Source organism: Sinohyriopsis cumingii, chromosome 19, assembly GCF_028554795.1.
Source record: "Sinohyriopsis cumingii isolate HCF-2022 chromosome 19, ASM2855479v2, whole genome shotgun sequence".
NCBI lineage: Eukaryota > Metazoa > Mollusca > Bivalvia > Unionida > Unionidae > Sinohyriopsis > Sinohyriopsis cumingii.
In genome coordinates, this window is record NC_142979.1 from 29,272,605 (window position 1) to 29,344,693 (window position 72,089).

A 72,089-nucleotide genomic window follows, 5' to 3' on the forward strand; every position below is an offset into this window, starting at 1 on the left:
CGTGCTTTATTTCCAAAGGTGACTGCATAAGAGAGGTTTTGTTTCATTTAGCATTATTGTACGAGATATGCATATTTATTTTACATCTATCAAATTTGTCATTCAAGAGAGAGTCCAAATTTTAATCGTCATTTCCTATAAGACGGAAAACATTATTCGAGTTATCCAAACCTGTATCACCATTATTTAAAACAAGGCTGGAACTATTTTTTTATTTGATATGTCATGGTTACAACCTAACATGTTGAATAAACATCATTTAACCTAACTTTGCAAACGAAAATGGAACGAGCAAAATGCTCTGTAACAATTCTGTATAATCAAGTTCCAACAATTTGTCCCAACCCGTTGTAAATAACTGTCATAATAATGCTGTCATTCCATGCCAAGTCTCCACTGAAGCCTCTCACATTGATTTTAGTCTGGCCTCTGAGAAAGAGTCATTGAACTGTTAAAATCTTCTGTGATGTAAATTTTGAGAATTGCACAATGACTGTATATCACTGCTATGGGTCTGCAACCCCCATGAGTCAAACAATTCGTGTTACTAACATTAATCATAGTTAGAATGAGTGCCTGCTGTTTGCACACGCTCCGTTCATTAACTGTAATATTCATGCGCATATCTGCCGATCAATATGCAATTCGGTTTATGCCTTAAGATGAAGTTCGTATTAAAGAGATTGAAATCTCCTTTGTTTTCAGTTAAATATTTTGATTTTATTAAATTATATAAAAATTGCTAGGTATATAGCAAAAATATCATTATGACAGTAATTCGATCTTGATTGCTAGATTACTTCTTGTTGTCAGCATCAGAAAATCCGGAACATGACTCTACGCGAAAGTTAGTCTTTAAAAGTCTCGAATCAAGCATTTTTTCATGAAGAGTTTAGTACAGGGCAAGGCGCAAATCTTCATTCTAACGTGACCTATAATTTTGATCTTCTCCAGCAGGTTGATTTTATTCCTACATCGTAATGACAAAAGAAAAACAACAAAAACCAAAATGAAAAACAGATTAAGAAGATCTTTCGAATGAGTTTTAACATGAAGGTAGAGACATAGGTAGAAAATAATGCATTATAAACTCGGAATGTCGGCTTCATTGAGGTTAGACGGTGGAGAAACAAGTTTAACAGGTTCATATATTGTCTACATGTGGTGATCAGACTTTTTCACTTAAATTCAATTTTGTTTCACTTGCTGTAAAGTAACACTTTAAATCATTGATTTAAACAATGCAGTATTTCTATATAATATAAACAAAACAGTATAAACACAAGAAAAAGACCCGACATCAATATATGTTAAGTAAACTGAAGATGGAGCAGCACTTATGCATTTTTGTTAAAAGGGATTGACATATTCATGTGTGTAAGATAGCAATTACATGTGACTCTGCTGTCTGCCCAACTAAGGTAATTTACATTGCGTTGCTCACTATTTATCATTTTCTGTACAGGTGAGAGCAATATTGGAGTTCCCCAAGAATAATATTGTTGCTCCAGTTTGAAATAATGCCTTATTCGTCTGCATATGTGTAAAGGAGATTGAGGAAAATCAACCATTTCATACTGTAAAGCTAGTAAATTATTATATCGTGAGGTTTGCATTCCAAATGAAGGTCTTTACTTTTATAATTGCCATTAAGATGAAGGCCGAGTGTCACCCCAACGAAACGAGGTCACATGCAATAGACGCAAGCTTGATACTGCAACTGGTCAAAGTAAAATTATTTAGTGTAGCATCAATAATGCGGATTAAATATACCCCCCTTCACAATATACAATATGTAGGTACATTTTGCATTTTGCGCGTCGTACTATCCTGCGCAACGATACGTCATTTCTGTAAACATTGGACCACAACTATTTAATAAACGGCCACTAGGACAAAGTATTTATGTTTTAACAGTTGGTTTTTAGTTTCTAGCATTTCATCAAAAATAAACAAAAAGAAAACCCAACATTTTTTCAAACCTAAGGCAACGTTTAAACTGTGGATCAAGGCAATTAAACAGTGGAAATAGACTGCGATGAAGAAACCTATCTAAGCTATGTATTCATGGTTTCCCGATTACATAACAAAGTCCGATGGGCCGCTAATTCAGTCGTCAGCTAGACGTAAATTGTTACATAATCAGATGGCATACCTAACCAAATACTGCATACAGAGATAATTTACTACATAACATAACTAATTTAACTCTTTTCTACTGAGCTTTCTTAAGTTCAATTTTTATTAATATTTCACAAACAATATAGTTATGCGTCTTGATTCAATCACTGGGAATGTTATCCTGCGCAACGATACGTCATTTCTGTAAACACTGGACCACGTGTCGTTTTTAGAAAATCCAGTTGGTGTCAAGAAAGAACGATCGTCCTTCAATTTAGGTAGGTAATATTCATAAAGTGTAAAGTAAACATCCCTCATTTCTAAATGTCAACACGAAGAACCACTCCATGACCTTCTTGAACATGTAAGCAAGAATCTATAATACACACTCCCAATCATCAAAACCTGTTTAACATTTATCTTTCAGAATGATTAAAATGTCACGTAAGATCAATACAGCTTGTTAATCCAAGATTTTAATTTTGTAAGAAGTTGTCTTAACTCATTAACCCCTGGCGCCGAGTTTACGTGGCAGGAGGTAGTAGCCTACGGCCGAACTCTGTAGCGTCAAGGTCATGTAAGATATACCAAAGTGGGGGGGGTTATTATAGAAAGGTAGACAGATGTACCTCTACAATGATACCAAATAATCTGGAAGTTCTAATTGCACTACAAAATACAGAGGGAAAAACCTCATTTTTTCGACCTGATTTTTTTCCACCAAAAATTCGCCCGTGGTCGGAATCCGATTTTGTGTTCGGACTTTAGACTTTTTGGTCTCAGATCTAGGGCAGACCGGTATGAACTGCAAACAGGCAGATGAAGCTTTGCAAAAAGTAGGATAAGATGGGAATTTGGAATAAAGAGTGGTCTCGATACAAAAATGATGGGTCCGTTAAGCAAACAAAAAAATAAATTAAAAAAAAAACTTTTACCCTTCTGCTCACGCGCGAGAAAAATAACTAATGGAAAATGATGTTTCTAACACAACTAGATTATGCTAATGGAAAATCTGTTGGAAGTCGATGCATTAGAACGTATTCAGAAATAACCCCCAAAATGTGTTTCCTACTCGCATTTCAGGCGAAAATGACAAAAAAAAACCCCAGAGGTTAATTAGTTAACCAATTTGTGAACTTGCCGCTCAATCGAGATTGTCAATAAATTCCAATCAAGCGAGATTGTCGAGAAATACTCAGGTGTTTCAAATTTCATCAGTGTTTTTCCCCATAAACACGACGTTGTAAACACAATACATCCCTTTCATTGTTGGTTCTCTTCAACTCATTAAGTTATTAAAGTTATAAAATGCTGAACTTTGACTATTTGGGGGTGGGGGTGGAAATCGGTGTAATTTGCTTAATAGCTCTTGCGATTTAGTGACACAGTTACGTTCAATTTTCTAAAGCCAGATATAAACCTGACCTTGTTCCTTGATATGCTGACGGAAAGAGTCCAAAGTAATGTATGGGCGCTTTAGAATAAAAATATGACTTCATCGCATTACAGCCGGCTATCCCCAAAGATACAAGTCAACAATTAATATGGCGACGTGTACACATGACCACGACCTTGCGAAAGCACTGAAGGACGAGTCAACATAGTAATCAGCAAAACATAATTACAATTTGATTTTTCTATCATCATCATAATTATCATCGTCATAACCATAATCATTATAACGATGTTGTTGAAGCAAGGCATCAGTAATGTCAAGGGTTGACCATTGGATTTCCGAGGGCTTTATGTTTTTGGGGAAAATGTAGCATCAGATCAGATATCTTGACAAAAGTACTCTTGCTCTGATTTGTGAAAAATGTAAATCGGACATATTATGTTGGAATTTTGTACTTTGAGATAAAGGAAAAACAAAATCTTCGTCTGGTCATTAAAAAATCCATCCCTAACTCTCTGTACTTAGTCAAACTTACGTGTACACGTATTCCGTTATGTAGGTTAATAATATATATGGAAATTAAGGGAAACAATATAAATATAGGTCATACTTTTCAACATACCCGTTTGGCTAGTGACTTGTCAGTTTAGTTTGTAAGATATTTGGCGATTGAAATCTGTTGGCTGGCTTTACGGGCAAAGGGTTGAGGCAGGAATTCGAGGAGATTAATTTTCATTCCAAAAGTAAAGCTGGCACTGGAAAATAAATCTCCGAGTTGAACTTGCATGTGGCAGCACGATTTATTTGCTGATTTCCGAATAATCCTCGGCAACTTTATTTAAATTTCGTAATGCCTGCTGCAAATGCCAACATCGTGCAAATCGTCCATTTACATGGCATCCTTGCGCGTAGATGGGATATTCTCTTTCCGCGCATTTTTGACTATTCATCACAGATGTACTTAATATTAAAAACTGAACAATCTCTGATCGTCCGTATTTTTTTATATTATTGTGGACATATTCCTATTGCAAAGATTGTTGCATCAGTGTATATATAGTAATGGATAAGGGCTTCTTCTCGACCGCGACTGACCAGACTGTACCTCTGGCGGAGACCCGGATGTAAATTTGTGATGTCAATATCTATCTTTTCCTAAAAATCCCATTCCATTTCCATATCCCGACATATAAACACGCCCGATATATAAACATTTCATCTTTTCCAAGACATTTGCAGAATCGGCCTGCCGGTAGCTTTCGGTAGTTCTTACACGGGTTTTCCTGGGTTATTGCGCGACCAGTTGTACAGGCCGCCATGTATAACTTGCGCTGAGATACGAATTAAACAGCAATCAACAACCACCTTGACAATAATACCTAATGAAAGGTGTGTGTGTGTGTGTGTGTGTGTGATGTATTGGCCATAAGCTGCATTTTATGACAAAGACAGTGACACAATTGTACATCTATTTTGATAACAATAATAACAATAATAATGATCATTCCAATGACACTATTTTCAATGACTCTCATTATGATGATCGCAAACACATACGAACAGTTTGGAATATTTTAACATTGTCTACTCACGCGTCTTTCTGTACATACTGTACATATATCCAACTATTTATTCTACTACAATTGGTAATTTAGTTTTCTATAGGCCTACTATATTATTTTGTCTTGAATCTATGTCTCTGGCCACATTCCTTGTAATGGCTTTAAGACAAGAAGTAAAAAATGTGTTACGACAACATGCTTTTAAACTATGTAACAGAAAGAAGCGAAACCATCAACTTGAGTAAAATCAACAAATAATTAAATTCTCAAAGTTACAAAGTGAAACTTAATAGACACTTACAGTATAGTGAAGTAAATTCCAAATAATCCTAACTGTCCTATCACAAGTCTAAAAGTACAGAATGTTCCGAGTGAATTCCAATAGTGTTTAGTCTTGAATGTTCTGATATAACAATAATTTTGAATATCATGATATACCACAATCATACAATCCAGAATGTCGTTTAAAGAACTCTTAGTAATCCTAAGGTAGTGTTTTAGTCCAAAAAGACAACGAGCACTTTATAACTCCAAAGAGTAATTTAACTGAAAAAATATTATAGAATTAAATCTGAACGCAACTACAAACTCGGAACAGAGATTCACAAAGACTGATATGAAACAGGAATTAATTGTTAGCAAATTCCATATATATGCAAATAACCCTTTGACCTAGTATGCAATAGTTTTCCAACAGAAAAACCAATTAACTTGTAAACAGGGTCAGGCCTTGAACTCAAATTCAAGTAAAATCTTGTTTACCTCTTACCGTCATGGCAAACGTAAATTAGGTAGAAACTCCAACGCTCAATGACGGATAAGAATTTAGCAAACAATATAGATATACATAAAATGTAAAAAAAATTAATCTTATTGTACAAAAACATATAAACTCTTTTCCTACACAAGGCCTATTCCACAAAACGTACAATCCACTTACAAAAGCACATGGATTTATACATGTATCATGTACGCATATATTCACCGTCACTAAGAATGTTGCATATCATTCATATATATATATATATATATATATATATATATATATATATATATATATATTTGTATTAATTAGCTGATAATGCCAGGAGATATAAACTTAGGTGGATTAATATTGACTGAACTACTGAACTACTTGCACTGAAAGAAGTAAGGAAGAGGTGAAATGTAAACAAGCCAAGAAGTCATTTCATCGTATTTATTTCAGGAATTTTCTTCGCTATAAACAGTATCAACCATAACTGTAATTTATATATGGAAGTTTGAAACTCTCAGGTTAGAAATATGCGTGTGATATGACTGTCAGTCAAGGGACTGGATTGACTGGAGGAAGAACAATTTGGCAGCCCCCATTACATGGCATCATGATGTTTGTTACATGAGATGCATTCAAGGGCCAGTTTATATGCAGAATGTAACGCTCGTTGCATCTTGCTTTGATTCCATATGACACGATCATTATAATGCAATAGCTCAGTCTTCATTTTTTGTGATCTATTTCGCGTAAAATACAATATCAGATTGTCTATTTAGCTCAAATAAATAGCTTTTTCTGGAAAACAAATTATAAATGCATATTAAAAGCACAGTTATTTAAGTCAATGATTTATCATTTTCCACTTGTTATGTGCTATGTATGATATGTGGCTATACCACACATACATCTACCTAGCCCAGAGGGGTCCAACTTCGTGCAGTGGGAAAAATGCTAATATCCTCTTGTCGGCCAGTGGCACACTAAGGGTAAATGACGCCCCGGAACAACAGTGATGGCCCAAAGAGGTTTTGGCGCCCCAAGACCTCTGACGCCCGTGGTTTTGGCGCCCCGTACCCCCCCCCCCCCCCCCGTTCATATGCTACTGTCGGCAAGGGGAAATGTTTGATATTAAAAATAAAATAAAACGGCCACTGTTACTACTCACAGGTATGTAAACGGACTTAGGACACAAAAATATATAACTTTTTATAATCTTGTGATGAATATGAATATTGTCATTCTTTGTTATTGGGGATGCTGTAGTAATTTTACATAAATATCTAATAGGGTTTTTAATTTAAAAATAATAATTCTAGGATAACTTATTTCTTTTTTCATTTATTCTTAGCACTTTACTTTTCCACTTCTCAATAAATAATCAAGTACTTTCGTGTTATTTGAGGATATATGGATATATGTATGTATGTATGTGTATATATATATATATATATATATATATATATATATATATATATATATATATATATATATATATATATGAAACTGTCATGAAAAATATTTTTGTATCATGACCTTCTTCTCATTTCTTGCTATGAGAAGGAATTTGCCCATGGTGTGTGTGTGTGTGTGTGTATGTGTGTGTGTGTGAGAGAGAGAGAGAGAGAGAGAGAGAGAGAGAGAGAGAGAGAGAGAGAGATTTAGTAATTTGCATGTTTAGCAGCTTCCCACCAAATCTAAATTGTTGACCTTTAAATACAAGAAAAATGTATTTTATGGCATTTTGCACTTGCTCGTCAAGCGCAATCTTTATTAAAACAATACACAGTTGTAGTACAGACATACATACAGGCTGAATGATTGCAAATTTCGTCGAGCGTGCGAGACCAGACTGATTATGAATTAAACTTATGATTACCGTATGGTCTAGCAAGGAGAGCGTTTGTGTATCTAGATTCACGATGTTCATCACCGGCTCCTACAACATGGGAAATATTTGATTTTGAAACTGACGTGGAATAAACCGTGCACGATGAAATAAATTTAAATTAATGGCCGAAACGGTCGCGCCTGTGTCTGCTAATGCATGTGTTTGTTTGTCTCTAACAAAAAATCCAAACAATGTTTTTGTGAATAGATGTGACTAAGGTAATTTGTGGATTTTGATCATACTCACGACAGGTTTGTGTCCTCTCGTGAGATGCGTATTCTTATTGTTTTCTGGATGCGAAAAGTGACATATCTTGTGACAAAAGTGACAATGTACATTTCTTGCGCGGCAGACTGAACGTAACCTACATTGTCCGCCACACCCAAAACAAGGAGTGGAGGGACGACTTTGTGGTTTTGGCTAGTAACACATACCACGAGGTATATGATATGAGTAATTATTACCAGAATAATGTTTTGGAAATGCTGTTGGCTGTGCTTGAAAATTTGCATTGTCTCTGTAACACATACCGCGGTGTTGGTAATTTGAATTTTGAGTGCGAAATTGCTGTTTTATGGCATTAATATGTGCTTGTGTTTGAGAGCACGAATTGTTGTCTTGGTTTTGTTTTTAATCTGCAACCTTAATTTCACGTTTGACTATGTTTATTTCATCTAAAATTATGTTAATTGCAGATAGGTCAGTGTTATCAGTAGTCACAATGGAGTTTTCTGCTAAAACTGATGCGTGGCGTAAATCTGCCATGTTTGTTGGATTTTTTCTTCAGTACGATCCTTTTTACAGAAGGTTTCAATCCATTCAATGCCACTGCTAATAAAACTTGATCTGGGATAGTTTTGTCCGTTGCGATTTGCAAAAGGCGACTTAGATAGTCCATAACTATCCCTTGCTGAGTTTGCAATATTGATAGATCTAAAATGACATCGTTATTATGAAATCTAGATTTAAAGGCTTTAACTAGAATGTGCCAATTTTTTGTAACAGTATCTGGTAAAATATCTTACTAGATTTTAGCATGCTCCTCAAGATGTAAAGGAAAAGCATTCAAAACTTTAGCTTCTGATAATTCATACATTTTAGCCCATTGTACAAAATTATCTAACTATTTAACATGATTCTGAAACTGATCACCATTAAAAACGTCTAATTTGATAGCAGAAGACATACCTGTTTGCGAGAATCGGTCGTTTCCAGAAATATTTGCACTCCTAGAAAAAATGTTCTGGCGGAGATAAAGTTTCATGCACTGAACAAGACGGCTTAACTCTGAATGTTCTAGTTTCTGACACAGCAGGAATAGTTTGTGTCATGTTCAGTGGGTTTGCAGTGAAAAGAGTACTTTTTGGAGTCACAAGCACTGGCGAAATTGGCCCAGGCGGTGGCTGTAGCTGGCTGAAACTTTCGAACGTTGGTGTGTTCAAATCAATTGGGCGCTGGGTAACTGGTGCTAGACTGGGTGTTAGTTGGGTTAGGTCCGTTGGACTTTGGTCAAATGGAGGATAACTCACTGGTGCTGAAATGGGTGTGGACAAAGTACCTGTTGAACTTGTTGAAATCGTCGGCAAGGTTGTCAGTGGTGGGTAGATTGTCACTGGGGATGGCTGTGGTCTAAGGTTAACATTGCCCGGGGTGGGAGTGGGAGACAAGCGCCCCAATCCTCCAGAAATGCCCCATACGGCTTGCGTCTCTAATTGCCTTTGTCAACTAAAATCCAGCCCTGGCCTTCGCGAGTGGCTTATATTTGAAGTCCGGCAGACCACGTTTTCCACTAACAGGAGAAGGGGTGAAGGTGGTCCACTGGCGCCTTAAAACCAGCTGCTTCGGTAGATGGGACTCGTAAACCTTGGATGGTAGCTCATCTAGGAGAAGGAAAACTCAGATTCCAAACCTCTGCTGCCTTGTGGCTATACCCACTCATGGGAAAGGCTAAGGGAGTAAACCCCGACAGAAAATCCGGAGACGGAGTCCCTATGGCGGTCTCACATTGACTTCAACGTCCTTCCGGCAACTCCTGCGACGCCGTTGGTGCCAAGCTGTATCGGCATTCGTCGTTCCCTTGGGCCCACCAGCTGCGTGGAGACGGGGGATCTGCTGCATGGACAACAGCTGATTCTCCATACCATCCTGTGCAGGCTTCATAGCTCCACTGGAGAGGACACTAAAGCGTCGTTGTACGGCGTCGGCACAACACGAGAAGTAGCAGTTTACCGGTTCTAAGTCAAAGCTCGATTGGCGTAGAGCTTGGCGCCAGGGGTTACTTCTGACGGTGGGAGAGATCAACAGGTCTCACTGGACAGCTACCGCACGCCTCAAGCTGGGCAGCCCCCAGTCAGTAAGGTGCTGACCGCCATGGCCAGCCTGCTTCACTGGTTGCGTGGAGCTTAGAGAACCATCTCGACAAGTGGGCCACAAAACTCCGCACCAGGAAAGACTAAAAGAAGAAATAAGAAGACTCCAACTCTTCGTTTTGCAAGCTGGAACATCAGGACCATGTGTCCTGGATTGACCTCTGACCTACAGCAGATCGACGATGCACGGAAGACTGCCGTCATTGACATAGAACTCTCCCGACTGAACATCGACATTGCCCGCCTCCAGGAGACCCGACTGGCTGACAGCGGTACCATCAGGGAAGCCAATTACACGTTCTTTTGGCAGGGGAAGCCCTCGGATGAACCTAGGCAGCATGGTGTAGGCTTTGCCGTAAAGAACACGCTAATCGCCTTCATTGAACCTCTGTCATCAGGTACTGAGAGAATCCTTGCCCTCTGGCTGTCAACATCCTTAGGCTCGGTCAACATCTTTAGCGTGTACACCCCAACCCTCTGCTCCACCCACGAGAAGAAAGACAAGTTTTATGAGGCTCTGGATCAGGCAATATCCAGTATCCCCAACAATGTAGGCCTTTACTTATTAGGAGACTTCAATGCTAGAGTGGGAGCTGACCATGAGGCCTGCTTCATCTGTCTCGGCTTTTATGGAAGGGGAAAGATCAACGAGAATGGTCAGCGACTGCTGCAGATGTACTGCTCCCACAGCCTATGTGTGACCAACACTTTCTTCAAATGCAAGGATATCCACCAGGTGTCATGGAGACACCCACGTTCACGCCACTGGCACCAGCTAGACCTCGTCATCACCAGGCGTGCAGAACTGGCCAGTTTCCTCCTCACCCGCAGCTACCACAGTGCCGACTGCGACACGGACCATTCCCTCGTGGCCAGCAAGGTGCGAATATTACCCAAGAAGCTGCACCACGCCAAGAAGAAGGGTCACCCACGCATCAACACCTGCTGTGCAAGCAACCCAGAGAAAACACAGCAGTTCATCAGCAAACTGCAGGAAGCCCTCACCAAAGTGACACCTGATGACACCATTGACTCCAAGTGGTCCCATATCCGTGACTATGTACAATTCAGACATCACAGCTTACGGGAAGAGGGAGCGAAAGAATGTCGACTGGTATGAGGCATGCTGGGAGGAGATGGAGCCCGTGACTGAGGCAAAGAGGAAAGCCCTCCTGGCATACAAGGCTGCACCCAGCCCCAGAACACTACAAGCCCTCAGGATTGCAAGGAACAACGCCCAGAAGACTGCTTGCCGCTGTACCAACACCTACAGCAACGTTTGCAACAGTATACAGACGGCTTCCGACACCGGGGATGCAAGAGGAATGTACGAGGGTATCAAGAAGGCGACAGGCCCCCCCCCCCCCAGCTACAAGACCGCCCCCCTCAAGTCTAAGACGGGCGAAGTCATCACAGACCAGGGGAAACAACTTCAGCGATGGGTTGAGCACTGTCTCGAGCTATATGCAACCCAAAACAATGTCACTGAAACTGCCCTGGAGGCCATTCTAGACATGCCTGCCATGGAGGATCTAGACACACAGCCCACCCTGGAAGAGCTCGGAAAAGCCATCGATTGCCTTGCCTGTGGGAAGGCTCCTGGAAGCGACGGCATTCCCCCTGAAGTCCTCAAGAGCGGAAAACCAGCACTGCTCCAGCCCCTATACATACTCCTCTGCCTCTGCTGAGAACTTTGTACAAAAACAAAGACGACCGTAGTGACTGCAACAACTACCGGTGCATCTCCCTCCTCAGCATCGTCGGAAAGGCTTTCGCCCGTGTTGCCTTGGCACGCTTGCAGATCCTAGCCTCCCGCGTCTACCCAGAGTTCCAGTGTAGATTTCGAGCCGGCAGGTCAACTGTAGACATGATCTTCTCACTACGTCAGCTGCAGGAGAAGTGTCACGAGCAGCATATGCCCCACTACATTGCCTTCATAGACCTGACGAAGGCGTTTGACCTGGTTAGTTGGAGTGGACTCTTCAGACTCCTGCAGAAGATCGGCTGCCCCCCCCCCCCCGTCTGCTTGCTGTCCTCATGTCATTCCACGAGAACATGCACAGCACAATGTGCTTCAATGGCGCAACATCGGAAGCCTTCCCAGTCATCAGCGGAGTGAAAGAAGGCTGTGTCCTTGCGCCGACGCTCTTTGCCATCTTCTTCTCCATGCTTCTGCAGTACGCATTCAAGGACTGCAGCGAGGGAGTGTACATGCATACCAGGGCTGACGGCAAGCTGTTCAACATCGCCCGTCTCCGTGCTAAGACTAAAGTCACAGAGGTACTCGTCCGTGAATTGCTCTTCGCCGACGATGCAGCCTTGACATCACACACGGAAGATGGACTTCAGCATCTCCCACGCTTGTAATGAATTTGGACTGACCATCAGTTTGAAGAAAACGAACGTCATGGCGCAGGAGGCAGACTCCCCTCCATCTGTCACCATCGATGGGTACAACTTGGAAGTTGTCGAGAACTTCACATACCTCGGGTCCAACATCTCCAGCTCACTCTCCATTGATTCTGAGATAAATGGCAGGATTGCTAAGGCACCAGAAGTGATGGCCAGACTTAACCAGAGGGTCTGGAACAACCCCAACCTCACCGAGAAGACCAAACTGCGTGTCTACCAAGCCTGCGTGCTCAGCTCACTTCTCTAGAGCAGCAAAACATGGATCACTTGTGCAAGACACGAGAGGAAACTCAACAGCGTCCACCTGATATGTCTGCGGCGCATTCTGCACATCCAGTGGCAGGACAAAGTACCCAACACAGAGGTTCTAGAACGCGCCAACATGAACAGCATGTTTTCCATTCTCAGCGAGAGGCGCCTTCGCTGGCTTGGCCATGTCAAGAGAATGGACACAGGCCGCATTCCCAAGAACCTATTATATGGGGAGTTAGCAGAAGGTGCACGACCAACTGTTCGACTACATCTGCGCTACAAAGATGTTTGCAAGAAGGATATGAAGACGGCAAACATCAATGTCAACGACTGGGAGAGCTGTGCAAACAACCGCTCCAGCTGGCGTCTAGCTGTCAGGCAGGGAAATTAAAACTCAGAGGAAGACAGAAAATAAAACAAGCTGAAAAGAGAGCTAGAAAGAAGGATAAACAAAAGCTTACTTTGGAGCTACGCCATCGTCTCCCGTAGACGGAAGGATGCCAAGAATGTGTCGATGGCTGCTGCACCGTCATATAGGAACGAAGTTGTTGGAATAAGGAATCTATCTTGTGAATATGGTGGCGCTATCGCTTTTGGAGTTTATGTAGCTTAGCTGGGGGGCGTGAAGTCTGATGGTCGCACGAGTTTCGGTTTCGGTACGACTCTGTTCCATGGATCATAATTGTGCGGAGTGACACCTCTATTCATGACATTCTCCACCAATTGTCATGATAGAGATTTTGTGCATCATGACCTTCTCATTTCTTGCTATGAGAAGGAATTTGCCCATGGTGTGTGTGTGTGTGTGTGTGTGTGTGTGTGTGTGTGAGAGAGAGAGAGAGAGAGAGAGAGAGAGAGAGAGAGAGAGAGAGAGAGAGAGAGAGTTCAGGCTCTCTTAACAAAGGGGTGTCACTCATTACGGTGTAGATAGTGCTACATCTTGGGGGCAGAATTGTTCTGATTCTCGATGAGCGAATTAATTTTGCGCAAGCTTGCTCTCAATTTATACGCAGTATTTGTGACGTACATTTCGAATCAGAGCAAGTCTCTCGTCCTTTTCACGGGAAACCCGTGAATCATCAAGTTTACTCATCCATTAGGGATTTAGCAATTTGCATGCTTAGTAGCTTCCCACCAAATTTAAATTGCTGACCTTTGGATACAAGAGAAATGTATTTTATGGCTTTTTGCACTTGCTCATAAAGCGCAATATTTATTAAAATAGTATACAGTTGTAGTACAGAAATAGATAAAATTAATTTCATTATATTTTAGAGGAAAATTACTTTCAATATAATTAAATAAAAAATTACTTTTAATACAATTTAGAGAAAATTTCAACCTTAATATTTTTACTCACAAATTATGTCCTAATAAAGCCACTCATAATTAAATAACAAAAAATAAAACATATCCGATGTTTATTTGAAAGTGCATAAAGATGAGAACATAATTCTAAATCATAAATAGTAGTTTAGCATTTGAAAATACTAAAATAATGTAGCCATAAAAACAAAGTAAAAATAAAGAATACAGATACAAAAATATAGCACAAAGATTACAAGATGGACAAGTAATAAATTTCATCCAGACTGGCTTCGTCATAAATTGTTTCTATCTGTTTTGATGAATAATCAAGTGGGTAAAAACGTTCAAAAATGCTGGTTGTAATATTTAGCAGTGATAATTTTGCTTGGGAGAGAAATCATCAAAAGCCATATAAGGCAAAAATACTAAAGCGATTAAAGCTCATACACCAATACAAGAATACTCACTTCAAGTAGCAAACATCATATCGCATTGGAAATAGCCGGACGCTATTACTATGACCACGCTGTGCTGTGTTCACGTATTATAAAGCTACTAATGCAGGTGGTGCATCTTATTCATAGACTACCTTTCATGTGCTAACGTACAATCATGCCGAGCGTTATATCTCTGTATAGTAAGTGCATAGTGCTATATGGTAACAGGCTGATTCCGACGGTGGTTAATTCGGACCAGGCTCATTCGGCCTAGATTACGAGCCGATTCAGAATATGTGAAATATTATTAGATTTCGTCTCGGATTTAAATGTTATATTTACGCTTGTTTATCATAATGTATTTCTCATTTCCCAGCTACGTTGAGCAGTTCAAAAGTGCATTTAATGAAGCGTAACCTCGATTTTACGCGAGATAACTGTGCTGTTATATATAATGAAATGAAATAATGTTATACTGTTTATCTTGCATGGGCATTTTGATTGTGAAATATTTTCAAAGCAAAATTTAAATAGTTCATCTTGCATGGGCATTTTGATAGTGAAATAATTTTGTGCAAAATTTAAATAGTTTACCTTGTTTTAATTAGAAAAGATACAATTACTAATATTGAAAACAATCGTGAAAATAGGACTCGTGCAGTAACATACACACACACACACACGCACACACGTATGTATGTATGTATGTATGTATGTATGTATGTATGTATGTAATACTCCTTGTGATTGCTGATGGCTGCCTGGATAAATTAAAATTACCGTGCAATGTGTTAGTCACAACATTAAGTAAAATTTTTGATAAGTCTGTATAATTATAGCCATTAAAGAAAGAAAAAAGGAAGATGCAGACAAAAGAAGAGAAGTATAGTGCATACTTTAAATAAATCCACTGAACATAACAGAAGAATATAAGTTATTAATTTATTCATCACATTTTTATTTTAGAGAAATCTTGTCAACTGAAGCACATAACAAAATTTGTAATGATAACAATGGATGTATGTGGTTTTCACATTTTTAATATGGCAAGTTATACAATGTGTCTATTGCACTGACTATATAGTGGGACATCATGCTACATGTTTTCAGCGTGATGTCCCAGTGCTGGAAATCACTATAAACTGTCACACTACAGACAACGATATGGCTGAAAAATTGTTAAAGCTACGTTACAAATTCAAATCACACACACACACACAAACACACTGGCGGCCATTTTTCGAATCGATATTCCAAAGGAAATTTGGAAAGAAAAGCTCACGTCTTTCTGAATATGGCGAATTTACCCCCACGGGGGCTCGTTACGCTATGTATAGCATATAATGCTACGAAAAATGGCGTAAAACCCAAAGACAAGAACAAGAAGAAGTAAACCAAAGGGTAATATAGTATAGTAGAAGCGAGTATGGTGGTAAGGGTGGGTTGTATACATGTAGCATGGACACAGTTCTATACACAACTATATTAAATTTCTGAAGTAAATAGTCACCTCTGTTAGCAGAAGAATGTAGACATAAACCGATTTTCTAGTGGACAGAACTGCACCATAACATATGTACGAGGTAAATATGTGATGCAGTTCTGAACGTAATTTGTTAATGTCGTCTGTAGTCTACTGTTCCAAATCAAATACTGCAAATATCAGGTCACAAATACATTACAGCAAATATGGGAAATTCTGTATTCAGTAGTCCTCCTTTCACATGAATATCGGAAGAATGTACTGTTTAGTTGTGAAAGTAACACTTCGGGGTAAACAAGATCGTCTACTTTACATTAACCTGTACTGTATAAAACAATGTGATATCACACGCATTAGACATTCTATGTTGAAAAATGATTTTGTATGTATAAATTGTTCTGTTTATTCGGAAGGACATTTGTTCTTTGACTAATAATTTATAAAAACAAAAGTATTATCAACTTTTAAACATTAATACTTGTTCTACCTTGTTTCAGACTATTTTTTTACGCACGACAACTGAAAGGTGCAGTGACGCAGTCAGAATGAACGAAATTATTTGTTCTTCTTTCTAGATAAATAATTTCTTCTGAAATAAAAACTATTGGATACAAAGAATCTCAAATAGCTTTTAATACTTTATTTATGAAACTCGTTGAATAACTTCCATCTTTTGCTCTCCATGGCTCGAAAAAGCTGGACATTATTCAACTCGTTTCATAAATTCAATATTAAATCCTTACCCATTTGAGATGCTATATATATGAATGCTGTCATTCGGACCATGGTTGATTCGGCAGAAATAACGGTCTGACTCTGTCCAAATGCCAGCATGATTCTGACCATGTGAAATATTATAAGAAAAACAATGGAAGACACCTACTAATGTATTATAGTAGTTAGCACAATAGTAAGAGAGTTTGAAAGGTTGATTTTCAAGTATTACATTTACATAAGATAGTTATTACCTAAGTTCTAGCCGAAATCAGAACAATTTAGATAAGAGCTATCGCATTTAAACCTTTTTTAAAAACCAAAACAATTTTTCAATGTTTAAAAAAAAGAAAATATAAAGTTATTATTTTAAATAATAGATCTGAAAACATTTTAAAACTTGTTATAAATTAGGCCAGTATGTCCGATTTTTAATACTGTCAAACAGCAGGGCATATAATTGTACTGTTTTTTATTTCTCATGCAAATCGTGCTTTCTTTGCATTATATTCACTCCAACAAATATTGTGTAACGAGTTACAGATGTGTAACACAACAGTGTAACGTAATTTGCTGTCATCATTAAAACGAGCAAAGCCATTAACTTACCCAGACCAGTATGTGTATATATAAAAAAGCTAAATTCATATAGGTCATCAAAGCGCTCAGTAACGACTATTCCAGTCGCGAGTTTGTTATTTTGTTGGTTGCTTTTTTTTTGGGGGGGGGGGGGAGTAAAAAGAGTTTGTTTATACATATCTTTAAATGGCTATTACTCACTTAATAGCAAAACTCACTGTTCAAGTACGTGGAGACTTTTGAACAAGGTCTACTTTATGGTGTCATCCACTGCAAACCGATTTGAATATCATGCGCTGTGATGTGACAATGAAAGTTACGAAAGTTGAAAATAATTTCATATAATCTAAATTGCGACGATTAGACCCGATGTGCTCTTTTCTTGACCCAGATTAGTACCTGGCCACCATTATAAAAGTCCATAGTGATCAATAATTTTCCTCTGAAAGTTTCCTGTCGACATTTAAGGTATTCAATAACCAGGATTACATAGACTATGGTCAAACTATATTAGTACTATATTTTAGAACAATGACTTATATTTAAGATGAATAAATTCGCCTCCATGACCACATTGACATACACTTGTATATAGTAATTTGCATCAAATTAAACGATTCATTACGAGTACATTGAAAGCAAATAACACACCGTGCTCTAAACAGATTTGTAAAATATGATCAATCTTTCAACAGAGATAACACCACCATTAACGTTACATTTTCATTTTCATTATTTTAGTTATTACCAGGTCGACGAGATTAGCAGAATATAGACATGCAATGATGCATATGGAGGATCTGAAATGGGTAATGATTTAATACTGAATTTATGAAACACGTGGAATAATGTCCAGCTTTGCGAGCCTTGGCAGAAATTCTCATATTTACTGTAATATATTTGTGACAGGATATTTGCAGTGTTTGATTTGGAACAGTGCTGACCTCATACTATTAAATAAGCAAACAACTTTTATTTCGACTCGGAATTGCATCACATATTTATCGCGTAAATATGTAGTGGTTGGATAAACTTCTGTCAGTTTGTAGAACGGTTTATGTACGTATTCTTCTGTGAAGAGAGGTGAGTTTATTTACTTCTGTAAAGAAAATTTACACCACGCTTGTATATAGGGTGGATTCCATGCTACAGATATACCGCATCCCTCAAACCCCACCCAACACACGAAATACCCGTAGTTTTACTTGTTGTTATTGTTTCTGTCATGTGTTTGTCCTGTTGTTTCAGCCATTTTTCATGTTATGAAAGGTAAACATGACATAACAAACCCCTGTTGAGGTAAATTGGCCATATTGAAAGAGACGAGACCACTGTTCACCAAATCACTTTCGCGAGTCTATTTGAAAAATGGCACCAAAAAAAAAAAAAAAAAAAATGTTCATTAAACACAGATTCCAGAAGGCGGGGTTATAAAAATTTTCTCCACGATCGCAGCCAATCAATAAAGAGAATACTGCGGAATAATTTCATGGGTTGATTCGGACCAATCAGAATCACATAAAGTGATATATTAAAGTGTGGTAATATCAAAAATATGAAACTGTACATGCTATAGCTTAACTATGCCTAATATGTGATACAAACAGGATAAGAAATGAACAAAAAGTGCAAATATAGCCAGTATCCAGATGTGAGAATGACTTTATACGCTTCAAGAATTGGACATATGCAACTGAATGGAGAAATCCCGGACATTATAAAACAAGGAAATAATGAAGTCATGCACTGCTTTAAGATGCTCTTTACAAAGAAGGTGATAACCGATCTCGAACTAGGATGACAGTTCTGGATTTTTACCACCATGTCGGCGAATTCTGCGCGTTGGGTTATTCTGCGCAACGATACGACATTCCTGTAAACATTGGATCACGTGTTGTTTTTGGTTGAATTTTGTTGGGGAAGGTAGGTGATGGGTCTTACAGCCTGACTAACGCTAAGGTGCTCGACGCGAGCGTGATGTTGAGGAAAAAAACCAATAATATGAAAGAAAAAAAAATCGTACAGACTACAGAGTGACAAATATACCTAAGATTACCCCCATGACCCGTTCTGACATTCAACCCTCTCTATCATACTATATAAGAGAGAAGGTACTTAACTTTCAAATACTTCGTCCCACCCATGACCCTCGATTTCCTTTTTGCTGTTTCCGTCTTTAAAGGCACACGACCATACTCTATGGCTTTACTCCTGATATATTTTTCTATTCTTCAAGCCATCGTTGCCTTTTCTGCGTTGTACCAAACTGAAGTTACGGACTCCGAAACGTGCAATTTTCGCGAATTTATACTGCTGAGACAAGTCCGAGTTCATGTGACAGTAAGTATAACCTTTTAAGCCAATCATATTTCGGCGTTGACGTGTGTGCCGCGGGTGGCACGAGTTACCCAAATACACCCAAATACTGCCCAAATATACCAAAATACTGCCTAAATACACCCAAATACTGCCCAAATGTACCCAAATACTGTCCAGAGATAAGCAACATATGCATTTACTACTAAAAAAAATTAATTAAATTCATTGTCAAGTTAAGTTCTGGGTCAAAAATGAATACTTTAAATAACTAAAGCAATTAGAAATTCGTTGTACGAAACGTTTCGTACATCTCCAATTATCATTTGCTCAGAAATTATCGACATAGTCCGGGACGACATATATATGTCCCTAATTTGCATACTTAATACTTAGATATCTATATTCTACAATATGTTAATTTTTATTTGTGGACACACCTTCAACATTTAGATATAATTAGCTAGTGGCCTCGAGTGTGACCCCCCCCCATGGCTCTTTGTTCGAAACATTCAAAGACTTATGTGTTCCTGTTCCAACTCTCTGATATTTTTGTGTTGTTTTTTCTTAAAATTTTTCGCTATGTATATGATATAATGTTTTGTCTGCTATATAGTTTCTGTGTCTGGACTGACCTTTGTGTGGTCAAATTTTTTCTTTTATTTACTTGATGTTTATCTCTGCTAAAAAATATTGACTCTGACCACAAACACACACCAACACACACATATATATATATATACATGATACATGTGCAAAAATTGTTACCTTTGGCTTAAATCCTTGGATGCATGCTGAATTGGAATTTTCCCTTGCATTTTCCTATATACATAGTATATAGAAAAATGCGAAGGAAAAAATCCAATTCAGCACCAATGTTGATATAGTTAATGAATCTATTTATAACTTGGTGTCTGATCATTTCCAACTGATTCTTTGACTTTACTGTCTCATTACTGTCTCATTTCCATGTTATATTTAATTATCAAATCAGAGCTACATGTTCAAATAAATTTCTTTTGAACCAAACTAAATTTCATGTGATGAGGATCAATTCCGACTGTTTACTGATATAAAACGAATAAAATAATTATGTCATCTAATGAACAAAATGCAAAAATAAAATCTAATCACTTTAAAGCCATCTGTGCCAAAAAATATTTGTGCAGATGCAAAATAAAAATGTTTGTATTTTTTATTCATTTTCGCTTGCGAATTTAAATATTTTTATATATACTGGCTATGTTCATCTAACCATGCCGTTTTGTGATGGTACCACGTATTTCTAGGCTAAAACTTTAGATGTGAAGCGGAGATTTCAAGCTATACAACAGTCTATAATATGTGTAGGTATCTTATTGAGTACCTCTTCATTTGTCTGTCCGTGCGCATGACGCCATCTCATAGAATGCTACCGATCTTCATATCCTTGATACATGCGTCTACCCATGCCGTTTTGGGATGATACACCATATCTCGATGCTATTCGCGTTTCATGCATATTACTAATGTCTGAACAAACTCAAAATCTCCATTAAGTCCAGTATTTATCGACTATTTTAATGCGGTTTTCTTTTCTCTCTAGGCGGCGGCATCAAAGAACATAGAGAAACTAAAGGGGGTTGTTCAATGAGAGCTAATGTTCAAAGTAAAATTACAAATTCCAGAAGAGCCAACGTCTTATTTGCCAGACGTTGATCCAGTCGCTGCTGAGGTGATGGACAATTACATCGACCACATAAATGGAATCCCCCTGACCACAAGTGCTGATGGAGACTGCCTCTTCAATGCCATCTCTATCTTGCTTTGTGGTAACGAAACCATGTCAGTGAAACTAAGGTACTACACGTGTATAAAACTTCTTACAAGCACGGAACAATACATGCTGCATCCACAGAGACCTCAGATACAACTGCTTTCTAGCAGTTACGCACAGTCTTGTCTGGACTCTGCCGTTATCGGATAATTCTCCAATGCGTGGACAATTATAGATTTGGCAGATGCAGTTAACATGAAAATAAGAGTGATATACCCATACACAAATGGGACAAATGATGTCGCCTACAAAACTTTGAACACCGAATTCAAACGATCTGGAAATTTTGAGTACAGATGGTAGCTAGCAATCCTTTGGTACAATAGTGGAGATGTACTAACACCAGGACCAGGAAAGTGATACGCCATCAATCACTTCGCAGCTGTTATTCATGCGGTACATATGATAACGTATCCATCAATGGATGACAATACTGTTGAATATGGTATTAGCCACAAATGCAGACTTTCATCTTCCAGTTCAGTGGCATCTACAGGGAGTCTACACCCCAAAAGGTGTTGCTCTAATATATCATTAATATCACTGGAAGGTGAAATTTCGTCATCGAACAACTTAGATAATCTTCAAGATTTAACTGATGCGGACAGTGATAGTGAAGCAGATATATCTTTTACCAAAGATAAAGAACAGTCCCTTGCCATTGTACCACTGAGTATTGAGCGCCAACAAGCTAAGGAAAATCCAGGAAACAGGTTCTTGGAAAATGACAAACTATTTAAAATGCTTTTAAGTGAAGATGCGCCAGCAGAAAGAGTACCTTTGGGACACAAAAGCAATGTTCACGTGGTAGTGAGGCATCAACAGAATGAAGGGGGAAAACGAACGACTTTCCAAATGACTGTGGGCCATGGGACTCTAACTCGGGCACCACTGTAAACCAGGTATTCGTTGTAACTAAGGAAAACAAATTAAAAAATATTTTCAAGAAAAATGGTCAGTTTTGCCTGAAAAAGATAATGGAAAAAAAAAACATGTTTCAATTGATCCTCAACCCACAGATATATTAACTCTTCATCACTACTACACTAAGTTAAAAGACGATGAGAGCTACAGGAAGAGAGTTACTACTGTAACTGAATCACCCGAATGGCTTAGCCATTTAAAAACCCTCGCGGTGATTGAGTATTTAGGTGTAAAGAAATCAAATTCAAATCATCCGCATGGAAACTCAAAAAGTGGTGAATCGTACACAAGAACTGATCCACGTATCCTCCAAATGGCATACGAAAAAGTGGGGAGGAAGAAGGCGACGGAAGTGGTAAGCAAGATGGCTGATGATGACAGTTTCATGGCCCCTAAATCAGGTCGCCAACTCCAGGATAAAATCTACAGAGAAAACTCAAAGAAAATACCTCTGAGGGTGCCTGGAAACAATATTGCGGACGAGATATTGACAATAATCAGAGAGCTACACGACAACCCTTTCGTCCAGGTTGTTACTATTACGAAAGGCAAACAACCAGTTATACTTATGTACGCTGACAATCAAATATTAGACTTAAAAAATCTGTTTGGTGTAGGAAGGCAGTGTGATCGGCATCAACAGAATGTTTAATCTTGGTAAAGTATTTGTAACAACAATGTGTTATAAAAACAGAAGCATCGTTAGCATAAAATCTATGCAATATCCAATTTTTCTAGGACCTCTTTGTCTTCACTGGGATGGTGAGCAGCGTACTTATCACCATTTTTTTTCCCATGTTAGAGAAAAACTAGACTCACAAAATTTGACATTTGGCACAGATGATGAGAAAGCAATACAAAATTCTTTAACAAACAATTTTCCCAAAGCAAATTTTCTGCTGTTTACAAAACATCTGAAAGATAACATTAGGCATTTTCTTCAAAAAACTGGTTCTGATGAAAAAGAGAGGGAGAAGAATATAACTATAATCTTCAGTGAAGACAAAGACGGATTAGTTTTTAGTAAAGACAACCTCGAGTTTTCAAAGCAAGAGGACAACCTCTCTGTCTATTTTGATAAATATCCGAGATTTAAAACTTACTATGAAACACATTTAAAGGTAAAATTATGAAACGTTTACCAACCATTAAAAGCAAATATCATTTCTAAGTTATGGACCAATAATAATGCAGAGTCCCTAAACAATCGCTTAAAACAAGCCACTGATTGGAAACAGCTAATGCTCCCAGAACTTGTAGACTGATTACACTGGTCAACAGTGAAATCATTACTGACTTGAAAAGGCCCTAATCTGTAGTATTTTGGTGTGCCGAACACGAATATAACCGTGAAAAATTTGTATTGGCTCTCGTTTTGAAGATATTCATATACCTCATTTTCTATGTTTCACTGTGTAAATTTCTCCAGTAGGACTGCAGCAACATCCGGAATAATGATGTAACATTGCATAATACCATCATGCTCACATCATCCACAGTTGATTGCATCATTTTCTGATGCAGTGCAATACTAATGCCATGCGGCTGCTGAAGTAAGTTGACGTCAGCAGTGTACTATACATGTGTAGGCCTATTATACTAATGCCAGGCGGCTGCTGAAGCTGACGTAAGCAGTGTACTATATAAAGCCCAATCAGATAGGTTCAGCATTTAAAATATTTTAGACGTTGTGCGAGACAGTTCAAGCTACTGTTACATAAAACTTATTATTTTATCCATTTACGTACAATAAAGAACAGTAATGCCTCGAAAGTGTGTTAATACCGCGGACAATTTTTGCTATATTTGTGGGGAAGTGACATTTGCCAACCAGAAGAAAAGTATCAATTCTCAAGTGAAGAAGGCATATCATCTTTACTTCGGATGCAAGGTTGGTGACCAAGACAAGCCTTGGGCTCCGCATATATGCTGTGCTACATGTACAACACAGCTTTCACAGTGGTTGAATTGCAAAAGGTCATCAATGCCGTTTGCAGTCCCAATGGTGTGGAGAGAGCCAAGCAACCACCTAAATGACTGTTACTTCTGCTTGGTTCCTCCTCTTTCCGGCGGAATAACGAAGCGAAAGAAGTCGAGAATAGTCTACCCAAACATTCCGTCTGCATTGAGACCAGTTCCACATGGTGAGGGACTTCCTATTCCAGAACCTCCAGCAGAATATTCTTTTGATTCATCTGACGAAGACAAAGGTGAGTCGACCTGTTCTTCTCCTGGTCCATCAGCATGCAGTGATCCAGATTTTCACTGTGGTGCATCATCAACCCCACACAGAATAACACAGGAAGAACTAAATGACCTGATTCGTGATTTGGACTTATCAAAGAACAAGGCAGAATTGCTAGGATCAAGACTCCAACAATGGAATCTTCTAGAAGAAGATGTCACAATTACTGCATATCGAAAGCGCCACCAGCAATTGGAGCCTTTCTTCAGAAAGGAAAGTAATCTGATATTCTGTTCCGATATTGAGGGCCTCATGAATGCTTTAAAAATCACTCATGACCCACAAGAATGGAGACTATTTGTGGACTCTTCGAAACTGAGTCTCAAGGCTGTGCTTTTGCACAATGGAAACATTCTTCCATCTATTCCAGTAGCGTATGCTGTCCACATGAAAGAGACATACGATAACTTAAGGCAGCTACTGAATTCCATTGAGTATAACAAGTACAGCTGGCACCTCTGTGGTGATTTGAAGGTAGTTGCCCTTTTAATGGGACTGCAGCAAGGATATACAAAATACATGTGTTTCTTATGCGAGTGGGATAGCCGAGCAAGGGAAATGCACTACATGAGGAAGGAATGGACTCACAGGCAGAATGTAGCCATTGGAGAGAAGAATATCCAACACCCAGCTCTGGTTGAGGCTCAGAAAATCTTGCTACCACCCCTTCACATCAAACTAGGTTTGATGAAGAACTTCGTGAAAGCCATTGACCGGACTTTGCCAGCATTCCGATACCTGCATGAAAAATTCCCTCGACTCAGCGAAGCAAAGATTAAAGAGGGAGTTTTTGTGGGTCCTCAGATTCGAGAGCTTTTCAAAGATGACCGGTTCAACAACTTGCTGGAAGGTGACGCGAAACAAGCATGGAATGCTTTTCGCCTAGTTTCTACAAACTTCCTCGGAAATGTTAGGGCAGAAAACTATAAGGAACTAGTAGAAGACATGTTGATGAAGTATAAGAAACTTGGCTGCAATATGTCTCTAAAGATTCACTTCCTTCATTCCCATTTGGATTTCTTTCCTAGCAACTGTGGTATTGTTAGTGATGAACACGGCGAACGTTTTCATCAAGATATCGCAACAATGGAACAAAGATACCAGGGAAAATGGTCCACTACAATGCTGGCTGACTACTGCTGGACACTCCTCAGAGATGCTCCCGAACAGCTGTACAAGAGACAGGCGAAGAAATCTAAGATGTAGTCAATGACTTGATTTTTTATAGGTAGGCTATTACAGTTGACCTTTTACTATTGGAATGCATTTCGTTATGTAAACATTAATTTCTTGCAGATTACAAAAAAACTAGAGCCAATTTTGCAATTTGACTGTCATATTCGTGTTCAGCACATAAAAATTGATAAGAATTGACTAATTTTATTTCAGTAACATGACTTTTGTAAAAATTTGTTGTCCAGTGTTATCTTCTGTTACAAAAACGCAGATCATAGACTTACGTCGAGCTTTGTATGGTACTGGCAACTACAGACTTTTTGGTCAGTCTTTTTCTTTTCTTTTGGACAAACAAGCCTGGCACTCAAAGAATGTAATGGAGAAAGAAAAAAATTTCAAGAAATTTCTTGCTGCTCCGATCGCCACAGTAGCTGAGTCCAGCTATGTCCATTCATCAGATGGAACATACAAATGCAAGCGACCGAAACAAACTGCTGGACGAAAACCGGGACAATGGAAAAGACCAAGAGCTGAACGGGCAACAGATATAAAGCACCGTTAATAAACATTTTGTAACATGCACTTGTACATATGTAATTAATGCATTGTGAAATAAATTATATAAGGTTGTAACGGCTTTTATTGCTAGTTGTATGACAGATACATCTGTATCTAGGAAATAACTGCTATTTTAATGTATTTTCGCCACTTTAATAAAAGATAAAACATAACAATATTTTAATTTTAATTTGACTTTACACTTACACCCGTATATGAATGTAGTCACCTTTACAGCGTCAAAAGTTACCAAAAAGGCGCAGTACAGTATTATGCCTTTCACAATACAGTTGCTTATCTGTTGTGACAGAGAACTCGAAAGAACCAAGGTTGATGATATTAATTCAGCCCATGGCTGTCAATTATCAGATAATTATTTAAATTATTGGAGATTGCATAAAATAGAACGAAACAAACTGCCAAATGAACTCAGCAGCGGAAAATACAACTTGAATTAATGCGAATAAAGAAATGAATATTAGGCCTATGAAAATAAAGATGGAAGTTGTGAGATAGAATAGAAACATTCGAGTACATTTATATATTTGAGAGCATCTTGATGGTATCGGATATATATATATATATATATATATATATATATATATATATATATATATATATATATATATATATATATTGATCATCAGAGTATATATCTTTTCTAAGAAAAATAAACAGGAAATTACCAAAAGACAAAATTTGACCACACAATAGCTAATTGTATCTAAATGTCGAAGGTGTAATCCAGAACCTAACTTTGCAATGAATTTAAAATCTCTTTAGTTGTAAATGTATCACGTGCTTGTTTCTCAACAGCATTTGGGCAGTATTTGGATGTATTTGGGTAAATCGTGCTGCCGGTGTACCGCATAGGTAAACTATGTTGAAAAAAAGAGTCGCTTGTGTACGATGTATGTACAGTGAAGAAGACAATATCTAATTCTTCCATGGAGCAGGATAACTAAATTTGAATTGAGTTATTGGTAAGTAAAAACTTACTTTTGCATCTACCACTGTTCTGTAATTAAGGAAGGTTTTATCGAAGAGTCACAAACATGGTACATGTAGCTCTCTCTTTTCATCGGTTGTCACATGAGTTTGGACTTGTCTCAGCAGTAAAAATAAAGACAGCACAGTAAGTATATTAATTAAACATAATGGAGGAGTGTCGATATAGGCTGCCAAGTGTGTGAGATGTTCATGAAACTTTAACTACTCATTCTGATGTCAGCCGACATCAGAACATGCTATACAAGGCCATTATTTGGATAGTAAGACATATCACTAAACCAAAAACATGTGCTATGTCTTATATTGTAGGACTAATTTATACTTTAATTGCATTAGTCCTATATGTACGACATCGACGCTGTTATTTATGTTTTGGGTGTCAGGGTCTTACTGCCTAACTAACAGCACTGTGTAGCATGTTTTGATGTTGACTAACATTGTAACAAAAGTCAAATTTTAAGCAAACTGGCAACTAAAATAATGATGCTTTTCTACAAAGTAAAGTCATAATGTTTTAATCAGACTTTACTTACTCTGATGTCTTTTCTCTAATAATTTCAAATTCTCACAAAAGAAATGGACCTGTTTTCAAGTTTATGTGTGTGTGATTTGGATTTTTAACATAGCTTTAACAATTTTTCAGTCATATTGCTATGGTGTCTACAGTGTGACAGTTTATAGTGGATGTCTAGCACTGAGGCATCATGCTGCAGGCATGTAGCATGATGTACCACCCAGTCACATTATCCTGACACCAGGCCGACTAGTCCTAACACTAACCTCTTAATGCTGAGCACCAAGCGAGGCAGCTGTTAGTACCATTTTTGTAAGTCTTTGATATGACTTGGCCAGGGATCGATCCCATGACCTCCCATATCTGAGGCAGATGCTCTAACCACTAGGCCACTGGAGCGATGGACTTGTTTTCAAGTTTAGTTGGTCTACACAGTTCAGTTTGCTGGAAAGTGATGAAAGCCAGGAATGTCAAATTTGAGTTAAGTTGAAATATGATTCTTAAACAAAACGAATAAAAATCTCTTGTGCCTGTTGGAACGGTAAGCAGTGTTTCATTTTGTTCAAGAAACATATCCACCAAATATAATTGCATATGAAAATGTGATTTCTAAATGTCAACATGAAGACCCACTCCATGACCTTCTTGAACCAGAAAATCCTTTTTACTATGTATCTTTTAAAATCATAAAATAAATACATTATATAAAAGATGGAAATATAAACCTTAAAATAACTGGGTTTGTCAAGAAATTCTGTGGCATATAGTCTGTTTCTAAGTTCTTTAGTAAATTTTTTTCCCCATAAACAATAAGTTGTAAACACATTACATCCTATTCATTGTCAGTTCTCTTCAACATAATAGCTTTTTTTAAATATAAAATGCTGAACTCTACTAATTCTTTTAAAAGATCAGTTTAGTTTGCTTAGTATCTCTTGCTATTTATTGGCATTGTTACGTTGAATTTTGCAAAACCAACTATAAACGTGACCTAATTACTCTTCCGAAATGCTGACAGAAACAGTCCAAAGTAATGTATTTCATTTCCTTAGCACAATTAATAAACATTACATCTTTTCAAAGCTATGCGCAGAATAGGTAGACAAATCGCGAGTCACGAAAACACCGGGGTGGTATCCGGTGTGTCCAAAATTAATATTATTTTGAACAGAATATTCTGGTGACATTTGCCTCGTTTCAAATGGTAAGCATTGCAGTATTTTATTTTCGTCAATCGGTTGAATTCGGTAAGGGTTTTGCTTCAGTATTGGTGACAGACACCTTAGGTGCGCATAAATGCCAGACAGCATTGTACTTATATATAGCGTCTACAGTAATTTGTCTTTACTGAACATTCTACTCTGTCTAGATTGTTTCATATTAATTTATGAAGAGCCACTGTGTCGGCTTCCGCACTACTAGCATTTGTTTCTGTTGTTTAAATAAGGAATGGTGAGGTAATCAGTTTTCATTTTTCTGTCACAAACCTTTGAGAGAAGGAAAGTGTGTTAGCGGTAGTTTTCATTTTTTTCTTTTTCTTTTTTTTATTTTTTTATTTTAATTGATGAATTGATTGCCACTGTTTTCATCAGATCAAAAGATACAAAGATTTATTGTACGAGTAAAAAAATTACTGACAACACAAAGTTCATGTGGAACCAGTATAATAGGCCCTGTTTAATTTTTTTGGCAATTGTGGCATGCAGACACACACACACGGGTTTGCTCTGGCTTCTTTATCATTAATTTTAGTCATGAAGGTCATGGATGCGTTAGTATCAACTATTTCAGTGACAAGTACCATATTTTAGAATTTGATTACCCATAACTTTAAATAACAATTATTCACTTAATATGACTCCTTCAACATTGACATTCCTTTGGAAGATGATTATTTACATGCCCTGATAAACACATGTGACAAAACTCAATGCTCTGCTATGTAGAAGGTTTTGGACCAGGTCAACTTAAAACATGGGGTGGCATGATTTATCCAAATACACCCCAATACTACCCAAATACTACACAAAATACTGCCAAAATATACCCAAATACAGTCCAGAAACAAGCACGGGATAAATTTACAGCTAAGAAATTTTTTAATTCACTGCAAAGTTCTGGGTTAAAATGAAATACGTTACAAAACTCAATGCTCTGCTATGTAGAAGGTTTTGGACCAGGTCAACTTAAAACATGGGATGTCATGATTTATCCAAATACACCCCAATACTACCCAAATACTACACAAAATACTGCCAAAATATACCCAAATACAGTCCAGAAACAAGCACGGGATAAATTTACAGCTAAAGAAATTTTTTAATTCACTGCAAAGTTCTGGGTTAAAATGAAATACGTTATATTATACATTATAGCATATGCATAGCAAACATGGACAACAGGAGGATTGTTGGCCACGATCACTGGAAATAGGGATCATGTTATGTACATGTTATTATCAACAGACAAATATGTCAGTGGATGATAGTATATAACAGATAACAAGCTATTAATTTATAGAAAAAAACTATAGTTTTGGGGGAGGAGGAAATAAGTGGCCTGTATATACAGGAACCTCAGAGTACGACTCATCCAAGAAAGTGGCAAATTAAGCAAAACTCTGCAACAAAAATGATCATATATATACCTTTTCTTTTCAAAATTATTTTTGATTTTTTTTTACAGGAAAAAATAACACAAATATTAGAGGGTGGGAATATGAACACATAAAAGACTTTGAGTGTTTTGGACAAAGAGCCATGGGGGAGACACTCAAGGCCAATAGCTATTCATAGCTAAAGGTCGAAGGTGTGCCCACAAATAAAAGTTAACATTCTTCTAGAATATAGATATCTGCAATTAATTATGCAAATTAGATACATTTATATCATCCTGGATAATTTCGGAGCAAATGGTAATTGGATATGTTCGTTATATTTCGTACAAATCATTTCTAATTGGTTCTGTAAATTAATGCATTTCGTCTTAACCCAGAACTTAACTTTGCAATGAATTAAAATGTTTCTTTCATTGTAAATGTATCACATGCTTAAATCTGGACAATATTTGGGTAGTATTTGGGTAGATCGTGCTGCCTCTAAATGTGTGATCCAGTACAAACTAGATTTGACCGCTCCGGTGGCCTAGTGGTTAGAGCGTCCGCCTCGGATGTGGGAGGTCGTGGGTTTGATCCCCAGCCGAGTCATACCAAAGACTTACAAAAATGGTACTAACAGCTGCCTCGCTTGGCGCTCAGCAATAAGAGGTTAGTGTTAGGACTGGTCGGCCTGGTGTCAGGATAATGTGACTGGGTGGGACATCATGCTACATGTCTGCGGCATGATGCCCCAGTGCTAGGCATCACTATAAGCTGTCACACTGCTGATATCGTAGCGATATGACTGAAACATTGTTAAAGCTACGTTAAAAATTCATATCACACACACACACACACACACACACACTAGATTGAATGTCACATGCTGTGATGTCACAATGAAAGTTATGCATGCTTAAAATAAAATTCATTCTATGATATATTGTGACAATTAATCTGATGTGCTCTTTTCTTGACCCAATTTAGTACCAGGCCACCATTGACCCAATTTAGTACCAGGCCACCATTATAAAAGGCCCATTTTAGTACCAGGCCACCATTGACCCAATTTAGTACCAGGCCACCATTGTAAAAGGCCACAGAAATCTAAAGTTTCATCTGGACATTTCTTGATGGTTATGGTGCATATCATTCAGTTCTGAATAGACTTTCTTTAAACTGTGATAGTATTAAATTTTAGAGCCATACTGTTTAATTTAAGATGAATAAATGTGCCTGCTTGATCACATTTACACAAACTATAGTCACTGTATTCTGGCAACTGATAATCCAGCCGAAAATTGTATTCCCTTTGGCAGCTAGTTTACATATGAAATATAGACTTTAGTGTTCACACACCCTCCCATTTGTTTGTACCCCCCGGCTGACTTGATAAACGAAATACATAAAGGATATAAAAATGCCAAAACTTATTCATTTCATTCATCAGTTTGTAATTTCTAACCATATTGTTTCCAGGGAATCCCTGACACTGTCAACATGTTGGTGTTTCAAAGCAAACAGATGCTCTCAATGCAAACAGCTGCTCACAGCCTTTTTCTGGTTCTAGAGGAGTCCTTTTCAGTAACAGCTTTGTTGTCTGCATCCAATATGTGCAATGTCTAGTTTTAATATTCTAAAATAGCTGAGCAAATAAAAGAGGAACTCTTGCATAAATGTGTTCAAAGAGATGTACATGTAACTCCAGAATTTATTGAATTAATGAGATGATCAAAGACATCGAACTACGTCATATCTGTTGCTTGAAAACATGCGTTTTTTCTTTGTTTTGCTGACACAGATCTCTGAGCATTTGATAGCTGTTGTTCATTTAATATATTACATGTATGTACATTTCTACCCGCAAACAGAACTCTCTGTAAGCACTTCTGGGGCCCTGAGTGGCCGAGTGGTCTAAAGTGCTATCCGTTATGGATCACAGCCATCTCACCTCTGTCTGCGTGGGTTCGAGTCTCGGATTTGGTCAATGTGGGTATGTGAGAAAGCTTGCCAGTAGCTTCTCGTGGATCGGTAGTTCTTTCCGGGGTTTTCCCAGGTTCTTCCTCCACCATTAATACTGTCTGCCATGTATAGCCTATCGTGTGCTGAAAAATGGCATTAACAACAACAACAACAACTGTCAGCACTGCCAGTGCATTCGAGAGCTTTAGATGCTTCTCATGGATCCTTACTGTTCCAAGACTGAGCATCATGTTGACTAGGCTCAGACCTCCAGTTTTCTAAATTGACTCAATCCTGTAAATTTGTATTCTCCTGTTCCAGATTATAAGAAGAAATGGCCCTGGGAAGTATAATTTTTATTTTACATGATCAAGATAAAGTCAAAAGTTTTATCAATTTTCCTCCAATGTGATGATCTTATGACTGCTAATGGACTCCATTTTCTCACTTTGAACCCCTGTTATCTCCAGATGATGGAGAATGATGGTCTTAGACTGTCTTTGTCACGGGTCTATTGTAAGATTAAGGCCAGTTTAAAGATTGTTAGATTTTGAGGTCATTCTTGTTTTTTTATTTTATCCTAACAAACTAAGATGGGCTCAAAAAATGTTTGCCTCATGTTACTATCATTTTAGGTTAATGTATATACTCAATCATAAGTCAAATCCATTTGCAAACAACATAGACCCTGATCTTCCATCACATAATGTGACAGCATTTGAGGGTCTATATTGTTTGTTCTACTGATTAAAGTGAGTCCCCTTTTTTAAAAACATTATTTCCCCCTTCTTTTCATCATAATTTATTCAGTGAAAATTAAATTGAAATTGCATCCTTCTGTTTTTAGTCTGCCTGAGTACTAACATTATTTCATTGGTGGATCCAGAAGGGAGTGTCAGAGGGGATCATCTGAATTCCCCATTTCCCAGTGATTTCTGTTGTGAACAACAGAGAAAGTTGTTATTTAAAGTACATCGAACCATCCAGCTTTTAAATTTGAATCCCTATAGAAAAAAATATTGGAATAACCCTTTTCTCTTTATCCAGGAGCAACATCACTTAACAACTTAAGGACTTAAAAGCAAGTATTATGGCTGAGGAGGAAGATCATAGTTTGGCAATGAAATTGGCAATCTCAGGAATTTCAATGAAGTTTCCATCTGTAAAGAACATCAGTACAGCAAAACTGCATTCATGGTTGGGTAGACAAAAGTCCATTCATGATGTAAACATGCAGGATGGGCCAGAGACACACCCAGTGGGTCAGTTGATTGTATTGGTGGGTAATGTTTGGTGCCAAAGGCACATCACACTTGTTTTAATATTATACTTAGAAATTTACTTTTCTGAATGATAAATAGTTTTGCCTCTGAAAAAATTATGCACTGCAAGCAGTGTTGAAAATTAGTGTCAGACAGGCTGTCATTACTAAATTTTGTATGGGTGGGCAAAAGTAGCCTATTCAACCAACCAGATGACCACTATGACTGCTAGGTTACAATGCCTAGGATGGGTGTTGGAAATCAAGTGTGAATCACAACAGTTCTAACTGTGTGGCTATAGGGAATATCTCAGTTGTGTCTTGATCAACCAGAACCATTTTCATTATTTCAGGAAAGAAATATTTGGTCAGATTATTCACATGCTTGTCAGTCACATGCAAATCTTCAGACTTGAAGTGAATACTGTGCAAGTTATTAGAGGCCTATGAAAAATGTACTGAAGATTTGATCGAATTGACCTCATCATTTATAGATGATTGTATCTTCAGTGAAAATCAGCAAACAATTGATTGGAAAGATAATTTGGTCAGGCTTCATGGATCATGTTTTCTTGAGTAAACCTCTCAGTCTGCAGTGACTGTGGCACTTTGGCAGGGATGGTCCTGGCTTTTAAAAAGCTGTCGCCAAAAAAATCGCCAACCTCAATATTTTGTCGCCAATTTTCAAAAAGTGTCACCAGAACAAGTAGTGTACATTTTTCCAAGTGTTAATTTAGTCTATTAATGTAACAGGCAATGAAAATTACAAAAGATGGGTTAGTTAATACTTTAATTACAACAAGCATTAACAAAATGTTGCAAAGTGTTACATGAAGATCCGTCGCGATTTTAGGGCTGCCCACTTGTTGAATGCAGTTTCAAAGTCTAATTTTTCACATCTGTACATGCTGATTCTCATTAAATTCTCGAGAGATGAGGTGCAGAGTTTATTTCTGATGTCAGTTTTTATGAGGTTCATCTTACTGAATCCACGTTCACAGTCTACAGTGCTGACAGGTGACACCAGTAGTCTCTCAGCAGCTGCAGTTGCGCAAGGGTATGTTGCCCTGGATCTCACTGCCAACTGAATCAAGTCCTTAACACCCCTATACACCTTACCATTCCTGAGAACTTGAACCCTAGCATAAGCCACAAAGCCAGCCAACTCTTGACTAACCTCTGACTGATTACCTAACCCACATGTAGACAAGTAATCTGAAACAATACCTGAAACCTCTGAAAGAATGGAACTGTTTGCCTGTGAACCATACAAATAGGGATCAAACAACTTGGTTAGAGCACTCAAAACTATCGAATCACCCTCCTCCATGAACCTTGCTTTTAGATTGTCTATAACAATATCTATAAATTTGGCACAAGATGATGCAGCCTCCGACCTTTGCTTAGCACCATCGCTAATTGTATGGCCTTTGTACTCAAAAGTACACAAACCTGATGAATCTAAACTTGGTTCTGCTGGAATCTCAGAAAGAAACCTAGAAATGTTGCTACCAGACTCAAACCTCAGACTTTCAAGAAGCTCAACAGTGGAGTGGAGAAGGGGATTAACCTCAGTAAAGTCAATATCAGATCTCTGATAAGCTTGACACAGAACTGCCAAAGGCCTCAGAATGTCAGCCATATAGTGTGCTGTATAAACAAATTTGAAACAAGCAATAGGCTTATACAGTGCAAGAGCCTTTGCAGACTTGTCTTCCAAGAAGACACTAAGTAGAGCTTGAAAATTATCAACAACTGCCTGTACACTACCTTCAAAACTCAGCCACCGTGTGTGGAATACCTGATGCAAGCGAGTGTGAGAAGACTCCAACACTGACTGAATTGCCTCAAGCCTTCACATATTACGGGGGGAATATGCAAAATACTTGTACATATTATTCAGTATATCTTGAAACTTAACCATGTATCTAACCTCGTCAGCTGCAGCACCTGTACCCAGAGCTAACCTATGTGCAATGCAGTGAGTTGCAAGCAAACCTTTAGTAGCCTCCTTCAACCTGGTAACAACACCACTCTTGCAACCCAACATGACTGCAGCACCATCCATTGATACACCAATCAGATTGTCCAGACTAAAACCAAATGACTTAATTAAACCTAACAACTCTGAATATATAGATTCTGCGTTTGCGGTTTGAAGCTGACGAATACCTAGAAATTGTGTCACTGGTCCAACACTGCCAACCAAACTAGTTAAGTACCTAACATAAACAATCAAATTCTGATGTACTGAAACATCTGTGCTCTCATCAAGCATGACACTGTAAACACGAGATTCCTTGACCTCGGTAACCATCTCATCAACTATTACATCGGCCAACGACTGCTGGAACTCACTGGTGCTTTTGTGACTGTCATACGATGTGTGCTTATCTACTTTGAGGTCTGAGAGTTGGGTGACACCCTGAAATAGAAATAATCATTAATTTTGTATGCCATAAATATTTCATTTATAATTATACATGTTCTGATATATATATATATATATATATATATATGATTAGCAAAAAATTGGCATTTATACAACAATCACGGTGTACTACAGTAACATCACATTGAATATATTAAGGTTGTACACGTGTTTTTCCCTATGTTACTGTCATTTAAATCCATAGAATATTACTGTTAACAAGCTATAATATAATATTCTTGATACCTGTTTGATACACAACTGGTGCAGCTTTGGGACAATTGTATTAGCCAGGTTGTAGTAAGCCGCAAAGAAAGTGTTCCGCATAGCACTAATAATAGCATTTTTGCTGTTACTAATGGCAGTGATCTTCGCTGCTTTCATGGTATTGGCATCCCGCATCACCATTTGTGCACATGTATGACTGTTGTTACCTGAAAAAAAAATACATTATCAACTTTAGTTGACATTTTAATAATAATAAAACCCTATGATCTTACATTGCAATGTAAGATAAGTGACGTATAATGCGACTGTCGATTGCATGCATTCCGTAATTAAATGACCTCCCCCCCATGGCTAGCTTCACATAGCTTATAGTGAATTGCTTCCTAAATCCCAAGAATGATCACTGAATGCTATATAATTCTCGACAAGCAAAATAGGATCTCCATTCCCACAAATGAAGCTTACACGAATCAACACCTGGCAATATTGGACCGTATATATAAGCATAAATTCACACCCAATTTAGGGATTCTTTCACTCCTGTATTTTGAGAAATAAATAATTATTTTTAATTATGCAAAACTTGTTTTTTTTTGCTATTTCTCGTTGCGGAGTTTAAGTCTCTGCAGCCGTAACACGGGATTGATGGCAAAAGGAAAAGATCAATGAGTAAAATGCACAAATATTACTTACCCCGCCTGGATTCATGTTTGGTGACACACTCCTTCTTCAAAATATCACAGCCAGTTGTAAATGAATTGATGAACTTTGCCTTGATACATACATCACAGAACATCTGTTTTAACTTTTTATCATATCTCTGCCACGGATGCCCAAGTTTCCAACTGTCTAGAAATTTTCGGGAATTTTTGACCCGTTCATCATAATGTGGTGTTGCACTTGAAGCACTACATGTAGATGATGTTGGACTGCAAGGTTTATCATCGGGTTCAGTGACTGTATTGTCTGATGAATTTGCACTAAATCCAAACGCTGTTAATTTTTGTAACTTAGGATGAGATGATGAACACGCAACGTCTAACTTCCGTTTGCTCATGTTAATGTTGCACAGGCGACAGATATAATTGTGATTGAGATTTTTTCCATTTGCTTGTATTTATGCACAGTAGTCGGTACTTCAAAGGTTATCAGTTTTCTATGAAGGTTCAGCAAAACTATTGTATTGGTATATGTAAAAAAAACAACAGAAGGATTAGCCATTCAATTAATTGTATCTGTTCTATTCGCGTCTTCAGAAGTCGGTCAGTTGTAGGTATAGTTTGGTAGTATGATTGACTATCACAGCATACAATACTCAGCCCAGATGTCAGCATAAGCAGATTATGATGTAACAATGCACTGTAAAGATGGGGTTGTCAATACGAACAAAGGATCGTTTGTGTAACAGATTGATTCCAATGCATTGCTTAGTCAAGTTTGTGGCTTCCTTTCGTTCTCCCTTTTAATTTATCCAGTCCAAATCCATGATTGTATGTACAAATTAAATAACCAAAAAGTCTGTCGCCAAAAAAATCGCCAGATGGGATATTTTTGTCGCCAATAAGGAAAAAAAATCGCAATTTGCGACATTGGTGAAGCCCAGGACGAGCCCTGCTTTGGTAAAGTCCATATCTACAATTGTAGTAGTTAATGTCAGTTTCTGAGTAAGTAGTTACTGGTAGATGTAATGCTAGGGGAGACTGAACAAAGGTATAAGAAAGAAGAAAACAGATTAAAAACTTCATGGTTGAAAATGAGGAATAATATCTAAAGAAAATAAATTATACAACATGTATATCATTGCCTCTTTTCATTTTCTGACACGTTTGGAACTGCTGGGTTCTCTACAACTTCTGACCAGATGGTTCTCTTCTGGCTTCAGGGTGCAGGGAGTTCATGAATATAATTTTTAAAACACAAGGTTATTTTGGCAAACTACTGTTTATATCTGATTATATATATATAAAGTTCTGTCCACCTCTCCAAGTTCCACACTACAGTTTAGCAGGTACAGCCTACATGATGTCTTGATATAGATGGCCTTTCTCATAATATCTATCCATCACTCCATTATATCTACAGTATTAGGTATGCTATCTTTTATATTAAGTCCCCATCATGAATATCCATGTATGTATCTTGTAAGTACTTCGTTTATTTTGATCAGTCAATATATATACTACATCACATACCAACACCCTCTTCCCTTGCATGCAAAATATGATTGGCTTACCATTACTAAATGAAAGATGGACCATTTTCCTCACAGACCATACCATAAGTAAATAGTGCTGAAACAGCATAAGAAAAAAACACAGAATTAACTAGATTTGCCATGATGCTGACCCATTTACCCAGATTTGTCATGACTTCCTGAATCGCACAAACTTGTCTTATTAGCTATCCCTAATATTAATTTGTTTTCCAAATTCTCACATCCCCGTCTGGCTAAATAGAAGCCTGATACATGTACTGGTATCTGCTGACTGAATTACTTCCTCTATTCAGTCATATAATTTTTTAAACTTTTACCCACACAAAAATTCATTTGGTCATAATGTTTTGGCTTGACTTTTAGGCTCTCTCTTAAAATGTCTTAGTTTACTCATAGATACATGAGCAGTGAAGTTTATGTGTTGTTCTGGTTTGTCATATATATATGTGTGTGTGTGTGTGTGAATTGTACAGGACAAGGTCAGTATCATTTAGCATGTCATAATACCACCTGGTGAATGAATATATATATATATATATATATATAATGGGAGTGTCTCGCTCCAGTTTTATGTGAAGATTTTTCTCATAGCATGTATATATATACCAGTCCTGTTTAATTGTGTAATGCAAGGAACATTATGTCCTAGTTTTAAGTCTTAATCATGGTCTTGTTTGTATTTTGCATTTTTTTTCACCATTTGAGTATTGCATTAGTTTTTACAGTGTAGTTTATAGAGACTCTTATACTTTATTATCATAAACATCTCATTCACACACATGGTTTTCAGTGTTTTCACTTAATCTCTATCCATTTGGTTTCAGTCTTGTTACATGCCCAATGTAGAAAATGTTGGACAACCTTTGTGTTGCTTTCATGTATTGTGGCTGAAATGTTTTTTACTTGTGGAATTGTACATAGTCTAAGCACACACTGACCAAAATGGCTCCTCCCATGTGCTTGCAAAATCAGCCTGAACTAGTTCAAAATGCACTAACTTTAGTGCAGTTACTAAAATAGGAAAACAAATTGTACCAGATTAGACAGTACCAGCTTCTGAAAATAAAAATAATGATTTACATAATATATAAAAAGTAGGAAATGTTATTGGCTCTTTTTTTTATACCTCTGAAGTCCAGGAAGATAAAATGACCAAATGGAGCTAACATTTTTTTTATAGGTGCACATCTGAAGTAAGCCCAAGCTGTATATTCTATATTTCAAATTACACCCATCAATCATACATGAAAATAAAGGGAATTATAAGTTCTTTTAACAATATGTAAAATATTCAAAGTCTTTTTTAAATAGCCTGGATAACCAGTGAGGTAAACCTGGGAATTTTTTTTTTTTTTTTTAAATATCCAACACTATGCGGAGTAAGAGACTAGAGCACAACCTCAGCAGGAAGTGGCATTTGGTGCAACTCTGATTTTATCCTTCTGCAATTGTAAGTCATCCATCAATGAAGGAGGACATGTGGCAGTTGATATCTGACCTTGCACCAAAATTATTTTCCATCAGTTTTATGAAAAATCTATTATTGTACTAATCTTTGTAACTTTTTGTGCAGGCTAATTAATCATAGTACATTAAATCCTGAAAGTTGCATCAAGGGGTTGACCTGCTCATTTTCTGCATCAATTAAGTAATTATCCAGGCTCATAAGTCTTAAGGCTGTACTAAATTACACTGAGACACAAGACTTACATTTTAGATAACCTTACTAAGTCTTTGACGCCATTTGAATTTTGCAGATAAACAACACTAACAAGGAGCTGATTCTTAAGTTTTTACTGTGAATAAAGTCAAGATTTTATATTCTTATTCTGAGTTCAAATATTTAGCACAATACATTTTGCAATTAAAGTATCAACAAAGTTAATGGTTTGTTTGGAAAAGTGAAACTTTAGTATAGAATATAAATATTGTACATATAAAATGCATATTTCAGTAGTCACAACCCAAAATCTGACAAAATGAAAACATTACTTTTGCTGAAACTTTTAGTTGTAAGTTTTTAGCATACCGGTACCTTAGTTTCTTTATGGTTTTTACAAACTGTTTAACGGACCTATGTTCATTTCAGGATGCACGGCCCTCCCATGAATACTTTGTGAGTCACATTCCAGAGGCTGTTAGAGTAGACTATGAGGTCAAAGCTGAGGAAATCTTAAGAAATGTGCCGCAGCTGAACACAGATAGTAAAACGTTTTTGCAGTCATTTCATTCTGTAATGGAATATAACACTGGAGCATTTATGAAATTCACATGTAGTGCTGATAGGTACATAGAATGCACCCCCACCCCTGTCCAACAAGTTAGTTATTCTTGCCTTCATCTAAAGCTCCTTTTTTTAAGAGTTATGCCTGTATTGCCATACATTGGTCTTTGCTAGTCTCTTTTTCCTTTTGATATATCATTTTAGATTTGTTTCTATTGAGTCCAAACTCTTTGATACTTGGTTCCTTCACCTAGTTTTGCAAAATGTAGATACTGTTTTGTATATCAGCAGTTTGTGCAAATTATTTTCTTGCGCAGAATTCAGCTGTCATTTAGTTAGTCCAGTTAAAAAATGAATTTCTTATACATTCCTAGATGTGTATGTGTGTGTGTGTGAGTTTGATTGTTCCATCTAAATGAAATAGTTTCTTTGTATTTATTGCTCATTAAAATGAGTATTTTGTCCTTGTAAAGTTAGAAAATATATATGCATGGTACTTATTAGTGTGTCTGAAGACTATTTTCTACATGATTCTCTTTCATCAAAAGAGACTCAATCCCTCCAGTAGTTTGTCCTGAATTTGGAAAGCAAAATTCAATGTATACAAGTCATAACAAATAGATGTTTTACATAGAACTAGGGAATTTTTGTTTTGATGTTTATTTTATTCATTGCATCAATTTCAGCTAAAGCAACAGTGGTGTGCTACTGTTCACTTGGTTACAGGTCATCAGTGGTTGCAGACAAGTTGGATAAATACTTTCAACAGCAGGGTAAGAATGTAAGCACAGGTGTCAACAACGTAATCATGGACTTTAACCTTTCATCGGAATATTTCACAGGGAATAGTAAAACAAAATAGGAAATGTTAGTTAGTGTACAAATTATCACATGCATATCAAGCATTGCAGTGTATTCATACCACCTATTTCAAGGACTCATTAAGACAGATTTAGTTTTCTAATGATAGGTCAGACTGGGGTAAGACATAGTTACTATAGTATAAAGTAATATATAGTTACTGTAGTATAAAGTAATATATAGTTACTATGGTATAAAGCAATATAAATATATCTAAGTCCAAATCCAGCATTTTCGTAGCTCCACTGCTTCGGGCACAATATTGGTCCTGCCCTGCTTTTCACATCAGTGGGTTTTGTTAGAAATTTTGCCTAGATTCATTAAAGAACAAGAACAGTCCTAACTGTTCCATGGAGAAAATAAATGTATGGATTCATGTTTACTACTCTATGCCTGTATACTATTTTGGAACAATAGTGGTTTTAAAAAGGTCGTAATTTGTGTATGCCGTCATTCTCTCTAACACTACTGCCTCTGCGTCCAGATGAGGATAAAAGGTTGGGATCAGTGTTGTCTACTAAGAAAGGGCATAGAGAGGCCAATTGCCCAGAAAGTGTACCCTGTTGTAAGCTCAACCTCAAAACTTTTAAGTTGATTTTCTCTGACAAATTCACATTTCATTGATATCAAATCAACATCCAGTGAGACAGAAGCATTTTTATTTCAGCTGCATGAACATACTGTATAATGGTGGACCACCGAGAAAAACTCTTGTGATTTTTGTAGGAAATGTGTCACAATATATCCCCCAGGGGAGTAAAATTGAGGGTAAAAAAAAAACAACCTTGGTGTCAGAAATGTACTGAAAATTTTTCATCTGACCTGTACTTTTTCAGCTTGAAATAGGATATTGCAACTTGTGCAACATACTGTCTTTCTCTCTGAACATACAGATAAACCAACATGCATAATTAACAAACAAATGCATTGTCCATTCAAAGAATAATTTTATTAGTTCATTTTTCTTTTAGTTTAAAGTCATACATCTTTTTGTAGCAATCTTATAGACCAACACGTTGCATATAAGCCAATACAAAAGGAAAAAAAATCTTTTTAACCAAATGGCAGTTAATTTACTGCCTGTTGTAAAATGTGTACTATCATCGGTTTCATTGTACTTTGTCCTAGAACACATTTATTCAAAAATCAAAGAGGCTAATGATTCATCTTCTTTCTAGTAAGTTACACTTGAACTTTAAGATCTTTCTTTTAGTGCAGCAAAGTTGTAATCCAAATAATGCATTTGTCTCTGCAAGTGTACTGATTTCTTTGTTGTGAAAGAATGTCTTGGGTAATAATATGTTCTCCAGGCATCTTGTGGTGAACGAGGGCATATTTGTTAAATTTCTTAAACCCTGTCATGAAAGGATTATTTACTTTTGCAGTCTTTGCAATCACGTGATCAGAATTCACACTGGTAATCCTAGACTAATGGATGTGCCGTATTTCAGTCAAGGGAACTATTTTCTCCATTTTTCATTAAAGTTAGGTCCACAGTTACTCTTCTGTGTTCTGCTTCTTTCACTTTCTTCACTAATGATTCTTAGTGCATGCTGTTTTAATCTGGTGATCACTTTCTAGTGCAACAAGCATTGAGATTAAACATCTGGATGACATCTTGCTGAGCTCGATGGAAATCATGTTAGAGCTCACGAGATTAAGGGAAGTTACTCCATCATAACATTGCCTATGCTAGTCTGGTTCCCTGTTTCGTATGCTCCCTGCGTTTCACTCTGCCATACAAATAGCGGAGTGCAATGCAGGGAGCAAACAAAGCAGGGAACTAGTCTATGCCTGTGCTCAAAGTATACATGATGCCATCCCTCATCTAAAGCATTGGATATTAAATAAATCCTCGTCGCATTATGTGAATCCTTTGCGTAAAAAAACACAGCAACAAAACATGTGCATCATCTCCAGTGTGCGTCCCTGATGAACAAACGTGCTTAAAGGGAAACACTGTTGTGATTTATTTGACACATTTTGGCTGTATCTTCTATGGTCTTATAAGAGAGGAACCACCATATTAATTGGCATTACTACATTGATAGTCACCTAAATGAATTACCAAGAAGGCAATTAAATTTATGATAAGTTGTGTGGTTGTTGGTCAGATTAGTGCATGCACTGTATATACGCGTGTATAAGTTGAGTCTAACTGCACAGACCCAGATCTGCCATCACATAAGGTGCCAGCAGATGTGGGCATATGCAGTTTGTTAGAAGCAATCAGTAGAATAAACAACATAGATGCTTATCTGCCGGTGCATTATCCTACAGCAGATCAGGATGTTTGTTGCTTGCAGTTGGATTAATAACAAAATATATGTGGTACACATATCTGAGTGTTTTATTATCATTGTTATCATTATTATCATTGTTATCATTTCTAAAGTTTTATGCTTTTTTCAGCTGCTGAACAAAAGAAAGAGAAGAATGTGAGTGTATATAACCTTGAAGGAAGTTTGTTTAAGTGGGCCAATGAGAGTAGACCGATGATGGATGGCAGTGATCAGGCCACTAAGTATGCACACCCATACAACAGTGTCTTTGGAAAACTGCTGAGAAAGGAAATAAGAAAAGGAAACCTTTGATATTTCCATCAAGGTTCATGTGACTGGAAGAAATAAGCAAAGCTTTGCTTGAAACTGATTTGCTTTGTTTAATTGCCCAGGGCATAAAATAAAGTTGCTCTTTTCTTGGATGATTACACTTGAAAGCAATTAATGGAGCAGATTCTGCATGTAGTCGCTGTGCATTGAAGTGTGATTAATTCCACTATCTGTTTCAGAGACCTGCATGGTTGGCACGAATAATATGTGACTTTATTTGCAGACAAGATAATTGATTTACAATTGACTGATGGATTTGTAAAGTTCCTTAGAATGATATAGATAGCTTTTGAAATGTGAACAACTGAAATCTGAATGTCTGCTATTGAAATAGAAATTTGCAGTTGATCATATGCTGTCTCATGTTATCTGACTAGATATTGCAAGCTGGTAATTACAACTATTTGCATTTTGTTTTTATTGCAATGGGAATATAGGACATCTTTTATTACAAATGATGTTTTTTACACTACAGAGATGTCTTGAAAAAGTTGGTTAGTTATTAGAGAACTTGGATAATCCATTGTGTTCCTTGAAATGAAAATGCATGTATATTTAGTTATAAATTTATCCTTTGCTTTCAAAATCCGTTTGAGATAAATATATAAACAAGTTGCTGACGTGTATAAAATGTTCTTAAAATTGCATCATGGTTTTACATCCATTTAAGAGTTTAACGTTTTTTCTGAGTTTATTATGGTATAAACTGTCAGTTGCAGATTCACACAGCAAATAACGTTATACTCTTATAATTGAAATTTCAGTTATTCGTTATGTTGTTTTATTTGCATCATTAAAATACATAAATCTTAATTGAGTGTAGTAATATATGTTTGGGGTTTTCTGTTACGTAATTATTTATAGCACTTGAGATAGTCCTGCTTGATCATAATAAGGTCATCATAATACCAGTCCTTCAACCAATGGAAGCCAAATTTATTCAATTATTTTCTTTTTAAATTGTTAGAATGTTATTTTCCTTTAATGCTTACTTCGTGTCTGCTTTCACGGGCAGTGTTTATCTTATGCTGTACATGTGACTATTTATAGAAGTGGGTATTCTTAGAAAAGTAGTTCTCTTTACAGTTCATACAGAAATAAACGCAATTCATTTTGATTACATGGTAACATTCTGACCAGTGGAAATGTTACTTTCCTTTGTCAGCTACTGGCATTGCAATTATCATTAAAACACTATATAGTCAGTGCAATAGACACATTGTATAACTTGCCATATTAAAAATGTGAAAACCACATGCATCCATTGTTATCATTACAAATTTTGTTATGTGCTTCAGTTGACAAGATTTCTCTAAAATAAAAATGTGATGAATAAATTAATAACTTATATTCTTCTGTTATGTTCAGTGGATTTATTTAATTTATGCACTATACTTCTCTACTTTTGTCTGCATCTTCCTTTTTTCTTTCTTTAATGGCTATAATTATACAGACTTCTCAAAATTTTACTTAATGTTGTGACTGACACATTGCACGGTAATTTTAATTTATCCAGGCAGCCATCAACAATCACATGGAGTATTACATACATACATACATACATACATACATACATACATACATAGACACATACATATAATGAGAAGTGCATATAGGAAATTATTTGTAAATCCAAATCAAAGGTGATAACAAAGTATTCCCTCTTGACTGATGGAGAGGGAAGTGATTTCTCATTCTGACCAGATTCGAGTCCTAATTCTAGTAGTGTTAGAGAGAATGAAGGCATATACATTGCTGAAGATTATACATAATGTTTTCTGTGTAACAAAACTGGCATTCTACACCTCTTGTCGATTGATACAAAGTAAAAATAATTTGAAGATAACGCTGAAGGTGTTATATTCCAACAGACACACAGATGTCGGTCAAGTAAAATACTAATTCATATGGCAAATGGTGGAATGAAAGTTGGTTTTGGAGGGTAAGTTCCAAATGCTCCCAGGCAAAGTTTGTGATTGCGAATTTGATCAAGTATCTACAGGTAAGATGTACAGGTAACTTGATCAGTCGGACATAGTCAATAATAAATCTTACTTATGACAGTTTAGTTAGAATAAGAGCTTCTCCACAATCTGTGTTTGCCACATCTCACAGCTTGTTGACATTTATCCTTCAGATATCTATGGTAATATGCAGAAAAACAGTTTAAAGGAAGAAAAAAAAAGACATACAAATTTGATATCCTTCACAGCAGGGATAAGAGACAGAATTTGGGGTATTGGATCAATTACATTGTTGACAGGATCGACTGTAAAAAAATTTACTATCAAATTTGATTCACAAAGGGACAGAAACTTTTCCCAATTTACCTTGTTCGGTTTCCATCTCTGCCCTAAACCATGAGTTTTTTGCAAGTATAACTTAATATTATTAAGTATATTGGAAAGTGGTCAAAACCATAGAGTGGAGTTATGGCTGCTGAATGTTAGACCCATATTTTATATGCAGCTATTATATAGATAAGACCATGCCTAGGTTCCATCTTTTTAATGCTACATTATCAGTGCTGTCAGTCTCTAGATATTCATCCCAACTCATTTGACAACCGTCATCTACCTTTCCTCTACAAGAATTACCCTCCCTAACTTCCAACAACAATTGTATGACATAAATTCCTGGAATTTGATTGTTTCAGTGCATCTTTTAAATTTTTATGTGTGATGTCATTGCATTCATGTTGTAGAGATTAATCTAGACTGATAAGACAGTATTGGTAACAAGATTGTATCTGCCATAAAGAAAATCTGTTGATATTAACAACCGTGAGAATAAAAATTTCTTTACAGAGACAGATTTATCAGCTAAAATGAATCATTCAAATAAATAATGAAATCTGTAGTCAAGTGCAATATTTTGTAGGCCATGAGTGTTAAAATGTTTACCACTGTAAAACAACATTTTTAAAAAGATTTTTTTTTCTTCTCAGCTTAATTCTGAATAGTAAAATCCAAAAGCGATCCTAGAAAGATTGATTTTTCATTTTCAAAGGATAACTTCAGCGGCTAATCAGGTAATACCATCTGGAATATACAACGGAAATAGAAATAACCATGTAAGTAGCACAAATGTGCAAATGAGTTTTAATACGAAATGAAGCTGGAAAATAATAGAGGCACTGTAATCGATTCTTAATTGTTTAAAACTGAGAATATTTTTTTCCAAATGTTAGAAAAGAATAATGTCTAACAATTGTCAATCTATGTTATGTAAATATTCATGTAAAACAGATACTGAGTATTTTTTAGAAGAATTATTAGCAAGGTTCAATGAATTCATTAACATGTATCACCAATACAATCAAATCTGCAATGTTTTGATACATACTAGTATATCAAGAATAACAACTTTTTGATGCATACAGGTATATCGAGAATATCAACTTTTCGATGAATACTGGTATATAAAAAATAACTTTTTTATACATACTGGTATATCAAGAATAAGAACTTTTTGATGCATACTGGTATATCAAGAATAACAACTTTTTGATGCATACTTGTATATCAGGAATAACAACCTTTTTATATCAAGAATAAAATTTTTTCGATGAATACTGGTATTTCAAGAATAACAAATTTATGATGCATACTGGTATATCAAGAATAACAACTTTTCGATGAATACTGGTATATAAAAAATAACTTTTTTATACATACTGGTATATCAAGAATAAGAACTTTTTGATGCATACTGGTATATCAAGAATAACAACTTTTTGATACATACTGGTATATCAAGAATAACAACTTTTTTATATCAAGAATAACAACTTTTTTATACATACTGGTATAACAAGAATAACAACTTTTTGATACATACTGGTATATCAAGAATAACAACTTTTTTATATCAAGAATAACAACTTTTCGATGAATACTGGTATTTCAAGAATAACAACTTTTTGATACATGCTGGTATATCAAGAATAACAACTTTTTTATATCAAGAATAACAACATTTTTATGCATACTGGTATAACAAGAATAACAACTTTTTGATACATACTGGTATATCAAGAATAACAACTTTTTTATATCAAGAATAAATTTTTTTCGATGAATACTGGTATTTCAAGAATAACAAATTTTTGATGCATACTGGTATATCAAGAATAACAACTTTTTGATGCATACTTGTATATCAGGAATAAAAACCTTTTTATATCAAGAATAACAACTGTTTGATGAATACTGGTATATCAAGAATAACAACTATTCGATACATACTGGTATATCAAGAATAACAACTTTTCTATGTCAAGAATAACAACTTTTCAATGAATACTGGTATTTCAAGAATAACAAATTTTTGATGCATACTGGTATATCAAGAATAACAACTTTTTGATGCATACTTGTATATCAGGAATAACAACCTTCTTATATCAAGAATAACAACTCTTTGATGCATACTGGTATATCAAGAATAACAACTTTTCGATGAATACTGGTATATCAAGAATAACAACTTTTTGATGCATACTGGTATAACAAGAATAGCAACTTCTTGATACATACTGGTATATCAAAAATAACTTTTTGATGAATACTGGTATATCAAGAAAAACAACTTTTTTATATCAAGAATAACAACTTCTTGATGAATACTGGTATATCAAGAATGACAACTTTTTGATGCATACTGGTATCACAAGAATAACAACTTTTTTATATCAAGAATAACAACTTTTTGATGCATACTTGTATATCAGGAATAACAACCTTTTTAAAGAAGAAAAACAACTTTTTGATGCATACTGGTATATCAAGAATAACACTTTTTATGTCAAAAATAACAACTTTTCAGTGAATACTGGTATATCAAGAATAACAACTTTTTGATGCATACTGGTATAACAAGAATAACAATTTTTTGATGCATACTTGTATGTCAGGAATAACAACCTTTTTATATCAAGAATAACAATTTTTCGATGAATACTGGTATTTCGAAACTAACAAATTTTTGATGCATACTGGTATATCAAGAATAAAGACTTTTTGATGCATACTTGTATATCAGGAATAACAACCTTTTTATATCAAGAATAACAACTTTTTGATGAATACTGGTATATCAAGAATAACAACTTTTCAATGCATACTGGTATATCAAGAATTATAACAACTGTTTTATATCAAGAATAACAACTTTTCGATGAATACTGGTATATCAAAAATAACTTTTTTTATTCATACTGGTATATCAAGAATAACAACGTTTTGATACATACTGGTATATCAAGAATAACAACTTTTTTATATCAAGAATAACAACTTTTCGATGAATACTGGTATATCAAGAATAACAACTTTTTGATGCATACTGGTATAACAAGAATAGCAACTTCTTGATACATACTGGTATATCAAAAATAACTTTTTGATGAATACTGGTATATCAAGAAAAACAACTTTTTTATATCAAGAATAACAACTTCTTGATGAATACTGGTATATCAAGAATGACAACTTTTTGATGCATACTGGTATCACAAGAATAACAACTTTTTTATATCAAGAATAACAACTTTTTGATGCATACTTGTATATCAGGAATAACAACCTTTTTAAAGAAGAAAAACAACTTTTTGATGCATACTGGTATATCAAGAATAACAATTTTTTTATATCAAGAATAACAACTTTTCAGTGAATACTGGTATGTCAAGAATAACAACTTTTCAGTGAATACTGGTATATCAAGAATAACAACTTTTTGATGCATACTGGTATAACAAGAATAACAACTTTTTGATGCATACTTGTATATCAGGAATAACAACCTTTTTATATCAAGAATAAAATTTTTTCGATGAATACTGGTATTTCAAGACTAACAAATTTTTGATGCATACTGGTATATCAAGAATAAAGACTTTTTGATGCATACTTGTATATCAGGAATAACAACCTTTTTATATCAAGAATAACAACTTTTCGATGAATACTGGTATATCAAGAATAACAACTTTTTGATGCATACTGGTATATCAAGAATTATAACAACTGTTTTATATCAAGAATAACAACTTTTCGATGAATGCTGGTATATCAAAAATAACTTTTTTTATTCATACTGGTATATCAAGAATAACAACGTTTTGATACATACTGGTATATCAAGAATAACAACTTTTTTATATCAAGAATAACAACTTTTCGATGAATACTGGTATATCAAGAATAACAACTTTTTCATGCATACTGGTATAACAAGAATAACAACTTTTTGATGCATACTGGTATAACAAGAATAAGAACTTTTTGATACATACTGGTATAGCAGGAATAACAACCTTTTCATAACAAGAAAAATAACTTTTTGATGCATACTGGTATATCAAGAATAACATCTTGAGTAAAAGTTTTAAATTCAAAGTATAAAAGAAGTTAATTATGCAAAAATTGTGGTTATAATTACCAGTAGCATGGCACATATCTGATTGTCAAACCTCTTCATAACATGTATTTTTTATGGATTATCTACTTCATAAAACTGAAATAATCAGGCCGGTCTCCTCGAAGGAATATTCATCCCTTAATATTTGTTTACAAATATTTAATCGTATCACATTTTGTACTTACAGTATGATAATTAAATACTTGATGAATATTTAATTTTAAGTTTTGACTGGAAGAATTGTTTACATCTACTAACCAGATTTTTTCAACCTTAAATCATTCAACTATGGTAATTCATCTCCCAGTATCTGTGTGTTTGTGTGATTTGGATTTTAACATAGCTTTAACAATATTTCAGTCATATCACTAAGATGCCTGTGGTGTGGCAGTTTATAGTGATGTCTAACATGGGGCATCATGCCACAGACATTTAGCATCATGTCTCACCCAGTCACATTATCCTGACACCAGGCTGACCAGTCCTAACACTAACCTCTTAATGCTGAGTGCCTAGCGAGGCAGCTGTTAGTACCATTTTTCTAAGTCTTTGGTATGAGTCTGCAAGGGTCGAACCCACAACCTCCTGCATCTGTTGCAGACGCTCTAACGATTTGGCCACTGGAGTGGTCGTCTCCCAATATATAAAAAATTGTGGCAATTTATCACCATCTGTTCTTTTCAAAATCTGACGATTTAAAAATGATGTTAATGAAAAAAGAGCCAAATTGTTTATTTTCATTTTTATCTGAATGTTGACTGTTCTCATAAGTCGGGAAATCTGGTGTAAATGATCCAACTGCCCAAAACAAATCGAGTTCTTGTGATGAAAATATCAACATTTTTCCATGATATTTCTGACCAACTATTTATTCATTAATCCATTCCAAATCTTTGTCTAAGCTGCAGTAGCTCAGTTAATACTGCATTGATTTCATAATCCAAGGTTTTGGGTTCAGCACCCACCCGAGCCAGCCCAGGTCTGTTTCTATGTGACCCTAGGAAAGGTACTTAGCTCCCATTTCCTTGGCATGATAAAGCCAGTAATGTGTTGAAAGCGCCTTTAATTACTAACAATCAACTTCCTCTTGGAGGCCTCAGGTGGCCTTGATGTCTAAGGCACTTGCCTGTACAGATCATTCACGTAGGAGTCTGAGTCTTGGCTCTGCCAACTTGGTTATGTGAGAAGCTTGTCAGTAGCTTCCTTTGGGTCTGCATTTATTCCCATGGTTTTCTTTGTTTGTTTTTTTTTTTTACCACCAAAGATTAAACACAGAAAATTAAAAGCCTTTGTTGAAGCCATTCTACCTGAATTTATGAGATATCAGACGTGAACAAAGACTTTATCAAGCTTGCCAGGACATGCAACCAAGAATTGTATGGCCCAGCGTCTGTTTGCATCTGGAAACATTTGCTATTTTAAACTTCTTCTCAAAATACTCTGGACCAATGCAAATCAAATTTGGCAGATAGCATCCTGGCTTGATGGACTTTAAGTGCAAGGACAGTTTTTATGTACAAATTTAATGCCGCATTTATCCACCTGCCCAAATATATATAAAAAAAATCGTAAAAATTGAAATATATAAGTAAGGCCAAAAAAGTCCACATTTTGGTATAGCTATATTAAATCAAAGTATAAGAATATTATTCTCTTGACCTGCAAAGTCCATGTCAGTTAATAGCAAACGATGTCTACGCACCCAATCCCAAATTTAGATCTACAATTTTTCACGTTCGAGGATCATTTCTGACACCAAGTGATGCTCACGATGCAAACACAAACCCCTTTCCTAGGTGATAATTTTGAAAAACATTGTGTACAAAACAGCTTCATGCAATTCAAAATAGTTCTCATCAAAGCCGTTTTTGAGATATTCTACTTGCCTTGAACCAACGTCTACTGCTATTGGTTGCTAGCTCTTCTTCGTAGCCGACTATTTGTATTTCACTGTTTACATGTTGCAAAATAATTATAGGAGGTGTACATGTCTGACATAATTTTCAAGAATAATAAATCCCAAATAACATAATTTACAAATATAACTATAGCTTTAACTATTAAACAGTGATATTTAAAAGAATCACATCATCGCCTTAAGTTCGGAAATCGTATAGGGGCCCATTTAGGAAACTTTCCCTGGCACTTTTCAACTTTTTACAAATTATGCTGATTTGTCATCAAGCATGACCGCAATCTCAATAAGTAGAAACCTCTCAGCAGATTTTGCCCAAACATTTACAGAAAATATGGCCACGTTAAGGGCTTTGGGATGTGTACACATGATGCTAATCAGCCATCAAATATTAATGCTATCAAAAATAGGAAAACCGTCCAACGAATTCCTTTAAATAATATCATAGGTGCTCTTATTCACCGAACATATTTGTGTATGTCCCTGTGTTCCTGGAAAATGAAAGATGTTCTATTTACAATGTTTTTTTCTCTTTTTTTTTTGGCAACACACACACACACACACACACACTGTAACACAACTAAGGCTTCTTTGAACGACTTAAAATTGAACTGACTCATGGATTTATTTCGTCCTCCTTGTGAAAAGTGTTTTTATACCTGTCTAGGTTTAAGCACGTATGATGAGTATATGTATTTATCGATCATAGGTCAAGCTTACTCGTTCACGAAGAAATGGCAACTCGTACTTGAAATTTATATGCACCTCAAATCGTTTCTGCGCCTATAAAAGTACCTGCGCATTAAAAAACCCAGTAGGTTTGCCTTAAGCATTCTTTTGCATATTTAATTTTGAGTACATAGTCACAAAATGTTTTCGTTTATAAGTTGAATCATAGAAAACCATGTTTGTTGAACAGTCGAACACGTTTAAAATAATAATCCTAAGAGAAAATAACACAAGGAACACCAAGTAAAAGCATAGAGAGTTATCAACATTTATTAAACCCATTCTGCATGTATGTATTTTTTATCAGATATCAGATTTCAACATGAAAGCTAAATGAAGACTTTTTTAAAAAAATCTATCTTACCAGACATTCCCAAGTGAGCTGATGGTAACGCCCAGAGCCTGTCCGCATCTGGACATATTTGCTATTTTAAATCGCTTCTTAAAGTCCTCTGGGTCAATTTGAATCAAATTTTGCAAAGAACATCATGTCTTGAAGGGCTGTCAATTATTTTTTACTAATGAAGCTGACTCATCATCAGGTATGGCCGCTATTACAATAAATAGAAACCTCTCAACAGCTTTTGCCCAAACATTTTGCAGAAAATATCCTCGCTTGGCTTTAAAATGAGTACACATGAAGCCAATCAGCCATCAAAATGTGGATGCTGTTTTTAAAAACAGAAAAACCGTCAAATGACTTCCTTTAAAACACAACAATATGGTACTTGTACCAAATTTGACAGAATGCATCCGCGAAATAGCTTTCCGTTTTGTACAGATGATGCCACTCCACTATCAAATATTCCTGCCATTGCTAACAATATTATCGAGACAAAGCACTTCCATCACTTCTAATAAAAAACATCTCATCAGTATTGAATCATATTGAACAGAGAGCATACTGTTATAAGGGATTTTCAACTGATGGTGATCTGTCACCAATTATGGCCCCCATTACTAGATGTATAAAAACGTTCTGATGACTTCTTGTCAGAAATTGCACAGGATAATTTGACTAGATTTGACATGAAATATCCAGGCATAAAAGAGCTTTCATGTTTTGTTCTTGCCAAGATGCTGCTTCGACAACAAATGAAGCTGCAGTTAATAAAAATAAGTTTTTGTTTAAAAAAGTATCCCAATGAAATGACTTCTTAAACGACTTAACGGAACTATAACAAAGGTCAATACTAAATAAGGTCCCGTTTTCTACCCCCTCTCCAATTTTCACATTCTGGTTGGCGTGAAATCCGTGTATAAAAACAATGTCAAAAAAGGTGTAAATTTTCCATTTTTTCCACATTTTTTAAATTTTTTATTGACTCCTTCTATCCGTAAACTTTCATTAAATTTATTTTCCTGTTAAAAATACAGAAAGTACGGTTTTAATGTGTTAAATAAATAAACTGAAATATACCCAAGTAACCTGTGATGAATGATTTTTTCCTTGTGTTGCCAAAACAAGGTAGTCAGAACGTATGCGTTTGAAACATTAAGATTGCTGGCTGCTGATTATGTGGCCTCTCTCGAGGCGTATTAGTGCTCGTATTCACCAAAAATATTGGTGTTTGTCCCCGTATTCCTGGAAATGAAAGATGTTCTTTTACAATGTTTTTCCTTTGTGGCAACACACACACATACACACTCTCTCTCTCTCTCTCTCTCTCTCTCTCTCTGTAACATAAAACCATAGTTGTTTTTGAACGATTTAGAATTAGATTGAGTGATATGGATTTATTTTGTCCTCCTTGTGCATAGTTTTTCTATACTTGTCTAGTTTTAAAAGCACGTATGATGAGGATAGGTATTTATGGATCATAGTTCAAGTTTCTTCATCCGCAAGCAATGTCAACTCGTACTGGAAATTGTTATGTGCACCGTAAATCGTTTCACCCCCTTATGATGGTGCCTAAAAGCCCACTAGCGTTACATTAAGTATTCTTTTTATATTTAATTGTAAATAAAGTGTCCAAAAATTTATAAAGGTATAAATTGCATCTAATTTTTTTTTTATATTTTGTTGAAAAGTCGAACATGTTTCACATAATGATCTGTAGAGAGTGTGTGATTAGGATTTTTAAAGTAGCTTTTAACAATTTTTCAGTCACATCGCTACGATGTCTGCAGTGTGGCAGTTTATAGTGATGTCTAGCACTGGGGCATCATGCCGCAGACACGTAGTTGGATGTTCCACCCAATCACATTATCCTGACACCAGGCCGACCAGTCCTGACACTAACCTCTTAACGCTGATCGCCAAGCGAGGTAGCTGTTAGTACCACTTTTGTAAGTCTTTGGTATGACTCGGCCGGGGTTGGAACCCACGACCTCCCGCTTCCGAGGCGGACGCCCTAACCACTAGGCCACCGGAGCGGTAATAATCTGTAGAAGTATCAGAGGAAATACCACACACTATTATGGTTCAACAGTGATTCTTTTATGCAATAATTTCAGATACTGCTTTGAAATAAATTGATTTGTTTGTTTGTATTTGTAATAAAAGCTGCAGATTTGGTGCGCTGGGGTGGGTGGGTAAAAATGTATCAAACATATTAAAACTTTGCATGGTAATAATATGATCAGACTGAATCAAAAAGTGTAATTAAATTTTGTATCCATTTTGAACTGGAAAGATCTGAGATTACTCTTGATCGCAAGTATTGTATGCTTGAATTCCAGACCTAATACTTTTGAAACGTTTTAGCGAACTCGAGCTCAAGATCAAAATCAGAAAACTTTGATTAAAATGAATTTAGACTCATAGAACTTTAAGGATCTTTTTAACTTCGGTTCCACTGTTGGACTGCTAATTTCGATTATTTTGATTTTCTCCATAGATAATATCTGAACTTGCTGTTTTGGGCTTATTCTTGAGTTTTTTTTCTCCTTAACAAGTTTCGAAAATACGAGGACTGTTCTTCTTTGCTGCTTTGTAGTCTGTATCTTATCAGAAAAATAAACCTGATTTAGCTTTAATGTGGACCTTGACAAGGACTTTATGTTGGATCAATAAAATCAAATGAAATAAATACTAGTATCTCAATTCTTGTAGTTTTATAAGCCCAATGTTGACATACATGTATTGTGATAAAGTAACGTGACAGTTCAAAACACTATCAATATGTTACTCGAGAGATAAATACCGTGCATTACGGGTCAACATGTAATCTTTACTGTGCAAGTTGTGTTGAATACCTCCTTTCTGATGTGGAGAGTGTAAAACATTACCGTTATCCAACCACACGCCCATTTCATGCCGTCGACGCTACTCCAAATATTCTTTATTGTTCAGAAAAGGCTTTCGAATATATCCAGTAAAACAATCTTAGTCTTCGATTTTAACAGCATGATTACACCTTTAAACTGAAAACCCTTTCAACATAAGGCATCCAATATCACGTTTCATCTCTCTCTCTCTCTCTCTCTCTCTCTCTCTCTCTCTCTCTCTATATATATATATATATATATATATATATATATATATATATATATATATATATATAGAGAGAGAGAGAGAGAGAGAGAGAGAGAGAGAGAGTGTGTGAGAGAGAGAGAGAGAGTACAACTTAAGTGCGCTTCTCTGATTGGAGGAAAATGACATTCACTTATGCATACATGCTGTACGGATAAGGTAACTTTATTCGTGACTGTTGGAAAGCTGAAAATCTTATATTTTTTAAACATACTTATTTTATCCAATCAGATGTACATGTATTTTATTCTGAGCTTTCATGTTAGCGTTTGTCAAAGATACACAAGTCTTTTTTGATACAAAGACGACATGTCATGTAAAGGATAAACGTGTAATTAAGATTTTTTATTGTGCTTCAACGGCACGTTTAAAATATTAGCATGCGGCAGACGCTATCTAGCTATATATATATATATATATATATATATATATATATATATATATATGTGTGTGTGTGTGTGTGTGTGTGTTTGAAAGTATATTTTGAAAACGACAAAACGATTCTTTTCTTGATCAATGTGCTGAAGTACGGTTTAGTACAGGCCCATTTGGTCTTGATTTTTTGAATAAATTTTAACTTTTTTTTGCTAATGTTAACACTGGTAAAAAATCTGAATTATATGTTCTAAAATGAAATTTAGCTTGACTTTAGTCTGCGGATAATAGCAAGCTGTAGTTTAGTGTGTGTGTGTGTGTGTGTGTGTGTGTGTGAATAAATTCATTACAGCAGAGTTAACAGTATGTTATTTAATTCCTCCACATCATGGGTTGTCTCATGATATAAGTAAACATGAAATGTTGAATGTTTTGTTGTATTTCATCTGAACCCAAAAAGTATCTACTTAACGCTCCTGTTAGTTATGACAGTCATGATGTGATACGTTTGAAATGTTTAGAAACGTTAAAGAATAAAATTCTGCATTATTATAGACTACTCTCGACGTTTATTTTTTGCTTTCGAATCTCTAGCCCCTCAAAAATTTGAGCCACGTGCACGAGGGAAGCTAAAATTATGAAAGGATAAAGAATAGAAGAAAGAAATGAATAATAATGTTTAAAATCTCTTTTTTGTTGTTGTTTTTCTAATTATTTTGAATAGTGTTCTTGTATGAATATAATAGAATGCGATAGAAACGGTATTTCCATCTATATACGCGTGCTGGAGACTGAGGTACCAATAGTTCGCCAGCTACGAAATTGCTAACGTAAAACTCGTGAATACCGTAAGTAGTATAGTGGGGCTGTTTACGGACAATGGGAAAATGCATTACAGACCCCACCTTGGGCACGATTACGGACAAGCCTTTTCAGCACACACTGGGCACGTTTACGGAGAATATTTATATGGAGCTGTTTACGGACAAGGGAAAGTTGGGTTGAATAGGAAATGGAACAGGTAAGGTGACGTCACGGTACTGAAGATTGGTTACAATGTAGCAAGGGGCTGACCTCAACTGGGACCAAAGAGCGGGAAAAAAACAGAACACTAGGCTGGAAAAAGACATATATAACACAACAAAACCCTAAACAAGGGAAGTCACTACAACAACAACTAGGACGGAAAAAGGGACAATCCAAAGAAAATCCAAAGACAATAAAAATACAAGAACAGCAAGCAACAGTAAAACTGCAAAATTGTCAATTTCCAAATCAACAATGTCAATAGTACCAGCAACAACGACAATAAGAAACTCCACAAACTAAATCATCAACAGTTATCGCAGAGCAAATACAACCTGCACGAGAAAATCAGATACCCAACTCCCCAAACTCAAAGCCAATTACAGGAACCCTAGAGCAAAGAAGAGAAAGTGACAGAATTAGAAGGAAGGAAAAAAGAAGGCAGAAGGAGGAAGAAGAACGAAGGATGGCAGAAGAAGCAGAAGAAGCCTTTTTAGCGATGGATGAATATTTAGATTTAAAAAAAAAAACAATTACAATATATATATATATATATATATATATATATATATATATATATATATATATATATATATATATATATATATATTAATAAACAAAAAAATAAATAAAAAAATTACAAACAAAAATCACATATATACAAAAAGTGTACCAAATTGGAAAAATATAAATATAGCAAACACTTACAATTAGGGCAGGAGGGCCTCCCTATCTGGTCTGCAAAGATCAAACAGGAGAGAGCACCCTCCAAAAAAATACAACATACAACATACAGATATACTCTATCACACAAAAAACTATACAACCGCCCAATAAAATTTTTAGGCAACAAAGTTAATCTATTCGAGGCATATGAGTGGCCCTTTAAAGGGTCTTTGGTTTTCTTCTTCTAATTTCTTATATTCCTCCACCAGTTTCTTATTTTCTCTCGTACACTTTTTGTCTTCTTCTTCTTCATTTTTCCTCCTCCTGTTTTTCCTTCTCCTCCTCCTCCTCCTCTTTCTTCTCCTCCTCCTCCTCTTTCTTCCTTTCATTTTCTTCTTCCTTTTCTATTTTGTTATTCCACTCTTTCGTCCTCTGTATGTCCTCTTCATCCTTATTCTCCTCATTTTCTTCTTTAATCATCTATCTCAGTTGCTCCTTAATTTTTTTAAAATTAATTCCATTTTTCAAATGTGTGGACTATAGGCCCCATTTTCAATTCTTTCTATTAGTATTTCCACCATGTCAATCGTATCCACCACTTCCTGTAGTTTCAACATTTTATTCATGTGGTTGCTTGAAATCTTCTTCTTTGGTTATTCCGTAGAATGGCGCGAATGATTGATTGATTTCTTAAATTATAGTGGCGTGCGTACAATAGTACATATGTCACTGGTTTATGTCTGCACGGCGGACTGATAATTGTTCCTGAGGGACGGAATTAGAGCCTCATCCCACAGGCGTTTATGTGCTCAAAGAACACTGTTAATGTAGCCATCAGGTCGTGGGACTAAAAATGTCCCTAACGACTTGAATGAAGGGCTTTCATTAGTGGGAAAGGACACAATACACACTCATGTTAAAAAAGATGAATTTCAGATGTTATTGACTGTTCAAGGTGTCGACCCAAGCAGTATGTGACGCCCGTTGCGATTGGTAGCTACGATGACGTCACATCGGGACACCTGGATTTGACGGGTGGAAATGATTACACATCACCGTCAAAGGTACAGGAGGTCCGGGAGAGGTAAGTAGGGAAAGGTACCCGGCAGCAGGCGCAAACGCACTGAGCCCTGAAACGCCAGCCCGTACTTAACCAAATTTAGTCCAGTTATTCTAATGGACAATTAAACATGCCAATAACATGTAAGCCACCTATGCAATTAGATCAAATCGAACAAGTTCTCAAAATTTTCCTACGTACTAACAATCTAATAATTTTAGTACATAGGGTACATTATAAATGCCCTGCAAATTTCTAAACACTAATATGTCTAAGTGACTTGTAAAAAGTTTGGTCACTGTTAGGTTAAAAAGGTTTGAATTTTGAAGCGGTGGATAAAAGGTTCAAGTTAGAGTACGTATTGGTTTTAGCGAATTGGGATACCAAGCCAAAATGGTTCCCTTGATAAGAGGCAATATTGGTAGCGCTTAGAAGGGATTTTTAGGCAAAAGTTCCACGTTTTCTTCTGCCCCTTTGCATTTCTCGGCGGTTCGTTGGTCCTTTCTGGTAGCTGCAGGGAACTGCTAGCTGTGTAACGCAGCTATGTAGCTGGCAACACCCACTAGATGATGGATTAGGTATCTCTTATAGGCCTCTCCGTAGAATTGGGTGGGGATTCTGACGCCATAGTGCCACTGAGCCAGTCGGGGTTTGTATGTGTCTAAAGATCGTCAGGCGAGGTATTTCACTGCATTGATGAAATGTCCCGCCTTTCTAACGTCGTCCATCGCTGGTTCCAGGCCCATTTCCCGGAATTGGTTTGGATATGCGTCAGAATAAACCACCTCTAATATTTCCAGTTCATCTTCCTCTGCCTCTTTTTCGCTAGAGGAAGAAAAATTCTACCAAATAAATCTGCTGCTAATTTGGGTGCGTCCACACGGGGAACTTCTTGCCTTAATGCCTCTATGTGACTGACAACAGCTTGAGCTAATTGACTTACGAAAGACTCCTGTTCAGTCGGTTGTTGATGTTGTATTTCGGGAACGTGGTCCGATTTTGATTGGTCAGCCTGTTCCTTTGTCCTGACCCCTTTAGTTGATTTTGTAGGATAGGTCGGCTACTTGAGTTTGATCACTTCGTGGGTCGTAACGCTGGAGTGGCAAGATAACTGGGTTTGCGTAGGCTGCTCCACCTGTTTCTGCTGTCTCCTCATGGGACTCCTGGGCCTTTTCGTGCTTTCTTGGTTGTTTTCCCAACTTAAGAGCAAGGTTGTACGTTTCGCCTGTCCTCTTAGGCTCCATCAAGAGGTAAATACGAGGCCGAGGCCGTTAAGTGTTCTCAATGCTGGGACGGGTATGATAACCGTCGCTAGCTCCATTATTGTTGTGTTGCTCGCTGCTTTGTTCGCTGCGGACTATGGCGCGAATGACGGACGCTTGACTCAAGCACGGACGTGAAGAAAATCATCCCTTACACTCACTTCACATAATACCTACTATCCAGACTCGGGGAGGAGAATAAAACACAATATCTACTATCCACACAAACCTCCCTCCTTCTCATGCTCTGCACACGTGAATGCTGCATCCTTACTTCATGCGGACGCCGAGGCTCCCGCTCTTGCCTCTCCAATTCTTGGTCCCAGTTCTCTATTTTAGGACACGGGTCTCTGTGCTGGTTGTGACTGTGGTTCTTGTCTCTGTGGAGGTGTCTTCACCATTGGCCTGACTTCACAGATCTGTCTTAGCATCACGTGAAGCAGGATAATTTTACTTACAAACAATAACTATAAACACAAATACTTACAGACTATTTTTTGACAACCTACGGAAACGAAGTGCTTTTAGACACACTTAAAAAATTTTAACGTAAAAAGAAACGAAGTGCTTATAGACACACTTCTATTTTTTAAACTTACAATTGGCAATCGAATTAGTATCTCTTTTCTAGAGTATTGTGGTACACTTGAAAAGTGCTGCTTTTGTGGACGGGGAGTTATGTCAATCTATTATCGTCTTAGACTGCGTCCCCGTCTGGCGACAGGCTTTCCGACAGGATAGGGCCTGCTTCTTCGGAAAGAGAAGGAGAACTCTCTCGTGTCTACACGACAGTCCACAAATCCCCAGTCTGGTTCCTGTCGTTCTCTCTGTTATCTCTGCTTCTGAAGTATGTACTTCTCCGTCTACTCTTCTAGCCCTTTCTTGATTTCCTCTCTGAAGACCTCTTCTATCAGGTCTTTGGTCACTTTCAGCATTCTGACATTCTCTATCTAAGCTTAAGGCTTGGGTATCATGCTTTACCTGACACGGCGTAAATTCACGTAACCTTCGTTCAGCTTGGCTAGTCTTAAGCACATCTTCATAGGAGGATGCGTCGACAATGGATAGCCACACTGGAGACTGCCTCGCTTTATATAGTTCAAGCGCTGACGCGATAGAAAACATCACTACGATTTTTTTTTGTTGGGTCAGAACACTAGCAATGTTGATTTGAGGGAGAGGGACAATTTTTCAAACAATCAAACATATTAAAAAAAATTCAAATAACAAACTATTTTTGACAAGGTTGACAACGTTGTGAACTTATGCTAGACTTCCACTGACGGAAGTCATTGGGTCATTGATGTACACTACGTGTCCTAGCTAAAGACAAAAGCTAACCATAATGGTCACAATACCATCGATCTACTTTGTCGTCGTTTCTTAGAAGACTGACGATCACAATAAGTCACTAAATGTTCTTAAAATATCCAAGAGTGCGTTGATGAAGAAAATACACACAATATTGTCCACACACCATGTAATATGTGACTTGTAATTTCATATTATTGAATAGTGTCTTCTGGGCATTTCTTCTCATAGAGTTAATAATGTCGTCTTCCAAAGGTGGCAATCCATACGAATCAAAATACTCCACACAACCATCACGGGGAAATTAGACGGTTACTCAGTAGGTTCCTGAGAGATGAATGTCGTCCGTGTTGATTACATAAGCTTGATGGATTTGAGGTTTACGATGAGGCACTTTATCTTTAGTACACATGAGTAGTGAAAGGGACGATCTGGCGACAATGGGACTTATCATTAAAAACACCCCTGGGACTGTCTAGCGACTATGTAAATTTAACATTAACCACCCTGGGACTGTCTAGCGACTATGTAAATTTAACATGGACGAAAAATCGTGGGACTGTCTAGCGACAAGGGAAATTAACATGGGAAATAGAGTTTGGGACTGTTGAGCGACAAGGGGAATTGAACATGGGAATAAATCGTGGGACTGTTGAGCGACAATGGGAAATTAACATGGGATTTTTTTTTTTAAAAATAAAAAAATAAAAAAAGGGTAGGCAATTGAAAGTCAATCTCTTTTCGAGACCTATGAGTGGCACTGAAAAGGGCCTTTGGGTTTATGTTAATGTATCCATTAACATAAAGGGCACCGCATTGGTCTTCTTCTTGTCCTTAGGCTGCGTCTCACTGTAGGACCGTAAATCAGGACTCTTTTGAGGCATCCTTGTCTTTCTACGTAGATCCTACGTATCCACAGACTGGTGTCTGTCCTGTGGACAACTGTCCACTTGGATCGGACATACATGGGTATGTCCGTCCGGAACATCATTGAAGACACAAGCGTAGAAGATTGCACATCGGTCCACATCTTGAGGCACCGAGAACAGGTGAATCAATGCAGTGAACTGCACTTATTTATAGGTAGAGGTAGGATTGAAACGGATTGAGTTTGTTGACCATTCCAAACACGCGTTACAAAATTCAGTCAGCCCGCATCCAATCCGAAGACAGCAGTCTGTGACATCACGTGGTCTATATAGATTCGCTAGTGCCTGTGTGCAGTCAATCTATGCGACAGTGATTCAACATGACGGAAACTCAGAAAACGATCCATTGGGGTGCACCAGCAGTGGAGACTGCCCAAGGGAACCCGGACTTACTTTCAGAAGAGGTAAATTGGGATTTTGTGGATTTTGTTACCTCGCAAGAGTTTGTTCCGGAACCTTCGTCACCTTCATTACCGCAATTGGAGAATTTTAGACAGAGACAGAAAGAAGAATTGGAGAAATTTATACAACGACAAAAGGAAGCGGAACAAGCTTTTCTCCTACAGCAACAGCAGCAAGAAGAAGAGGTAAGAAACAAACAACAACAAGAAGAAGTAGCAGCAAAGAAACAAGAGGGTGAAAAGCAAACGGTCACGGTACTGTTGGACATTTTAGCGGAGTTAAGAAGTCTGAAACAAATGTATCAGACTTCTTTATTAAGACCGAAGAGAATACGACCTTCCCGAGCTAAACACGTCAACCCTGTGACTAAGCCTACCGTACCACCCTTAGTGATTTCAACCAAATCATCATCATCAACAGTACGCAGTCCAGAAGTAGGCCTTGGCCGTGGCAAAGGCTTAAGGCAGTTAAAGTTGATTGCTTAAACTCACCCCTACACCAAAAACCAAAGGCCCTTTTCAGGGCCACCCACGTCTCTCGAAAAGAGATCGACTTTCAATTGCCAATAACTCAAAAATCAACAAAGAACTCCATTTTACCCCTGTAGTACGTGTATATGAGTGCGTGAGTGTAGCTTCTTATTTAAAATCAAAACTCAAAGACACTTACCTTATATAATTAATGTATTCTTTTATCAATAGTTACAATCCAATTCACAATTCACAACAGAGCACTTTAAAAAGTTCATAGACTTCTTCTGTCTCATTGTTTAGTCTCTTTGTTTTTTAAATTTCTTCACCGTCACAGTCTTTTCCTCCTCTTCCTCTTCACTTTCTTTCCTTCTTCTTTTCTTCTCCTGTTTCTTTTTCTTCACCTGGCTGCTTTCTTCCTCTGAAGAATCCCTCTCTTCCTCTGAAGAATCCCTCTCTTCTTCTGAAGAATCCCTCTCTTCTTCTGACTCCTCTTGTTTCTTTTTTGGGCAATCTGGAGACCAATGTCCTTTTACTTGACAATAATAACAGGTATCTTGACTTTTGTCTTTCCTAGCCCCTGTTTTTCTTTTTTGACGGTCTGGACACTCTGAAGACCAATGCCCTTTCTTTTGACAGATATAGCAAGTATCTTGACTTTTATCTCTAAAGGAAGGAGTGTAGTCCGTCGGCTGGTCTGAAGAGAATTTTCTAATGACCCCTCGCAAAGCTCTGATGAAACGTTCGATTTGGCTAGTCTCTTCCATCGTTGTGCTCGGTTTGAGAGTGAAATGAATAGTGAAAGGACAAAACACACACCCTTTTATACACGCTTGTCTGCCATGACTATAAATTAGTCTATGGTGTTTAAACTTGAGTCATTTGACGTTTTGCACTCAAGATGAAACGATTCGATTCATTTGAGAAGAAAGAAGAAGAAAGTAAGAGGCAGAAACGTGATCTATCGCCTCGTACCAGGGCTGAAGTCTTGGCACAAATTCATGCCAGTGATTTTGAAGACGACATGAGTGAACCAGAATCCAAACCCTCTAAACAAAGTTCGTCACCCTTAGTCAACCCTGAAAAATACTATTCCATTCGAGAGACGGAAAAGCGCCCCTCTAGAAAATTTAGAACCACGGCTTACAAATACACGGTGAAGTTTAAAGATTTCAAGTCCGAAGTACCGTTAGAGAAAGCAGAAGGGTTCATCACTGGGGTGTGGGATTCTTTGCTCACCACACTCAAGCGACAATGTCAACCCAAAGAAGACGATCGCTTGAGACTCTCCATACAACACGACGGTTTGAAATCCCCAGTTTGGATCGAGTTTAGCACCCCTGCAGAATTGACTGCTTCCAAAGTCATGGACAAGATACAACACGTACAACAATCCAATGACAAGTTTGACATCACCGATGGAAAAGCCACACTGGACATGATCCACGTCTCTCCTCCTCAAGGGACCGGACAACGCAATAAGGTGTTACTGGTGAACGACCTTCGCAGCACCAAAACGAATCTCGTCCAAATTCACAATTCTCAAGACCAGATGTGTTTAGTCCGAGCCATCGTGGTGGGACGAACCTATGCCAACAAGAACGACGCGGTAGAATGGAAAAGAACCTGGAAAACTATTCAACGATCGGACCGAGCCAAACAACGAAACGAAGCAGAACTCCTGTTGCAACAAGCTGACCTATCCAAAGACACACCTTGCGGCATTCCTGAAATGCAAAAATTGCAAGATGTCCTAGCTCCACGCTACACCTTGAAAGTGCACCCTCAGGAAGTGCGTGGGCCTCTGTTGTTTCGAGGCCAAGACTTTAAGGACGGAAAATACATTCATGTCTATTATCACGATGAACATTTCGATACCATTACCAGTATCACTGCATTCCTGGGATACGGTTATTACTGTGACAAATGTGACCATGGTTATAACAATCGAGAGCAACACAAACTTTGCGGATTGAAATGCTCAGGATGCCCTGTCTGAGCGAAGGACAAGAAAGAATACATTATCCTGCTTATCTGCGCACGTTTGTCAGCCCTGCCTATTACCAACAACATCTGAAGACGCAAGGTTCACAGCAGAAATGTGCTCGTCAACTCCTAAGATTGTGCCCTACCTGTGGACAAGGCCTATGTACCAATACTGTCAAGGCATACGTATGTCGAGGAAAGAAAAAATGTCACATTTGTCATCATATCGTGGACTTGGAACACCAGTGCTACGTGCAAAAATACCAATCCCCACCAGAGAAAGAGGATGGTCACAAGAAGAAGAAAGGCAATTTCATCTTTTTCGATTTCGAATGCATGCAAGAGACGGGCATTCACATTCCTAATTTCTGCGTGGCTCATCGAGCGTGCGAGAAGTGCATTCAAGAACCTATCTTGAGTCATTGCTCTCACTGTGAACAAGCGAACAAGATGAATACTTTCAGAGAAACATAAAACAAGTTTAGAAAGGCACAATTCAAGTGTGGGGCTTCTGAAGTGGAATGCGATTGTGAGCCTTGCGATGGGTACGATGCTGTACGTTGTGACCTTAGCGATGCCGTAAAGCATCATGGGAACTTTGTTCTCACTAACCCTATCATGGAAAGTGATGCTGTGCGTGTCAAACCTGAGGGATGCGAAAGCGATGCCGCTCGTCCTCTTGGACATTTTACTGGGTTTCGTTTTAAAGGTGGATGTTCATCTTCACGTCTACCCCCTTACGGATGTCATCCAGCCCTGAGCAAACTCCTGTCCATGTCACCCAACCCTCATCGAAACGAACCTGTGAAAGACGAATATTCGTTTCCTGTGCGTTTGTCGGAATACTGCGACTTTGAAAATCGTCTTCAATCGTTCAAAGGAAAATGGCCTAAGTATCTGGGAGGCCCGACCCCCGAAGAATTAGCCAGAGCCAGATTTTTCTACTTGGGCGAAGGAGATAAAGTCAAGTGCTTCAGTTGCGGTGTGTCACTTCACCACTGGGAACCGCAAGATTCGGCCTACGTAGAACATGCTCGATGGTCACCGAATTGTCATTACTTACCCTTAGTGGGACCGAGACATTAAAGTAACTTACCATGTCGTTGACGAAGAAGAAACCAGTTTGGCTAGGAGTCAAATGTTGGACATCACCGAGACCAGTATTTAAACTTCATTTCAAAAACGATATTGAATCATTACCTAAAGAACTACAAGAGAAGATTTACAAGGAAGTTTGGCAGGGGTTTGCCAGAGTGAAATCTCAATGGGTCACTGTAGAACTTTTGTGCCGAGAAATTCACAAGAGGAAAGTGAAAAAAGTCAACCAGTCTGTTAGATTTCTTTGGGTCAAGTGTGCATTCGTCCTATTGTATTACTCTAGACCGTTTACATCAAAAGAGTTCAGTGAGATTCTTGGACGTTACCCTGAATGGCAGTGGCCAGAAATTACTCACTATGTAGATTACTTTTGCTCTAGGAGAAGATTGTGAATTGTACGGACTGACCTATTCATGGATACTTTACAAGAGAACATTCGTGCTTTGCCTGTGGAGTTGAGAGAAAGGATTTACCGAGAGCTGGTGAAAATACAAGTGAAACGTAAAGAACAGTTGCATCCGTTACGTCACCGGTGTTTGAACCACTGGTACCTGAATGGTATAAAAGAACTGATTCGTCAGAAATTGTTTCAGTGGTCAGACCTTGTTCAATACTTCCAGGGCCCCGATGATCCACGTGTTGATCATTTTGGTTACTTCGAGATTCACCTAGTGCAACGCATTGAGGAAGACAAGTTAAAGGATTACCAACATATTTTACGTGGAATCTACTTAGTGGAAGAGGAAACTCCTAAACAAACTTTGAAGTTTAGGTTACAGTATGCAAGATTTAGATTCCCCACTGGAGAACGAAGATCTCTGGCTAGAAAGTACGTGTATTGTTTCCGAAACAAAGAGACTATAAAAACAGGCTGCCATGCCACGACTTATGTCGTATGTAATTGAACAGATTCCGTGGAAGGAACTCAATGACCATATTCAAACCGTGGATCATTACCATCGATTATTACAAGAACTGTATCCATTCAATTTGGGTCGACAAGTGGTGTGTGTCTTAGTGACTTGTTTTCTGGGATTTCGTTTACCAGCCGATTCCTTGTGGACTCTTTACGAACAGTATTTACCACCCATTCAACATGAAAGTGGTGCCTTTAAATGTTCACGAGAGACTCCTTTTGCTCAAAGCCTTACGTTTTCATCTGGATACTTCTCGACCTCTACGGGAAAAAAAGATTCGTCAACTTTTAGCTACCCAAGACGTGTATGCCGATGTGTGTATAGCTTGTGACTTACACCCCCATTGAACAGATGTCCGTGACTGGAAAAAGAGGGGTTTTGAGGCTTGGACCCAAGAAGTGGCCCAGTATGCACGAGAGTTGTGATCCTTCCTTTCAACGTCCAAAGAAAAAAGTTACTTTTCAACCTGTGTTAGTGACGGTGCCAGAAGAACCCGTCACCCAGGATAGGACTGTCGTGGACAGGCCTGAAAGACCCTTTCGGGAGGACACTTGTGTGACCTTACCCCCTATAGAACTGGTCAGACCTTTACCCAAAACATGTTGTACAGACACTTGTTTTTTATTCCACGTTAATGATTTTCATGTGCCTTTTATCGTTGTACTTAAGCCTTGGGCTTTTATGTATTTTTGTCTTTCGTATTCATGTTTGAAACATTCAATAAACGTGTTCTGAAAAAAAGTATATAAACTCTCGTCTTGTTTGTTTTCGTGTCACAAGTGACATTCCTGACACTATGGCTACTTCTGCTGTCTCTGCTCCCTCTTCCTCCACTGTCAAAGTCATCGACGAACACTTAGATCGTGCCAGTTGGGAGGCTTTGTATCTTCGCCATCCCTTTAACATGCTCATTGCTGGACCTAGCGGTTCTGGCAAAACCGAATTCGTCAAACGTTTGATCGAACATAAACATCATTTGATCGATCGTCCACCTCCACGCATCGTGTAGTGTTACAAAGAGTGGCAATCGGCGTACAGCCTCTTGCGAGAAAGTCAAGGCGATTCCATCGTGTTTGTGGAAGGCATTCCTAAAGAAGACAATGGCATCGTCTCTGACTCCCGTCAAACCCATTTGGTCATTTTCGACGACATGTTAGGAGAAGACGAAGAAGAAATTAAACTGTGGTTCACGCGCAAAGGGCATCATCGTAATGCCAGTGTCATTTACATCACCCAAAATTTGTTTCAACAAAGTAAAGCCCATCGCACCATCAGTCTCAATGCACATTACGTGGTCTTGTTTAAAAGCCCTCGAGATAAATCGCAAGTGCAAGTCTTAGCCAAACAGTTAGGAACGCCTTGGCTGACTCAGGCGTACGACGATGCCACTCAAACTCCACACGCCTATTTACTCCTCGATTTGAAACCTACGACCCCCGATGATTTGCGATTTCGTACCCACTTGTTTCACCACTGGTGCCAAGACGGAGGGCCTGTCCTGTACACGTCTCCGTCCTCGACTTAACTTCACTTCACAAAAAAAAATCAAATAAAAACCTCAGAAACTTTTCGTCTGTCTCACACACATTTTGAACATGACGTCCCTTCAGTCGCATCTTCCCGTCAAATTGATTCGTGCCTTGTATGGCATCAGTCGAGAAAAAAATCCACAAACACGAGCTCGTGTCTTAGAAGCTAGTCTCAAAGAAGTCTTACGATGGTTCACGGTGACAGCACGTCAATTACTCCAATGGAACATTCATATTCCTCATCAAACCAAACGCTTTTTCGATCGAAACAAAGTCGCTTTGACCCAACTGGCTGATCCCCGCATCGACACTCAAACCAAAAAACAAATCATTTTGAAACCTGGAAGGAGCGGTACTCTAGGAGGGGTCATCATTCGCTCTCTCTTAAGATGGGATCCTAATGCCCCCAAAGTTCTCCCCAAGAAAAAAGTCAAACGAAGCTCCAAGAAGAAGAAAAAGACCAGGTCCCCAAGGAGAACTTCTCCAGTGGCGGGACCCTCCTCTTACCAGACACCACCCCGGAAAAAGAAAAGAAGCCCCAGAAAAAGAAACAGAGAAAAAGCCCCCAGAAAAAGAAAAGTCCACAGAAGAAAACTAGTCGCAAGAGAGGCACTTCGGCCAGGACGCAACCTTACACTCGCAAACCACGATCTGCCACGGCAGTGACTGCGTCTCCGGCAGCCTCACGTTCAACCACTTCTCCGTTGATGACACCAAGAATTGAAGAGTACTTGGAGACGTTGATCACACTAAGAACTTCTCCGTTGATGACCCCAAGAACTTCCCCAGTGGCAGGACCCTCCAATTTAGTGGCAGTGGCTGCTACTCACAAAGTACCTTCTCCCAAAATCGAAGTCCAAGAAAGATCGGGCATGTTACAAAGTTTACTGGATTTGTCCAAGCAAGAACTGGCTCGATTTAGTCCGTTGCGTACCCCTGCACGACGTGTCATGCCTGTCCTGAAGTTGATACGACGTAAAGACAATCAGTGGCGACGCGTTCCAGTATAAAAAAGGCCTGTGACCAAGTCGGGGTATCAGTGTTTTTGGTGCTGAAGACTCAAAGATGTCACCCTCCAGAAAACATCCCTCTTCTAAACAGCTCCAAGGAAAGAAAAGAAATGGACTGCCTCCTCGTTTAGTCAAACATGGGGACATGTTATCTGTCCTGTCCAAAGCTTCTCCACCTCTACGAAAAAAACTCATTCAATCGGCCTCCAAAGAGGTCATGGATACCGTGTGCGAACGTTGTTTGAACGTCTTGAAAGGCACGATCCCTTTGTCCAAACACCAGAAACAATGCTTAGGCAAACATCATCACATTCTTCGCCAAATGGTTCAAAAGAAAATTCCCCTTCGTCAAAAGAAGAAGATGTTGGTCCAACGTGGTGGTATTTTACCCCTCTTGTTGGGCTCCTTACTGAAAGGAGTCTTGGGAACCATGTTGGGAGGACTGGTGGGAGCAAGATAAAAAGGCCCTCGGAAGTCCCAAGATCTCAGAATCGACCCCTGAGAACCCCATGGAAGGACGAAAACTAGCTTTAGTGCCTTACAAACGATGGATGGAATACCATCGTTGGCAAGAACAACGCACCCCGCATTTACCTCCCAATCCCCATTTGAGCGAGATGTCCCAGTTACAACACGAACTGCAGTCCTTGATGGATCGCCAAGATTTGTCCTAAACAGAAAAATCGCAAAAGTACGGTCAACTCTTGCAAAGACTGCAACTCTTTCACCAGAAAGCTTTAGACGAAACAGCTCTACCAACTCTGAAAGATTTTAAGACCTTGATGAAAAGTCCAGCACCATCATCACTACCACCACCACCACCACTACCATCCCTAAGGGTCACCAGAAATGCTACTCCACGAAGACCTGAGGAAGAAGAGATGCGAGAAGTGTTTCAAACACCGTCAGCAGCTCCCATTTCAAGTAAGATTGCAGCATCCTTGTTGACCCCGTCCGCCATACCCCAACGAGAAGAAATGAAAGCTTGGGTTAAAAAGGTGATGTCCACTCCTCCTTCGACAGAAGTGAAAAAGAAAGAAGGGAAACCAGAAGTTGAAAAAGAAAAGAAGACCAAAGCCATTCCATTGCCACCTCCACCACCACTACCTTCGACTTCTACTCCCGTAGCCCATCGGACACGTAAATCCGTTTCTAAACCACCCTTTCGACCCACCCAAAGTAGCATCACCGAAGAGTGGGTGACCTATTAACACACAAACAAACAAACAAAAATGGAAAAAGTCTTAGCCAGCATTTACTACGATCCCTCCCATCCTG

The 72,089-nt window shown here is 37.5% G+C and overlaps 2 protein-coding genes across 9 annotated transcripts; one reads left to right on the forward strand and one right to left on the reverse strand.

Moving 5' to 3' along the window:
- Positions 1-18,869: 18,869 nt before the first annotated feature.
- Positions 18,870-45,584, forward strand: LOC149775349 (uncharacterized). Of its 8 annotated transcripts, none has more exons than XM_089944214.1 (5): positions 18,870-19,052; positions 33,444-33,675; positions 40,621-40,735; positions 41,442-41,528; positions 44,029-45,584. In XM_089944214.1, the coding sequence occupies exons 2-5, from the start codon at positions 33,487-33,489 to the stop codon at positions 44,208-44,210; spliced, it is 573 nt and encodes a 190-aa protein (XP_089800340.1). In that variant the 5' UTR covers positions 18,870-19,052; positions 33,444-33,486; the 3' UTR covers positions 44,211-45,584. The 8 variants fall into 8 exon arrangements, with proteins under 8 accessions (XP_089800340.1, XP_089800334.1, XP_089800332.1 ...); XM_089944208.1 differs by having other exon boundaries at positions 19,043-19,153; XM_089944206.1 differs by lacking the exon at positions 18,870-19,052 and adding an exon at positions 19,059-19,201.
- LOC149775350 (E3 SUMO-protein ligase KIAA1586-like) lies at positions 33,844-36,277 on the reverse strand. Its single transcript, XM_089944324.1, has 2 exons — positions 35,531-36,277; positions 33,844-35,500 (listed from the first exon to the last, which is right to left on the reverse strand). Exons 1-2 carry the CDS (start codon positions 35,972-35,974, stop codon positions 34,484-34,486), a joined length of 1,461 nt encoding a protein of 486 aa, XP_089800450.1. The 5' UTR covers positions 35,975-36,277; the 3' UTR covers positions 33,844-34,483.
- Positions 45,585-72,089: the final 26,505 nt, after the last annotated feature.

Coding starts and splice junctions, on each gene's coding strand:
- LOC149775349 (XM_089944214.1), top strand. CDS start 33,487: ATGGCTGAGGAGGAAGATCATAGTTTGGCAATGAAATTGGCAATCTCA. Junction 33,676..40,620: donor TGGGTCAGTTGATTGTATTG/GTGGGTAATGTT, acceptor TGTTCATTTCAG/GATGCACGGCCCTCCCATGA. Junction 40,736..41,441: donor GCCGCAGCTGAACACAGATA/GTAAAACGTTTT, acceptor CATCAATTTCAG/CTAAAGCAACAGTGGTGTGC.
- LOC149775350 (XM_089944324.1), bottom strand. CDS start 35,974: ATGGTTACCGAGGTCAAGGAATCTCGTGTTTACAGTGTCATGCTTGAT. Junction 35,501..35,530: donor TGTACAAGTATTTTGCATAT/TCCCCCCGTAAT, acceptor AGGCTTGAGGCA/ATTCAGTCAGTGTTGGAGTC.